Source organism: Equus asinus, chromosome 15 (assembly GCF_041296235.1).
Source record: "Equus asinus isolate D_3611 breed Donkey chromosome 15, EquAss-T2T_v2, whole genome shotgun sequence".
Classification (NCBI taxonomy): domain Eukaryota; kingdom Metazoa; phylum Chordata; class Mammalia; order Perissodactyla; family Equidae; genus Equus; species Equus asinus.
In genome coordinates, this window is record NC_091804.1 from 22,615,468 (window position 1) to 22,687,556 (window position 72,089).

Sequence of the window (72,089 nt, forward strand, 5' to 3'; positions counted from 1 at the left end):
ACAAAATGAGGAATAAAGAAATAGTCCTAGAAAAGGCAGATTAATGGACTAGAAGATAAAAGACCAAAAGAAGGAGAGTTTAGTGGCAAGGTCAGTTCCTTTGTTGGAAGACTCTAGGGTGATTTTAGTGATCAAGCTAGTCCAGTGTGGAAAGGACAATAAACTCTTCAGATAGCCTCTAATAACCCATCTGTCTGGGCAGACAGATTCCAAACTCCTTGTACCTGTGACTTATCTCTCCTAGTCCTACTAATGAGCCTTCACCGCAGGCACAGCATGATCTGCAACCACTCATTTCCACAGACTTCTGCCATGGTCCAGGGAGCAAAGCCTTGGGAGAGATTTCCCCTAATCCTCCAGCGAAGACAGAGCGTCATGCCTTATGCACGTTACTGAGAATATGCACAGATAATTGTGGGTGGGGCAAAGTCTATGCCCCTATAATTCCCCAGAGGAGAGAACTATGTGTAAGTGCCAGAAACAAGGTAGATTAATTTATAAAACTATGTCATAGCAGCATGAAGAGTTGAACACACGTAACAGTTCTATTCATTTTGGGGCAATGAATGATGAGCTTTTGCATTGTAATAGCAAATATAAAAAAACAAAACATTTCAGTACAATACAATCTACATTGGCACTTTGCGTAATCTCAGATCAGTTGGAGTCCTGATTACCTAGCCATGCAATTGCTCGTTCATTTAGGCTGTTGAATTACTTTGGTACAAAATGTGTCTTTTCTTATCGAATGCTTAGATGTGTCCAACAGAAATTGCTGTGCTTTCTTTCTTGGTGACTGTTATTTGTGAAACAACAAAAAGTGTTTACTCTTATATGTCTTTTGGTACCTATTCCCTTCTGTAATAGACATTTGACACTTTGTTTTAGCTGCCCAACACCTTTCAAATCCCTCTCTGTTTTCAGAATGCTACGCCTGTGGCAGGTATGACCAACTTTCCCCTCAAATGCATGCTCCCCTTCTATAGTATATAACTGTCACTGGGAAGCAGTTGCCAATGTCTCATTCCCCTTGCATCTAAGTGTGGTCATGTGATTTGTTCTTACCAATGGAACGTGAGGTCAAGTGATCGGTGTCACTTCTGGGAATAGGCTTTTAAGAATGAGCTGTGACTTCGTCGTGTTTCCACACTTTTGCACCAACGGTCTGGACTTCATTGATCTGCTTGTGAGAGAAACATAAAGCAGGTGTATGAAGTTGTTAAATGATCAGGGTTAGGGTCTCCTTACAGTGGGAGATGTGGATCCAGGTAGTAAGGCTTACTGATATATATGATGGTGGCCTCTACAAGCGAGATTCTGGCAACGTCCTTCTGCAATGTGGCTAATGTGAACCCAATGCCTGTGCTACTGCTCATCACAATTAACTCCTTGTTAGGATAGATCAACAGAAACTCTTGCACTTGGTAGTAGAATGGCATAATGCCACATCAGAGCACCCTCTGGAGGAGTCCCAGGATGTCTTACAGGTTTACCCTTTTCTTGTAGGATGAGTCCCAGTCTTCTCTTTACTGTAGATCTTACTTTCCTAAGTGTCATGGGCAATGTGTTTGGCCCTCATCTTCCTAGTTGTATACTTCTAATTAGTTTAATTTTTATATAAAATCATATAGTACTTTGCCGTTTTAAAAACAAAATAGATTATATATAAAAATGCAAGAAAAGAATCACTCTGGTTGTTGGAATGCACGATTGGTGGCAGGGAAGCCAGGGAAGAGAGCTCTGCAGGAATGGGCGGGAGGTGATGAAGGACCAACCAAAGAGGAGAAGGTGGAGATGGAGAGTGGGGCATGTGTGGAGAGAGCTTAGGGGTTGCCAAGAGAGGGCAAAGCTGAGGATGAAACTTCTAGGCATCTAGTTCAGTTGTTAGTGTACATGGTGGGGACACTATCTGCCCCCGACTCGATTATCTCATGTACCCCAAAATTATAGAGTGAGTCTCACCTAAACGACAAAAGAGAATTTTCATCCTTGGGCTAAGCTGAACTCACAGCTTAGAATACAGGATCTGGGTGGACATCTGGTCCAACATTTACATGTTATAGCTGGGCAGACTGAGGCTGAAGAAAGAAAACAGAATTATCAAAGGGTCATCCCGCAAGGTAGTGAATTTGAGCTCTCATTGATTTACAGACCAGGAATCTGGTTCCCTTAGCCCTGAAACCTCTCTCATCCGCCTCTCCAGAAGAAACTAAAGTTGAAAGTTGGTTGTATAGACTTCTATGCATCTTTTAAGTCCTTTAGAAACACAAACACAGTACATTTAAAGATTATCTTTTGTCAAGATACAATTGGTATTGTGTAAGTTTAGGGTAACAACATGTTGATTTGATACATTTGTATATTGTGATATGATTACCATTGCAGTGTTAGCAAACACATCACATCACATTTCTTTTTTATGGTGAGAACATTTAAGACCTAGTCTCTTAGCAATTTTGAAGTATATAATACAGTATGGTTGTCTATATCCACTATACTGTGCTTCAGATCGCCAGGACTTATTTATCTACTACTGGTTGCGCGTTTGTATCCTTAAACAACATCTCCCCAATTACCCCACACCCCAGCCCCTGGCAACCACCATTCAACTCTCTGTTTTTATGAATTTGGCTCTTTTAGATTCCACATATGAGTGATATCATATAGTGTTTGTCTTTCTCTATCTGACTTATGTCACTCAGCATAAGGCCCACAAGTTCCGTCCAGGTGGTTGCAAATGGCAGGATTTCCTTCTTTCTCATGACTGGATGATATTCCATTGTAATATACACATTAATACATCTTCTTTATCCATTCATCCATTGATGGATACTTAGGTTTGTTTCCACATCTTTGCTATTGTGAATAATGCTGCAAACATGTGAGTGTGTACATCTCTCTGATATCCTATTTTCATTTCCTTTGGATATATACCCAGAAGTGGGACTTCCATTCTGTTTTCCACAGTGACTGAACCAATCTGCATTCCTGCCAACAGTATACAGGGATTTCTTTTTCTCCAAATTTTCACCAACGCTTGTTACCTCTTGTCTTCTTGATGATAGCTGTTCTAACAGGTGTGAGGTGACATCGCATTGTGGTTTTTGTTTTGCATTTCTCTGATAATTAGTGATGTCGAGCATCTTCTCATGTACCTGTTGGCCGTTTGTATATCTTCTTTAGCAATGTCTCTTTATTTCCTCTGTGCATTTTTAAATCAGATTTTTTTTTGTTATTGAGTTGCATGAATTCTTTATATATTTTGGATATTAACCTTTTATCTGATATATAGTTTGCAAATATATTCTCTCATTCTGGAGGTTATCTTTTCATTTTGTTGATTGTTAGTTTTGCTATTCAGGAGTTTTTTAGTCTGATGTAGTCCCGCGTGTTCATTTTTCGCTTTTGTTGTTTGTGCTTTTGGTGTCATATCTAAAAAATCATTGCCAAGACCAAGGTCCAGGAGCTTCTTCTCTATGCTTTCTTCTAGGAGTTTTACTGTATCAGGTTTTATGTTTAAGTCTTTAATCCATTTTGAGTTCATGTTTGTGAGTGGTGTAAGATAGGGGTCCAATTTCATTTTTCCGCATGTGTTTATCCATTTTTCCCAATACCATTTGTTGAAGAGACTATCCTTTCCCCCTTGGGTTCTCTTGACTCCATTGTTGAATGTTGGTTGACCATAAACGCAGGAGTTTATTTCTCTGTTCCGTTCCATTGGTCTATGTGTCTATTTTTATGCTAGTACCATGCTTTTAAAAGTACTATGGCTTTATAGTATAGTTTGAAATCAGTAAGTGTGATGCCTCCGGCTTGTTCTCTTTCTTACTTTGTTCAGCTATTTGGGGGCTTTTGTGGCTCCATATATTTTTAGGATGGTTTGTTTTATTTCTGTGAAAAATGCTGTTGAAATTTTGATAGGGATTGCATTGAATCTGTAGATGTCTTTGGGTAGTATGAACATTAATTGTTCCAATCCATGAGCACAGGAGATCTTTCCATTTATTTGTATCTTCTTCTGTTTCTTTCACCAGTGTCTTATACTTTTCAATGTATGGGTCTTTCACCTCCCTGGTTAAATTCATTCCTAGATATTTTATTCTTTTTGATGCAATAGTAAATGGGGTTTCTGATAGTTTGTTATTAGTGTCTGGAAACACAACAGTTTTTTTTTTTTTTTTTTGGTGAGGAAGATTAGCTGTGAGCTAACATCTGTTGCCAATCTTCCTCTTTTTGCTTGAGGAAGATTGTTGCTGAGCTAACATCTGTGGCACTCTTCCTCTATTTTATGTAGGATGCTGCCACAGCGTGGCATGATGAGTGGTGCTAGGTCTGCGCCTGGGATCCAGACCTGCAAACCTCAGGCTGCTGAAGTGGAGTGCACAAACTTAACTACTACACCACCAGGCCAGCCCTAAAACACAACAGATTTCTGTATATGGCCCTTGTTATGTTGAGGTATGTTAATTCTATACCTGATTTGTTGAGGGTTTTTATCATGAAAGGTGATAAATTTTGTCAAATGATTTTTCTACATCTGTTGAGACAATCACAATTTTTATCTTTCATTCTATTAATCACATTTATTGACTTGTGTATGTCGAACCATCGTTGCATCCCAGGGATAAATCCCACTTGGTTATGGTGTACAATCATTTTAATGTCCTCTTGATTTCAGATTGTCAATATTTTGTTGAGAATTTTGCTTCTATATCCATCACGGAGAGTGGTCTATAGTTTTCTTTTTTTGTAGTGTCCTTATCTAGCTTCGGTATCAGGGTAGTGCTGGACTTGTAAAATGAGTTTGGAAGTGTCCCCTCTTCTTCAATTTTTTGGAAGAGTTTGAGAAGCCTGGCATTAATTCTTCTTTAAATGTTTGGTAGAATTCATCAGTGAAGCTATCTGGTCCTGGGCTTTTCTGTGTTAGGTTTTTTTTGAAGAAGAAGAATATTAGCCCTGAGCTAACATCTGCTGCCAATCCTCCTCTTTTTGCTGAGGAAGACTGGCCCAGAGCTAACATCCGTGCCCATATTCCTCTACTTTATACATGTGACGTCTGTCACAGCGTGGCTTGACAAGTAGTGTGTATGTCTGCACCTGGGATCTGAACTGGTGAACCCCAGGCTGCCGAAGTGGAACGTGCAAACTTAACTGCTGTCCCACCAGGCCAGCCCCTGTGTTAGGAGCTTTTGATTACTGATTCAGTCTCTTTACTCGTTATTGTTCTGTTCAAATTTTCTATTTCTTCCTGATTTAGTCTTGGTAGATTGTATGTTTCTAGGAATTTATTCATTTCTAGATTATCCAATTTGTTGTCATATAACTGTTCATAATGTTCTCATATGATCTTATGTGTTTTTTTGTAGTATCAGTTGTAATGTCTCCTCTTTCATTTCTGATTTTATTTATTTGAGTTGTCTCTCTTTTTTCTTAGTCTATCTGAAGATTTGCCAATTTTGTTTATCTTTTCAAAAAATGAGCTCTTAGTTTCTTTGTTTTTTTCTATTGTTTTCTGGTCTCTATTTCATTTATTTCTGCTCTGAGCTTTGTTATTTCCTTTCTTCTGCTGACCTGGCTGAGTTGTCTTCTTTTTCTAGTTCCTTAATGTGTAAAGTTAGTTTATTTCTTTGAGATCTTTCTATTTTCTTAATGTTCACTTATTGTTATAAACTTCCCTCTCAGAACTGCTCTTGCAGCATCCCATAGGATTTGATATGTTGTGTTTTCATTTTCATTTGTTTTGAGATATCTTTTGATTTCCCTTTTGACTTCCTCTTTGACTCATTGGTTGTTCAGGAATGTATTGTTTAATTTCCACTTATTTGTAGATTTTCCAGCTTTCCTCTTGTTGATTTCTAATTTAATACTATTGTGGTTGGAAAACATGTGGTGTGATTTCAATCTGCTTAAATTTGCTAAGACTTGGTTTTGTGTCCTATCTATCATATGGTCTGTTCTGAAGAATGTTCCACGTACACTTAAGAAGAGTGTGTATTCTAGTGCTGTTGGATGGAATGTTCTATATATGGGTGTTAGGTCCATTTGGTTCAAGTCCAAACCTTTCTTGGACCTGTTGATTTTCTGTCTGGATGATCTATACATTGCTTAGAGTGGGGTACTGAAGTCCCCTACCATTATTATATTGTTGTTTATTTCACCCTTCAGATATGTTAGTATTTGCCTAATATATTTAGGTACTGCAGTGTTGGATGTGCATGTATTTATGACTGTTGCATCTTCCTCATGAATTGTCCTCTTTATCATTTACCATTCTTTGTGTCTTGTTACAGTCTTTGGCCTAAGGTTTGTTCTGTCTGGTGTAAGTCATGTACCCCTGTGCCTTTTCACCTGCTCCGTCTGTCCTGACCCCTGGGGGCATAGCAGCAGCACAGCATGCCTGTAACAACCGCCTCTTTGTTTGCTATACTCCTGTGGGTCTCATGGATGCAAGCCTTGTTAGCTTTCAGCACTAGGTGCTTTTGGAAGGCCTGTCTCTAGAGTTAGAATCTTAAAGGTTGGGGCACTAAATGTGGGGTCCAAACTCTTTGCTCTTTAAGGAGAAGCTGGAAGCTGGGCATTCCTACCTAAATGTATGACACTGTGCTGGGGGTGGGGTTCACGGCAAGAGTGTGTCTTAGCCTTTTCTCCTTGTTTTGATGTGGGTATTTTCATTTGCCTCATTTGAAATGTGGCAAATGTGAGATGTGGGTATTACTCATTTTCCCCATATATAGGAGTTGCTCAACTAGTTTATAGATTTCTTTCAGAGATAATTGCTCTGTATATAGCTGTACATTTGGTGTGTCTGTGGGAGAAGGGCAGTTCAGGAGCCTCCTATGTCACCATCTTGGTTGACTACCATAAATATTTCATTTTTAATGCCATTATGAATAGAGTGTTTTTAAAAAGTTTTATTTTGTAAGTTTTGCTAAAATATAAAAATATTTATTTTTGTATACTTTTATTGAAAAACTTACTAAATTCATTCATTAGATATAATAGCTTTTTCATGGATTCTTTAGGGTTTTCTACATACATGATCATGTCATCCGCAAGCAGGGAGAGTTTTGTATCTTCCTTTCCCATAGGCATGCATTTTATTCCTTTTTCTTGCCTTTTTTTAAACTGGCTAAGACCTCCAGTACAATGTTAAGTAAAAGTGATAATAGTGAACATCTTGCCACTTGTTCCTAATTAAGGTAGAAAAGAGTGAGCGTTTTAAACTGAATCTGATGTTATCCGTGGGATTTTTGTAGATTCCGTTAACATATTGAAGTTACCATCTTTTCTAGTTAGCTGAGATTTTTTTTTTAATCTTGAAAAGGTTTTGAATTTTGTTAAATCCTTGTCTTGCATCTATTGAAACGCTCATATGTTTTTCTCCTTTATTCTGTTAATGTGGTGAAATATGTTGATTCACTTTCTGATGTTACATCAACTTTGTATTCTGGGCATAAAGACCACTTTGTCAAGATCCATAATTTTTTCTATTCATTGTTGAATTCAATTTGCTCATATTTTGTTACCCATTTTTGAATTTATTTCATGAGGGATATTGACCCATAGTTCTCTTTTCTTGTGATGTCTTTGCCTGTTTTTGGATTCAGAGTAATACTGGTCTTGAAGGGTGAGTTGGGAAGTGTCCCTTCCTCTGTTTTCTGAAAGGGTTACTGTAGAATTGCGATGATTACTTCTTGATACAATTCACCAACAAATGCATCCAGGCCTGGGAGTCTTTGCAGGAGGTCTTACATTGTGGATTCAATTTCTTCAATTAATATAGTGCTGTTTAAAATTTCTGTTCTTCTTGGGTCAGATAGGTAATTTGCGTCTTTCAAGAAACTTGCCCATTTCATTTAGGTTGTCAAAAATTTTGGTGCAAAATTGTTTGGAATATTCTCTTACTAAACTTTTAGTGTCTGAAAGGTCTGTAGTGATGCAAATCTTACCTTAAACAGGTACTTTGGTATTTACATCATTTTTCTTGGTCACTCTGGCTAGAATTAATATAGCCACTACAACCTTTATATAATTACTGTTGACATGGCATATCTTTTTATTTTTAACATGTATGTTTTTATATTGAAAGTCTGCTTTAGACAGCATATAGTTTTTTCTTAATCCATTTGGAAAATTTTACTGTATAATTGGAATGTTTGATCCATTAACATTTAGTACAATTATTGGTATGGTTGGATTTGAGACTACCACTTTACTTTCTGTTTTCTATTTCTGTCCTTTGTATTTTGCTCCTGTCTTTATTCTTTCTGGCTTTTTTGCAGTTATCTGAATAACTTTTTAGAATTTTTTTGAGCTCTATTTCCCCTTACACTCTCTACATACAAACTTTGTTTTCATTCCTTCATGGTTGCATAATAGTTATATCATAATCTTGGTTAGATCAAGTCAATATTCAACGTTTACATTATTATGACATGTGAATTTTAATCCTGGATGAGCAGTGTAGTAAACTATTTTTTAAAAACTATTTTCTTTTCTTCAATACTTCCTATTTTTATTGGAGTCAACAAATGTTTGCAACCTCTGTGCGTTTGTATGTGGATTGTCAATTGTGAGCTTACCTTAGTGTGATCTGGCTAGGTCATTTAGTTGAAGTCCCCTGAATTTGTAATCCTTACATCTTTCCTTTTGGGCTGGCCAGATTCCCTAGCATGCTCTGATGGCTAGCAGCACTCTTCAGGCTGATTTGGGCAGAATGTGTTAAACTTTAGTACCTAAACTGAACATATTTCCTCAATTCCAGATTACAGTAAAGCCTCTTGTCCTCAATGGGGAATGCGGCATCTCTGTGCAGAGACCTTTTCTCTTCGGAAGGAACACACTACTAGTCTTTCATTGGGGCATAGGAAGGACGGTGTTTGGTTATGCTGAGTGTGGTGGGGAATCTGGGGATGCGAATGTTTCTTAGACTTTTAACAAAATTTCTCTTATTTAATGCCCCTTGACCTCCACTTCTGGAGGTTATTTGTGATAATTCCTGAGCCTTTCAGAGATTTATTTAGTAAATTGACTGATTCTTGTCTTTTTCCATCGCCAGCTTAGGATTCAGCATTCTGTGGTCTGCTCAAACACTTGCCGTTTATCTAATTGCTTTTCTATTTCCAAAAATTTGCTACTATAATCCTCTCTTTTGATTTTCCCTTCTTTAGAATTAGTGCCTTGAAAATCCTTTTTAAAAACTATCTTTTTAGTTTTGTTTCTAACCAGGAGAAAGCATGAGAGTGTGTGTGTTCATTGTGTCATATTTATGTGGAAGTCTCCATTATATACATCAGATTATATATATTGTATACATCCCCAGTGATATGAATGGAATAGAGCATTGAGAAATACACACAGATACAGATGGTCATTTGATTTTTTACGAAGGTGGACAGGCAATTTAGAAGAAAAAGATAGAATTTTTAACAAATGGTACTGGAACAATTAGATATTCATATGTAAAAAAGAACTTCTATTCGTACCTCATACTATATATAAAAATTAACTTTAAGTGGACCATTGAACTAAATATAAAACCTAAAACTATAAAACTTCTAGATGAAAACATAGGAGAAAATCTTTGTGAATTTGAGTTAGGCAAAAATTTCTTAGAGACAACACCCAAAGCATAATCTATAAAAGAAAACAATTATCAACTGGACTTAATCAACATAAAAAGCCTCCTCTTTGAAAGATACTTGTAAGAGAATGAGAAGACAAGCAATAGACTGGGAGAAAAATATTTGCAAATCACAAATCTGATAAGACTTGTAGCCAAAATATATAAAGAACTCTCAAATAGTATTTTTATCTGTAAGAGAACTCTAAATAATGATTAAAAATAGGACAATTATAAAATGGGCAAAGGATCTGAATAGACACTTCACTAAAGAAGAATTTGAGTGGTAAATAAAACAGGAAAAGAATCTCATCAGGGAAATGCAACTTACAACCATAGTGAGATACTACTACATGCCCACTGGAATGTCTAAAACTAAAAAGATTGATCGCACCAGGTGTTGGTGAGGATACAGAGCCACTGAAAATCTCATACACTACTGGTAGGATCTAAAATGGTACAGTCACTTTGGAAAAAGAGTTTGGTGGTTTCTTAACTACTAAACGAACTCTTATCCTTTGCCCCACCTAATCTATTCCTAGTTATTTACCCAAGAAAAGGGGAACCCTGTGTACAAGAATGCTTATCACAGCTTAATTATTTATTTTTAATTTTAGAATATTTTTATTACCCCAGAAAGAAACCCCATACCCCTTTGCCGTCACCCCAAAGCCCCCATCTCCCCATCCCTCGGCAACCTCTAATCTACCTTCTGTCTTTCTGGATTTGCCTGTTCTGAAGATTTGATATAAATGGAATCATATGATATGTGGCCTTCTATGACTGACGTCTTTACTTACTTTTAAAATTTATTTTCAATTATTTTATTGAAATAATAAAGGCTTATAACATTGTGTAATTTCCGGTATACATTATTATTTATCAATTTTTGTATAGATTGCATCATGCCCACCACTGGGAGTCTAACTTTTTTCCATCACCATATAAATGTGCTCCTTTACCCTTTTTGCCCACCCCCCAACCGCCTTCCCCTCTGGTAACCACTGTTCTCTTCTCTTGTCCATGTGCTCATTTATCTTCCACATATGAGTGAAATTATGCAGTATTTGTGTTTATCACAGCTTAATTTATAATAATAAAAAACTGCAAATGACCCTAATGTCCATAAACAGATGAATGGAGAAATAAATTTACTACTTAGTAATAAAAAGGAATTAATTATTGATACATGTCACAACACGGATTAATCTAAAGATATTTATGCTGAATTAAAGAAACCTTACTAAAAAAGAGTATATGCTGCACAATTCTATTTATATAAAATTCTGGAAAATTAAAACTAATCTAGAATGACAGGAAGAAGATCAGTGGTCGACCAGATGGGAGGTGGGGAGGGTCAGGAGAGAGGAATTACATGGGGGCAAGGGGATCTTCTTTGGGTGATGGATATGTTCATTGCCTTGATTGTGGTGATGGTTCACAGACATATACATATCCCATACTTATAAATTTGTACTCTTTAAACAAGTGCAGTTTATTGTATGCCAATTATGCTTTAACAAAGACCTTTTTTTTTAAAGACAGAACATGACCTCTACCAGCAGCAACAACAAACAGAACTCAGTGGATGAAGACTTTTCTGAGAGGCGTATTCAATGTCTGTTTTCTAAAAGACTTACATTATTGTACAATCAGGTTAGCTTTCTTCTCTATTTTATTTTCATTTATTAACTTTCCCCTAATCAGTCCTTTTAGAGTATATTCTTTTTGTTGTTAATTTTAAGCTGCTTTGTTTATTTGACCTCAGATATGTATTTCTTGTCTTCAAGGAAAATGTCTCATAGCTTGTGGTACATAGACGGCACCCAATAAATATTCCGTTATTTATAACACTTCCACGGCTGTGACAGGTAAGATTTCAGTGAAAGAACAACATTCTTAATAAATGGTGGCCCAATATTTCAAAAAGTGTTCAGTTGTTTGGAATATTTTCTTTCTTTTTTTCCCCTTCTTTTTGGAACTTGCCTCATTATTTTTTGCTGAAATATTTTAAGGTAAATTACAAACATTCTTACATGTCCCAGTAAGCATTTTTGAAAAACAAGAGTGTTTTCCAACATACCCAACATAATACCATCACACTTAGCAAAATTGATAAAATTTCCTTAATAGCATTGACTACTCACTCCATTTTCAAATATCTCCAATTGTCCCAAAGTGTTGTTGTTGTTTTTTTGTTTGTTTGTTTACACTGGCTTGTTTAAACTAAAATTCACTCCAGGACCAGTGAATTTAGAGCTTTCTCTAACATAGCATCTGTTTGACATGGGTGTGCTAGGGGCGTGGTGGGGACAATTTGTCTCTCTATTGAAGTGATTCTCAATTTCATAAGATACTATTGTGTACATAAATTTGTTGAGATTTGCCTACACAGGGTAAAAACTATAATAGTCTCTAGTTCTTTTTGAATTTTTTAAGGTTTTCCCTGATCTTAGAGAATTCTGTTGTTAATATTTTGAAATCTCTGGATGTCCATGGGCCACACAGAACAATTGCAGAAGTGTGATGTTCATTATTCCCAGGGAGTCATCTTGACATTGTAGAATTTGAAATATTTGAACAGCTAGTAAGAGGATTTGCTTCGGCCACTAGGTGGTACTTGAAATCCAGAATACCTGAATTTGACGCTTGAATGGAACCATTTGACAATGAAAATGGGCTAGCGATTTAAAGGGTTTGTGGTTGAAGAAAGGAGAGAAGCCTGACTGCAATGGGTGTTGCAAGGGCTGCAGAATAGTGAGTGTTGTGTTCCAACTGGAAAAAATATGCCTAATATCTTCTTATGCCTCTTGGTCTGATATGAAGGGAATGAATTAAGACCATTCCCTTGATCTGAAGGGAATGGATTAGGAACACAATTTTGACTAACCCGAAAATTTATCCTTACTTTCTGAGATATTTCAATTTTATTGCTCCAAAAATTTTATAGTTATCTGTAACTATTGTTTTATATCTAAAATAATCAAGAGTAACAGGTATTCTGCTGAGCCTTTACTTACATACGTAGTTTTCTCTCAATAGATGGGCTTTCAAAATAACATTTTTACACCAAAATTATTTTGATAGAAAAAAATTTTTTCTTCAGTTTTCAGAACATCTGAAGCTGTGTGCGGGGTCCTTCGGGAACTCAAGCTTTCCTCATTCGGTAACTGGCTGTAAGTTTGCCTGGAGACACCTCTGATCTCTCTGGGGTGTCCCATCAAAGCATGAAGTATATCTCTGGTTTAGATTTTAAAGCCTTGGGAAACTCTCAGAGAAAAATTCCTCCAAGTGAGTTATCACAGGTTTTGCTTTCTGGGCTAGAAGACACCAATCGTACTGTGTGAATAAAGTCTCAGTTCAGGTTTGGAAGCTTGTTGGCAAAGTGCGTCCTTTCTGACAGTATAGGCTTTATTACCATCACTTGGCCCCGTCATGGAATGATTCCAGATCATTGTAAGGAGTGCTGACATCTTGACATGAGATTGAATATTGTATTCGTTTCCTATTGCTGCTGTTACAAATTGTGACAAATTAGTAGCTTTAAACAACACATATTTACCATCTTACACTTCTGAAGGTTATATGTCCGGAATGGGTCTCACTGGGCTAAAAGCAAGGTATCAGCAGGGCTGCGTTCCCTTTGGCAGTTCTAGGGGACAATCTCCCCTTGTCTTTTCCAGCTTCTAGAGGATTGACTCTTTGCCTCATGGCCCCTTTCTCCATCTTCAAAACTAGCCATGTAGCACTGCCAAATCTTTCTCTGACACTGACTCTCCCTACCCCTTCCTTCCACGTTTTAATGATCCTTGTTATTACATTGGACCCACCCAGATAACCCAAGAAAATCTCTTTATTTTAAGGTCCGCTGATTTGCTACCCTAATTCCGTCTACAGCTTTGACTCTCCCTTGCCAGGTAACATAGCATATTCATGGGTTCTGGGGTTCGGAATGTGGACATCTCTAGGGGCCCGTTATTCTGCCTACCATAAATATTATTAAGACACTTTGTTTTTCCTACCTTTAGAATTGGCTTAAAATTGTACCTATAACACATTTGCTTTTACTGTTGTAAATTTTTTATTGTTGAAGGGAGAGAAGAGAAATATTTAGCGGAGATCAACTTGAGTTTAGATATATAGAGGATGAAGCATGAAGGCATCTGGCATGTCATTTGTTGATTGACAGGTCTAGTTTCTTCGTATTTATCTTTAACTAAAGTCCAAAGTACTAGGATATTTAGACCAACCAGCCTACCATCATGGACCTATACATAATTTTCTCTTTAACTCCTACCAGAAACAGAGTCAATCTGAGTCAATCACCCAAGACTCTTTGAGCTTAACTTCAAAAAAAATCACTTTAAGTTTTTCAGTCCTTACTGGAGACCTGTTCGGACGATCTCTAAGGTCAATTTGCTGAAACCACATTCACTAACTGTGAATTAACCATTTATTTCTCATTAAAAACATATGATTTTTCTCTTTTATCTTGTGTACTACTGACCTCTGGCAATTTGCATCAACAAAAGACTGGAAGTATCAGGCAGATATGGGCAGCCCTACACACACGCATGCACACACACACATCTCATCTGGAGAAAATGCTCATTTTGGCATGCTATAGAATGCTGCATCGAGGCCACAGCGGCTACCTCTTCTATTATAGGTCCACTTATCATGGTATTATTTAACTACCAAAAAATAACAAAAGCAAATAAAACTTCAGATTCATTTTGATTTTATAAAATGATCTGAAGCACATTGCAGCAAAGAGACAGAACAATGACGTTTATTTCAAATACTTTACTCTTTTAATAGCTCTGCACAAAAAAAGGAGAAGGAGAGCAAGAGTCAAATGGCACACTTAAAGCTACTTAATTTACATCGTTAGTGTTTAAGAAAAAATGATTTGTGAGCCAATATTAATTATCACCCTAGACACTTTTATGCTTTTATGTAATGTTGTACAATTTTTGCCAAACTGAAAAATAGAAGTCCAAATGTGCATTTCATAAAATATAAGATGCATTCTTAGTATACTTGGGTCTCAGGAACCCTGTGGAATGAGAAGGAACAGTAATGTAGATAGCAAATTGCAACTCTAATTGGGTCCTTCAATCTTAACCTAATAAATCCATTTTGTGAGACAATTTATGGATTAAAAGCAGATTCTCTTAAAAGGAATATTATATTTCTGAATTTATATCAACCTTCTGAAAGAGATATTTACATGTTTTGTTACTGTCTTGTTCGCCTATTTTCTTCAAGGTCATTTATCATTTTCTTATTGATTTGCAAACATTCTTTATATGTTATGGATATTACTCCTTTTAAGGTATGTAATGCATTTACAAATTTTACTCTACTTTGATTATCTTTTTTTTTTGGCAGGGTGAGGAAGATTGGCCCTGAGTTAACATCTGTTGACAAATCTTCCTATTTTTGCTTGAGGAAGCTTGTCACTGAGCTAACATCTGTGCCAGTTTTCTTCTACTTTGTATGTCGGACGCTGCCAAGCATGACTTGATGAGCAGTGTGTAGGTCTGCACCCGGGATCTGAACCCATGAACCCCAGGCCATTGAAGCGGAGTGCGTGAACTTAACCACTACACCACCAGGCTGGCTCCTAATTCTCTCTTTTTTTGTTGTTTTTGAGGAAGATTAGCCCTGAGCTAACATCTGTGCCCATCTTCCTCTATTTTATATGTGGGATGCCTGCCACAGCATGGCTTGATAAGCAGTATGTAGGGTACATATCCGTGATCCGAACCAGCGAAACCAGTGGACCGCCAAAGCAGAGCACTCTAAGTTAACCGCTACACCACTGGGCCGGCCCCTCTAATTGTCTTTTAATCTTACACTGGCTTGCACCTTCTCCTGCACGCATTTTGTTATGAAGATGTTATGCATTTTATATAGTCAAATCTGTCACTCATCATTTTTAGCAATTCTTTTCTCTCCTCAGTATTAGCTTTATTTCTTTTGAGGTCATTTATTCTTATTGCTCATTTAAGTTCTCCTCTTTGAAATTGTTTATTTTCCTGAAACTAACTGGTGATGTATATTTAGGCATAAAGGTAGCTTAGTAAAGGCAGCTAATACGGGATTCCTCTGCATCAGTGTATGTCTGTTTTGCCAACAGGCTTTTTTCTTGAATTGGAGGGATCAATGCAGACTTCGTGTGTGTATGAGTGTGTGTGTGCTCAGAGAGTGTCGACTAGCAGACTTTATTTGACACTGAGTGGATGAAAAGCAAGCAAGCTCATTTTACATCTTCTTATCTCTTACCCAATTGTTAAAATAAATTACTTTTGGAGCAGAATATTTTGAAGGCTAAACACCACAATGTTAACAGAGAAAGGCGTTTTTTCTTTCCTTCTTATTGTTTATCTGTGTGTCTGATTTTTCTAGCATGAAATGTTAATTTGGCTTCCTTCTCCTAAACAAACATCAGCAAAAGAATCTTGCCTTGACTCCCTCAGTCTTTATAAGAGGGAATTAATAATCCTATTTCTTGCCTGGATTTGGCCTGTCTAAAAGTTTGGAAAGATAACCTTTTAAGTAGATTTCAGAGAATATTTCTAAGAAATGAAACCCATTTAAAGATCATTTATAAGTAAGATATTAAAAGCAATTTGTACTACTGTGGATCACAGTGGGAGGTACAGTAACAAATGTTGATGGGTGATTTTTTTCAACTGACCACAACTGAAAAACAACATTTCATTACCCATCCTAGCCTACTCAAAGGGAAAACTTGTGCACGGTCACAGAGGGCTTTGAAAATGAGAAGATTATGTGCTTCCTGTGCCCAGCCAAGATTGTACAAAGGCTATCTGACAGGAAAGAGTTGACACAAATGAACAGAAAAACAAATAGACTTAAGAACCTATTGAAGGAGGCAGGCGATATTACTTCCAGGATGTAATAATGTTATCTGTAAAAGTCAGAAATATGAATTCTCTCAATACAGGCTGCTCTTTCAATATAGGCTGCTTCCTGAGTGGTGAGGAGGATATAAGAAGGTGGGTAGCAGGGAGGATGTTCTGCCAAGTGTGTGACCAATACATTTTGTGAACAAAGCAATGTTGCATATTTGAATGTTTTGTTTTCAATCTCCCAAAAATTGACGCAAAAGAGGCAGCCGGAGAGGCAGTTTGCATAAGGCTGAAGGCCTTTACTTTAAGGCTCACGCAGACCTGTGTTGATGCTAGTTCATTCCTTACTAGTCATGTGACAACGGGCACATTACCAATTCCCTAAATTGCGATTTTCCAATTTGAAAAACAGAGGTATTAATTTCTTCTTTACAGTGTTCTTGTAAAGATTAAATTAAGTAATGAATATGAAATGCGTTTTTCATATGGTAGGCACACATTAAGAGGTACTGGAGCGGAGAAATGAGCTGAGACCAAGTGGGACGCTGGATGGACTAGTGTCAGTCTGGTGGAGCCACCGGTTAGTTCATATTCCTCATCTTGATATGTCAGCAGCACTTGACACTCCCTTCTTCTCGACAAACTTAGTTCACTCCGGTTACTGGTAAACATAATAAGCTATACACAATACTCATTCTTTTTTTTTCCAAGTAATTTTATTGGGATTACAATGGTTTATGACATTGTGTAATTTTGGGTGTACATTATTGTTTATCAATTCCTGAGTATACTTCATTGTGCTCACCCCTAGTAGTCCAATTTTCATCCATCATCATACATATGTGCCCCTTTATCCCGTTCGCCCACTCCCCCAAATAGCCACTAATCTGTCCTCTTTATTTATGTAATTGTTATCTTCTACATATGAGTGAAATCATGCAGCATTTGTCTTTCTCTGTCTGGCTTATTTCGCTTAACATCATACCCTCGAGGTCTGTCCATGTTCTTGCAAACGGTATGATTTTGTCTTTTTTTATGGTGCCATACACAAAAATTAACTCTAAATGGATTAAAGATTTGAATGCAAGACCTGAAACCATAAAACTCCTGGGAGAAAATCTAGGCAGTACACTCCTTGACACTGGTCTTAGCCACATCTTTCCAAATACCATATCTAATTGGGTAAGGGAAACAAAGAAAGCATTAACAAATGGGGCTACATCAGACTAAAAATCTTCTGCAAAGCAAAGGAAACCGTGAACAAAACGGAAAGACAACTCACCAACTGGGAGAAAATATTTGTAAATCATTTATCAGACAAGGGGTTGATCTCTAAAGTATATAAAGAGCTCATACAACTCAACAACAAAAAAACACACACAAGGGGGCTGGCCCCGTGGCCGAGTGGTTAAGTTCGTGCGCTCTGCTGCAGGTGGCCCAGTGTTTCGTCGGTTCAAATCCTGGGTGCAGACATGGCACTGCTTGTCAAACCACGCTGAGGCAGCATCCCACATGCCACAACTAGAAGGACCCACAATGAAGAATATACAACTATGTACTGGGGGGCTTTCGGGAGAAAAAGGAAAAAAATAAAATCTTCAAAAAAAAACAACACAAAAAAAACACACATAATACTCATTCTTAACCCTAACTTTAACCCTAACCCTATGTTGTGATACTAGTTTAATCATCATCAACAAATATTTATATGGCCTTCACAAATTCCAAAATTCTTCCAGGTATTGTCACTGAAAGATTTTTGGATGGGCCTTAATTACTATAAATTCAAGGTTCTTGTGTCCAGAAACTGTAAAATGAGGTAAACAGCATTCTTTAGGAGATGTCTTGATTAACTTTGTTACTGTCTTGGGGTATTTTATTTAGCAACAATTGTTTAGTAATTTGCAATCATTCATTCCATAATTGTATACCAAGGACATGGCATGCGTTTTGTGCTGTGCATTGAGAACTCCAGATTGAACAAGGCCCCCTTGAGGGGCTCATAGATTATTGCAGACAAACAGATAATTGGAACATGACATGGTGTGACCACCAACAAAAATATGTACAAGGTGCAGAGGTGGCACAAATAAGGGTCACGAAAACTTTCAGAGATGTGGAGACGACTGAACTTGATTTTGAAGAAAAATTAGGAGCTCAATAGAGGACCAGTTAGGTGGATGCGATGGTGGAGCGTAATATAATTCGTGAAGAGGGATTTATACGTGCAAAGATATAGGTTATGAAAGTAACAAGTTGGGTAGAGGCACCTACACTAACTTGTCAGGAACATAGTGATTCCATAAAATGCCCTGGGAGAGGTAAGCAGGGACCAGTTCGTAATGAATTGAACACTGTGCTAAAGAAATTTGATCTTTTGAAGGACTTCAGTTATAGAACTGAGCAGTACTGGATGAGTAAGACTTAATGGGAAACTCTGAAATAATATCAGTTTATCTAGCCAAACCTAAGAGCAATCTTACTCCTAGATGATTTTCTGAAAGTTTCATACATTAAAAAGATTAATAGTGGTGGGGTGGGCCCCGTAGCAGAGTGGTTAAGTCTTCGTGCTCTGCTTTGGTGGCCCAAGGTTCCGCCAGTTTGAATCCTGGGCGCGGACATGGCACCGCTCATCAAGCCATGCAGAGGCGGCGTCCCACATGCCACAACTGGAAGGACCCACAACTAAAAAATACACAACTATGTCCCGGGGGGCTTTGGGAGACAAAAAGAAAAAAAAAATAAAATCTTAAAAAAAAAACGATTAATACTAGATATTGTCATGTGTCTACCTTGATTAGTTAATGATTTAATTAATTTTCCAAACAGATTACTTTTGTGAATGAAAGGTGGCACTAGCTGGATGGGACATTGGAAAAATGGGAATAAACTAGGACCATCCCACGCAAAACAGGACATATGATCGATCAACCTTGACCAAAATGGGCTGATGGACCAGGTGGAGAAGTCATTGTTCCTACTCTCTGGGAGCTCACATTCTGAGGAAGGAAGAGTAGGTGTGATGTGATGGAACATTCTGTGACCGTGAACTCCATATGTGGGAATGAAGGTGGGAGTGGCCTTGGATTTCCTTCTCGTGCGTGTGGATTAAAATGAGAGCTCAGAATATTGAGAGCATCCAGAACTCTGTCTCATCTTGAAAGACTCTCTGTGACACAGATCACTGGACAAAGAAATCTTGCTGCCCATTTCTCTTGGGGAGTCTGTAAATATGAAGCTGTTTCTGGTTCTCACTATTCTGCTGTTTGAGGTACCCAAAGGTAACTTGCCCAAATGTACCATGAAGTCCTAGGAGATATTACTGTCCATAGACGTGCAGTCAGGGCCTTCAAGATTGTTGATATCTTGCCAATATCATCAAAAGTACCCACTCTCCTGGGTGCCTGCCTTGAGTCTGTGTCTTAGAATAGAGCATTCAGGGAGGTAAGACAAGATCAGGCTGCACTCTCAGAAGTCCTCCTCAAAGGTAGGAGTGAATCCATCATCTAGAATTATCTTGCTAATGTTGAACATAGTTTTTGCCCAGGAACCTGGCCATCTCTTTTTCCTTTCAAATTCATTTCCAGCCTATACTACAACAGTAATGAGAATAGCACAAGTTTTGGAGTCATGTAGATGTGAGCTTAAAAGTATGTCTTCATCATTGACTAGTTGTATGAATTGAGCTAATTATTCCCTTTGAATCTAAGTTTTCTCATCTGTCAAGTGAGTATCCTGACTCAATTTCATAATGATGGTATTTCATGGGAGGATTACATTAACTTATAAATGTGAAGCACCAAATTCATGGTAGGAACCCTGTCAGTGAGAATTCCCTTCTCTTTTGCAGCTGTAGGAAGATACATTGTCTTTTTGTGGCCCTGAAAATACCTTTCTAACCTTCAGAGATGCTCCCTGGTTCTGGGATTTAGGATAGGAAGAATCTTATCTTTGTTCTCCATCTTTATTCCATGAGGTTGTCCAAATGTGTATACGGGGCAAATAAAGAATTGGAAACAGGAGATCTCAGACCTCAGTGCAATACTCCAAATAGGTGACACTTTGGACCTCGAGGGAGACTACCTGGAACTGAGTTTGATCCCTGGGCAATGCATTTATCTGAGATCAAAAGGAGGATGGAAAGAGGGAGAGAGAGAGAGAGACAGAGAGAGGAGAGCCAGGTTACGGAGAAGTCGTAGGGGCTGAAATAAGGGAAGGCGTTCTCAGCCGCATTTATTGCTGAGACCTATGAGGTCTTGGCGAAGGGAGATTCCTGCTGCCCAGTCAGTGAGTGTGAAACCCAGTTACACTGTTAACTTAAAAAGTCCTGTCTGTGATGCTCTTTTAAAAGTTAATTTGGCCCTGAATTATGCCATGGTGACAGGTTGGTACTCTCTGGGGACGCTGGACTGGAGTAGGGCCGAGGGAGTGCTGACTTTGGCACATGGAAGACAGAGTCAGCTTTGCCAGCGTCCTAGGGGCGGGGCATAGCTCCAGTCAATAATCATGAATTGAGCTCTCTCTTCTTTTTTGTCATAAAATTTATAATGTTCTCAGAGCCAATTGGATATTGGCTCGGAGGCTGGGGTTTTGGATGCCTTTAATTTGGGATGACTTTCAAGGAGGAGTCTCTGAGTTTTCTTTTATCAGCATAAGGTTTACTTTGGACCACTAGAGACCATAGCTTGTAGGGAACCACACACCTCTTACGCTCTGCCTCAGGAACTAATCCGGGTCCAATGTTGTTTCCTGTGCACAGATACGGCCAGACCTAGAAAATGCTTTAGTAATATAACAGGCTACTGCCGGAAGAAATGCCAAATGGGGGAAATATTTGAAACAGGATGTGTAAATGGGAAATTATGCTGTGTTAATGAAGGCGAAAACAAAAAATACCTGAAACCTGAAAAGTTACCTGTATCTTCAGTGAAGTCTAATGAGAACAAGGACTATATCATTTTACCCACCATGACAATTTTCACAATCGAGCCATAAATCAAGCACTTGCTCCAGAGGTGTCTACTCTTCCTACATCAAAAGTGCCATCTAATCCAACAGGCTGGGGCAACAGATTTATCTACTGCTTTCTGTGAACTTGATCCTCCACATAATAAAGTTCTATGCTTTTCCCTGTGTTTATTTATTAATATATTAACTCATTTTTTTGAGCACTTCAAAAATTAATGAATGGTTATCATCTTCCAGGCATTATACCTGTAAGATGGGTGATACAGAGAAGAAGTGAACACATTGGTAGAGATGGAAGTTAGCCCCTCCATTTTCTATGAAAGGTAGTATCTCATAGCATTTCAGATATTCATCCTTTTTCTTAATGAAGTTTCTCATGTCTGAGCAGATCTGAATATCCCAACTTTGTGAGTGTGCAAATGAATATAGAGGGTTTGCTAAGAACCAGTGAGTCAAAATATTTGAACACTTTTGTAACATTTATTGGGGCAAGTCTAATGGGCAGTGATGGCAGCTAGTGATAATTCCAATACATCATTTGAAGCTCATTTAATGTGCATGCTTTGTCTCCTTTTTTAATAGCAATTTGAACATCCAGTTGACACAATTTTTAGACAAATGTTACTGTCAGGATCTTTGAAAGCATTACATATTCTGTTTGTTTCAATAGTGTGAAATTTACAAACTTTTGGCTATAAGATGAATAAGGTCTGAGGGTCTAGTGTAAACTATAGTGACGTTAGTTGTCAACACTGTATCGCATAATTGAAATTTACTAAGAGAATAGAAATTAAATGTTCTCACCAAAAAAAAAAAAAAGAAAAGAAAAGAAAAGAAAAAGATAAATATGTGAGGTGCTGGGTGTGCAAATTTACCAGGTGTGGGGAGTTTTTTTCACAATGTATATATATATCAAATCACCACAATGTGCACTTTAAATATTTTACAATTTTTGTCAATTATACCTCAATAAAACTGAAATTAAAAAAATAGTGTGAAATTTAAAGCCTTATAAATGAGGAGGACATGTTTAAGAAGCTCCTCAGGAGCTAGATAAAGTTTCAGTAAGTCGTGATGGTAGAAAATGCTCTCCAGGTGAACAGAACAGCACGTTTTGTGGTGACATCCATTGATGTTGTTTGGTTAAAGTATTGGTCATAAATAACTTTCGTGGAGCTAACACTTGCTCATCTGGGATGAAAAAATCAATGGGCCTTAATTCTCCACGCACAGCTCACCATCTTGTTTCCCTGGGAGGATGGAGAGGCAAATATTTAGGTGGATATGTTAACGTGTTAAGAGCTTACAAGGACTTTCCTTTTGGTAGTCGTGGCTTTTGAGAATTCTGGAGAAGTGTATAGGAAACAAGGACTGGACTAGATGGTAGAATTTTAGAAATTTCTCGTTACTGTCTTCAGCATGATGGAAGCTAATGCATGATTATTTCAACGTAATTCTCAGAGGGGTTTTGAAAAAAGCTCACGTAAGAAAGCTCACTCTTTAGTGCAACGCTTCACAACTTCACAAGCTCCTCTCTTCTTCAGTCTTCCATCACTGGATCACCAGAGGCATTTGTAGGGAGGGTCCATTTTGTCTGTATGACGTGAAGAGGGGTCTTGCTTATTGTCTTTAATCTATATGTGTCCTCTACTCTACATGAGTCCATCAGTAAATTAGATACCGGAATCCATTTTGGCTTAGTATCAGATCAATCAGTGAAGAGCCTCCTGTATTGGGAGAGAGGGATATGATGAACTGAACAGATAAATTAAGCCTTGAATTCTACTTTGACTAGATATGTCTAATCTTTGCTTTGACTTTTTCATTATTATCCTTCTTGTGTTCTCCTCCATACTCATAGGAGAAGTGATGTGGTCAGTATTGTAGATGCAAGTTTGTTTGTCCACCTTATTTCTACAAACAAAATTAAATTGAAAGGCTATATTTTTATTATGCACCCTTTTGGTACAGGCAGTATTATTGGTACTTATTTTTCTTGGCTCTCTCTTACGGCATTCTCCAAAATCTTATTCATAGAAAATTTTTTAATTGCTAGATTGTTCCAGGTATAGTTTTCTACTAAGTGCCAGAAATTGAGACCACCTGTCTCTCTGGGGGTCTTGGACAATGCTCATGAAACGTGCCAGAGATATTCTTCCTTTCCTTTCCACACTCACCCTTTCTTAGAAAACTTGCTCATAGCTCTTCTTAGGGAGCCATTCTACGGGTCCTGGGAAGAGATGAGGACCAGATAACCCTGTTATCTTGACTACAAGTAATTGGACCAGCATGAGTGACAAATGGATATGAAGAGGCTGAACCTACTTCTTTGGATAGCCAAGGTGGGTCCTGGTGCACTGATGAATAAGAAAAGGTGCAGGGAAAGAAAAAGAGAGAGAGAGAGAATTTTCAGTTCTTGGTTCTAGTCCCTTAGGCCTCATACAATTACTAACATTTCTTATAATAGGTACTCCTTTTCTGAAGTGAGTTTGAGTGGGCTTATGTTTTCTATGGCCTCATATTTAAGACATGAAAAATTGTGTACAGGGTAATTTCTCAGGCACAGAGATACAAATAGAGGATTTGCTCCTTAGTAAAAAGTACTTAGTAAAGACCAAGATAATGACAATGGCAACAATTAAGATCCACTTCGACAATTGGTTTTAGAGATGACAAAGTACTTAAAATAAGCCATGATCAAAGCAAATTTATGATGACATTTTGCATTCATGGATAAGTTCTAATTTAGCCTCAATTACTCAGTGGCCCTTAGGAATATATAGATATTCATTACCCCAGTTTGGTACTGTTCAAACTTTGAACAAATAGCCAATTAATATTATTAGAAAACATGGAGAAACTAGTGGAAAATAATGATAAGGAATAATAATTCAGATATTACAATTAAATAACCCCTACCCAAATAGTGCATGTCAAATAAATATCAAAAGCCCAGATACCATAAAATAGTATTTCCTGAGTCTGAGAATCACGTCACATGATACTAAGGTACATCTGAAATTCCTACATTGTGTCAAAATGGAAGTATGAAAATGGTAGGACAGCAATTCTTTAGTACTCCTTGCTATTTTTTCAACCTGGTAAGAGTTTCAGGGCAATTATCTGTAACATCTACAAATTAAAATGAATTGTGGTGTATAGCCAAATTAAAATATAGTTACCTTTTAAGTAGTAAAATAAAAATTTAGTAATGTGTTTGTATTCTTTAGTTAAGAATGGTGGCATGATAAGCATTACCACGATGGGAAAGAAAAAAAAAGGAACATATTTCAAGTAACACAACTGATGGCTTGCACAAACACAGAGCACACAGCCCAGAGTTTGCATACAGCTTATCTTTATTTTTTAATTCTTTGTTTTAAAGAGTTAGAAGAGTACAGTAAGTCACTGGACATTATCAAACTTAAAAACTTTTATGCTTCAAAGCACACCATGAAGAAAGTGAAGAGACAATCCACAGAATGGGAGAAAATTTTTGCAAATCAGATGTCTGGTAAGGGACTTGTGTCTAGAATATATAAAGAACTATTGCAACTCAATAATAAAAAGACAAATAACCCAGTTAAAAGATGGACAAAAGATGGCCTTCATCTTTATGTGGGTTAGGCCAGCAGCAGAGCTGGGAAGTTGAGACATTGCTGTCACTGTTAGTGATCACGTGGTGTGGCAGACCTGGACCTTAAAGATGGCCGCAATGGCTAAAAATGGTGATAATGAAAAAGTGGCTGCTCTGGAGGCCAAAATCTGTCATCAAATTGAGCACTGTTTTGGTGACTTCAATTTCCTACGGGGGGACAAAATTTTAAAGGAACAGATCAAAGTGGATGAAATCTGGATTCCTTTGGAGACAATGATACAATTCAATAGGTTAAACCATCTAACAACAGACTTGAATGCAATAGTAGAGTGTTGAGCAAGCTAAGGCAGAACTCATGGAAATAAGTGAAGATAAAACTAGAATCAGAAGATGGGGAAGCAGCCCCTCCCTGAAGTGACTGAGGAGTCTAAAAATGATGTGAAAAATAGACTTGTTTATATTACAAGCTTCCCAACTGTTGCAACCCTTGATGACATAAAAGAAGCATTAGAAGATAAAGGTCAAGAACTAAATAGTCAGATGAGAAGAATATTGTGCAAAACACTTAAGGGATCATCATTTGCTCTGTTTGATAGCATTGAATCTCCTAAGAAGTTTGTCGAGACCCCTAGGCAGACAGGGACCTTGCTTTTCAAGGAAGATTGATTGCTTTGAAAAAAAAAAGAAGAAACTAAACAAAGTGGAAGCTAAATTATGAGCTAAACAAGAGCAAGAAGAAAAACAAAAGTTAGTAGAAAATGCTGAAATGAAACCTCTAGAAGAAAAGATTGGATGTTTGCTGAAATTTTCTGGGAACTTAGATGATCAAACCTGTCGAGAAGATTTGCACATCCTTTTCTCAGATTGTGGTGAAATAAAATGGATAGATTTTATCAGAGGGGGGAAAGGGGGAATAATTCTATTTAACGAAAAAGCTAAGGAAACATTGGAGAAAGTCAAGGATTCAAATAAAATGGTAACTCACAATTAAGGAACAAAGAAGTGACATGGGAAATTCTAGAAGGAGGTGTGGAGCAAGAAGTATTGAAAAAAATCTTAGAAAATCAGCAAGAATCCCTAAACAAATGGAAGGCAAAAGGTCGCGGATTCAGAGGGGAAAAAAAGGGAAATAAAGCACCCAGGATGGATGTGCTAAAGGAAAAGTACAGTTTCAGGGCAAGAAAATGAAATTTATGGTGATGATGGACATGATGAAAATGGTGCAGCTGGACCAGTAAAAAGAGCAAGAGAAGGAACAAAGAACCTGCATGAGAACAACGGAAAACAGGAAATGGTGCTGGAGACTAGTAGCTTAGTGAACAAATTGTTTATTCATTTTAATTATATTTTAAGCTAGTTTTGTCTTCAGAGGGGTTTTTTTTTTTTTGAGGAAGATTGGCCCTGAGCTAACATCTGTGCACATCTTCCTCTGTTTTATAGGTGGGATGCCGGCCACAGCGCGGCTTGATAAGTGGTGTATACGTCCGCGCCCGGGATGTGAGCTAGCAAACCCCAGGCCTCCGAAGTAGAGCATGTGAACTTAACTGCCGTGTCTCTGGGCTGGCCCCTATTCACAGGCTTAAAAAAAAAACCAAATTAGGTCCACTTCCATACCCATCTGTAAGAAAAGGAAATTTTTTTTGTTCCACTTGTCTTTTTTGTTATCCAAATGAGAATTTAAAAACACCGTATGGTTCTGTTTGTGTTATTTCAGATCATTCAAATATCAAAAGGAAGATTCTTCCACTGAATTGCCTTTGGAATATGAGAAGGTCTTGGTACAAACTAATGAAATATATACTACATAAAAAGGAAAAAATGGACAAAAGAGCTGAATAGGTATTTCTCCAAAGAAGATATACAAATGACCAGTAAGCACGTGAAAAAAATGGGCAACATCACCAGCCACCAGATAAATGCAAAGCAAAGCCACAGTGATTACCGCTTCACACTTGCTAGAGTAGCTGTAGTCAAAAAGGCAGATAATAGCAAGCATCAGTGAGGCTGTGGAGAAGGGTGGAGGAGGGTAGGGACAGTCGTACCCCGCTGGTGGGAATGTAAAATGGTGCAGCCATGTTGGGAAGCAGCCTGGCAGCTCCTCAAGTGTTAAACATAGATTTACCATATGATCTGACAATTGTACTTCCAGGTATACATTCAAGAGAAATGAAAACATCTCTCCACAAAGACTTGTACGTGAATGTTCATAGCACCATTTATTCTGAATAGCCCAGGTCACATGCCTGTATCCTAGGAGCAGCTGTGGAACGTAGAGACTCCTTCCCATGACTGAAATAAGAATAGTGTTCAAAAAGTGCTGAGAAGCCAAATAGCCTGGCAGAGGTCCACCACACCAGCTGTGAAATAAGAATTCAGGAGCGAGGTACTCTCCCTTTAATGTGGCCGGAACTAGAGCAGATCATCAGGGACACATACAGAGTAATTGGTTTGGTCTAAGAGATACCACTAAGGTGGTGGCTGCCTAATTGGAAAGGGAATATGGGCTAAGATGTTGAGGCTCGGGAAAAAATGAAAAGTGAAACTGCAGATTTATATTTTAAGCATTTTCAGACTTGACCTTGTAAGAAACAGAGGAAACCTGAAAGGTTTGAGGTAGAAAAAAAAAATCATAAAATTTTATCATAGAAATGTAACTCGGAGAGCAGCATAGGGGACGGATGAGAGAAGAGACTTCTGGAAGCAAATGGAACAGTTACTAGGTTGTTGCCATCATCTGGTAAGATACGATGCATGCCTGTTTGCAGCCATGTTAGAAGGTATATAGAGTTAAGGCTGGATTTTACAAATAATTAGAAGATAGAATCAACTAAATTTGTTGATTTCCTGGAAGTACAGGGTGGGAGGGAGAGGACTTAAGCATTTCTCTTAGGTTCTGTCGTGGGTCACTGGTGAACGCTTGTCTATTTCAGGAAATAGGCGATTCTGGAGGGGCTTCCAGTGGTGGGCATGTTACTCAGTTCAGTGCCTGTCATCCTTGGAGTCCCTTTGCTGCTGTAACCGCCCCACTCATAGCCCTGTCCTCTGGGAGGCAGTATCACGCTGTACCTTGCACAGGGATGGGCACCCAGGCCAGTGCATCTCGTTCAAGGCTGCCCTGTAGCGGCCAGGTCTAGAATACGTTGCTCAGCAGAGACCATCAAGGTGATTCTTTCTGAAATTTGGACTAGGAGTTAGAGTAAACTGGTTGAGAGCAGTGGGGGAACACAGCACTCACACTGATAAAAGCAGAAATGCTTTGGACCAAAATTGAGGACTGCCTCTACTAAAATTTATATCTGGGCTAAACAAGACCACAAATGGGCTATGCACCTGGAGGACAACGCATTTGTCCCATACAGAATCATCACTTTTACTGCATTTCTTGACCAGCATTTCTGCATTCCACGATTGTCTTGTTCTGATCCGCACATTAAGATGATGCGCGAAACTCTCAGTTTCATGCTGCAGGTGTATCGCGAGGAGACACAGCACTACAACCTACAGTGCTTGTTTTTGAGAAAAAAGGGAAACACTTAGGTCACAGTTCAAGGGAAAAAACCTGTATTTCTCAGAGCATTGTCTCAGCTTCAGAGAGCCAGCCCACCCCCGATCACACCATATTCCTAGGCATAGAGAAGACACAGTCTTCTTACCTCTAAGAGTGGGCTAGATGAGGGGAGAAAGTGAATTGGGACATGAAATGGTAGCAAGGTCAGTGGATGGAAGGGGGAGTAGACAACCTTGGGCAACAACATTGAAGGAAGCAGAATCAGTACCGTCTATAGTCACTTAAGTAAAGGATGATTTATTTATTATTTCAACAGAGTTACTATCTACATCAAACACAAGATCCTGCTGCCAGCTTGCTGTATTGTCAGAATCTCACTGAGAATTTACTGATCAACTCTAGGTACCATACTGTTAAAACTATACCACTAGTTCAAGCCGTGGCTTCCAGAACTCATTTAAGGGGCTTAAATCAGCAGCTGGAGTTGTGATAATGAGGCAATACAAGGATATATACTATCCTTTGGTGAATGACATCACTGTCACTCAGTTTCTCATGTCACTGTGGGCTGCAACCGGGGAGTCATCTGTACTCGCACCGCACCAATGAACAATCAACTATTATAAATTATAGCTGATAAATCTAACCACTTTGTTCCATCTTAATTACCTCGACTCTGGTCCAAACCACCTCTCACCTGGCCCATTGTGATAACCTTTTATCTATTCTTTCCATATCTATTCCCAGTTTCAATACATTTTATGCAATCAATACAGAGTAATTAGCAAAGTGCAGCCCTGATTAAAATATTTAATGGCTTCCTGTTCCTCTTCAGTGAGAGATCAAAGTCATTAACATGGTCTGATAGACCTCTACTCACTTCTCCAACATTGACCTTTCTCCTATTCTCTGCCCACAGCCTCCTTCCTTCAAATATGCTGTATTCCTCTACCTCAGGGCCTTGACACAAGCTGTTTTCTATGCTTTGAATTCTCTTTCTGTATCCTATCCCCACAGACTCCCTAAAAAAAAACCCCCTAAAACCTCTACTTATTATTTAGCTTTAGCTCAACTTTCATTTCTTTGGTTAGTTCAAGCACGTGTTAATTGCTCCCCAAGCAAGAGAGTTTGAATAGTCAGTTACTGGCTAGACTTTATGAAGCAAAGAAAACCTTAATAGCAGTGACGTTGCATTATTGAAAGATATCGTGAGGGGGCCATGGCAAATGTCTTTATACATCATTATATATATATATATATATGATTTTCTCCCAACTAAGCTATATTAAATTCCCCTTTCTTGCTCACTAGTGTTTCCTAATGACTTCCATCCTGGTCAGATTCTACAAATTTTTGTCTGCTTTTTCCCTTTTTCAAATTTCCAGTCTTGTATCCAGTTCAAAGTTCTTATCCCCCCACCTTCCTGGTGCAGGTTACAAGTGACTCTAGTGGCTTGAAGTGGAGGGAGAAACATCTTCGGACTCTAAGACACTTTCTCCTCTAAGATTGCCTCACATGATTGGTTGTTTTTAACCCATCCTTGCGCACAAGATCACACACTTTCGGGAGAACTCCCGCATTTTCACTGACACCCACATGCATACCTCAGCCCCGTGTCCTTTCTGCGTGCCAGGAGTCCTCTGAGTTCAGTCTTTTTATTCACTCCCTGTTTTCCGAGGCTTGGTTCCTAACATCTCCTCCAGACTTGGAACCTAATGTGATTTCCTCACCTCGGGGGTGGGAATGAATGAGGATTGTGTGCACTGCCCACAAGACGAGCATCCCAACCTCCAAGCTGTGTATGAGTGCAGGCAGTACTGCTGTCTGCCAGGCTCTGGAAAGCTCCTTTACTCAGAAGAGCCAAGAGGGTACGTTCTTGCGGCAGCAGCAGCTGCACGGCTCTTACTGAGTAATATATGCTCTGATTACTGCACCAGCACAATGGGTAGCGGTGTGCTGGTGCTGACTTGTACCAGCTAGACAAAGCCGATTGTGAGCATCTCTTCCCAACTCCACATTCAATGACTTCACGTAGTAGCTTGAAATAAGCTGTATGGGAGAATTTACACCAAGGAAATTACCAAATACATAAAATTAAGAAATCAGGTCCCCCTCCCTGCCCCGAGAGTTGGTTTATCAGCACACCATGGTTGTTCAGATTATGCATTAATGTACTAACAGGGTTTTTTTTTTTTTTTAACTTGATGAAAGGTGACTTTTTTCTGGTTCACTTTATTGGCCAGTAGAGAAACTGCTGGACAGAGTGGTCACTCTTGGGGTAGGCAATAAGGAGATACACTGTCCATAGCAAGTTTAAGAACAATAACAAAACCAGCTAAAAGGTAACTTTTTATCATCACCATTTGCTGGCAATTCTAAGCTATGTCTGATAAAATACTCCCTAGAAAAACTTCTGTTGGTTTACGTTCTAAACAATTGCTGCAGTAACTCTTGAGTTTTAATAATGGTATCTATTTTTAAACACAGTTTATCTTTTAGAGTGGTTTTAGGTTCACAGCAAATTGAGTGGAAGGTACAGAGAGTTCCCATATACCCCTTCCCCACACACCTGTACAGCCTACCTCACTATCAACATCTGGCGTTGATGAACATAGACTGACACGTCATCACCCAAAGTCCATAGTTTACAGTAGGGTTCTCTCTCGGTGTTGTACATTCTATCGGTTTTCACAGAAGTATAATGACGTATATCTACCATTGCAGTATCTACACTATAGAATAGTTTCGCCCTAAAAATCCTCTGTGCCCCACCTGTTCACCCCTCCCTCCTTCCTAAGCTCTGACAACCACTGATTTTTTATTGTCTTCATAGGTTTGCCTTTTCCGGAATGTCCTATAGTTGAAATCATACAGTATGTAGCCTTTTCAAATTGACTTCTTTCACTTGGTAAAATGCATGTAAGGTTCCTCCATGTCTTTTCATGGCTTGATGGCTCATTTCTTTTTACTGCTGAATAATATTCCATTGTCTGGATGTACCACAGTTTATTTATCCATTCACTTACTGAAAGGCATCTTGGTTGCTCTCAGGTTTTGGCAATTGTGAGTAAAGCTGCTATAAACATCTGGATGCAGGTTTTCGTGTGGACATTTTTCATCTCATTTGGGTAAATGCCAATGAGTGCAATTGCTGGATTGTATAGTAAGAGTATGTTTAGTTTTATAAGAAACTGCCAAACTGTCTTCCAAAGTGGCTGTACCATTTTGCATCCTTCGCAGCAATGACTGAGAGTTCCTGTTGCTCCATATCCTTGTCAGCATTTGGTGTTGTCAGTGTTTTGGATTTTGGCCCTTCTAATAGGTATGTAGTGGTATCTCATTATTTTAATTTGTAATTCCCTAAAAACATATGATATTGAGCATCTTTTCATATGATTATTTGCCATCTGTATATTTTCTTTGATGATGTATCTGGTTAAGTCTTTGCCTATTTTTAAATTAGGTTGTCAATTTTTTAATTTATTTATTGAATTTTAAGATTTCTTTTTATATTTTGGATAACAGTCCTTTTTGAGATGTGTCTTTTGAAAATATTTTCTCCCAGCCTGTGGCTTGTCTTTTTAATCTCTTGACATTGTCTTTTGCAGAGTAGAACTTTTAAACTTTAATGAAGCTCAGGTTATCAATTCTTTCTTTCATAGTGTTGTATCTAAAAAGTCATCATCACACTCAAGGTCACCTAGATTTTCCCCTGTGTTGTCTTCCTGGGAGTTTTATAGTTTTGTCTTTTACATTTAAATCTGTGATCATTTCAGTTAACTTTTTTGAAGGTTGAAAGTTCTGTGTCCAGATTCATGTTTCTTCATGTGGATGCCCAGTTGTTTCAGCACCATTTGTTGAAAAGATTATCTTTACTGTATTACTTTTGCTCCTTTGTCAAAGATCAGTTGACCATATTTATGTGGGTCTATTTCTGGGCTCTCCATTCTATCCCACTGACCTATTTGTCCATTCTTTACCAATACTACACTGTCTTGATTATTGTAGCTTTATAGAAGGTCTTAATGCCTGGTTACGTCAGTCCTCAGACTTTGTTCTTTAAATAATGTGTATGTTTTAACAAAAATATGTAAGCACCAAATTGGCACATTTTTGTGATTTACCCTTTAATAAAATTGTGTTCTACATAGGAGTTAATTTGGAGAACTCCAGGTTTTACCGTCTACATTGATTAGAGTAGATTCAGATACGTGCATTTGTTCTGAGAATCAGTTCATAATGATTCAATTTGCTTCAGGTCCAGTTCATGCTTCCAAACCCTCAACTACTTCATATTCCTGTGTTTAAATAGCGGATTTGAACTAAACAATGATAGCAGAGTGATCGTAAAGATGAAGGAAGAGCACTAGAGTTAGCTACTTCGGTTCTGTCACTCTACGTGATCAAACGTGTTGAAATTTCCAAACAGTGAAAGACAATGTGGACTGCAAGTTGTAATATTTTTGTTTGGTTGGTACAAATTTTCATTCATATATGAAATATTTTTCTGGATTTGAATTGTATCTTTAAAATTGAAAAATTTTTCCTTCTTTTAGGTCTTAGTTATTTTAAAATAAAAAAAAAGGAAAATAATCATTACTAATTTTTACATAATTATTACAGATAGATTTTTTTGTATGTTGTATTATGTTGTGTGGTGTAAAAAAAAATGATTCACTCTGGGTCTCAAATAGCCAAGGACTCCCACTGCTCTATCCCACTCCATCTTCCACGAGTTACTGTCTCTGAGAAGGGGAGAGAGAAAGAATAAATCTCTCTCTACATGACTGGGCAACATTGCAACATGCTCTTGCTCTGTGAGGTGATTGATATCTTTTGTGTGGCAAGTGTGCAAATCATAGCTTGCTCACGGGGTGCACATGTATTCCTTTGAGAAGCTCTTCAGGCACTTCCCCACTGCTCGGTACTTTTTCCAGCTTTACTGAGATATAATGAACAGATAACATTGTGTAAGTGTGAGGTGTACATGATGATGACTTGATACCCATATATAGTGAAATGATTACAACAATAAGGTTAGTTAAGACCTCCACCACTTCACATAATGATCATTTTTGGGTGATGAGAAGATTTAAGATCTACTCTCCTAGCAATGTTCAAGCATACAATATAGTATTGTAACTATCATCACCATGTTGTGCATGAGATCCCCCAAACTTATTCATCTTATAACTGAGCTTTGTACTGTTTGACCAATAGTTCCCCGTTTCCTCCAACCCCCAGCTCCTGGCAATTCCCATTCTGCTCTCTGTTTCTATGAGTTCAGCTTTTTTAGGTTCTATATATAAATGAGACCCTACAGTGTTTGTCATTCTCTGTCTGACTTATTTCACTTAGCATAATGCCACAAGGCCCATCTATGTTGTTGCAAGTGGCAGGATTTCCTTATTTTTTAAGGTCGAATAATATTCTCTTGTGTGTGTGTATATATTCACCACATTTTCTTTATGCATTCATCCACTGATGGATATTTAGGTTGTTTTCATGTCTTGGCTATTGTGAATAATGCTGCAATGAACACGGGAGTACAGATAACTGCTTAAGATAGTTACTGAATTTCCTCTGAATATATACCCAGAAGTGGGGTTGCTGGATTATATGGTAGTTCTATTTTTAATTTTTTGAGGAACCTTCCATGACAGTAGGCTTCCATACTGTTTTCCATAGAGGCTGTACCAATTTGCATTTCCATCAACAGTTGCACATGGGTTCTCTTTCTCCATATTCTTGCTGGCACTTGTTATCTCTTGTCTTTTTGATAATAGCCATTCTAAACAGGTGTGAGGTGATAGCTCCTTGTGCTTTTGATTTGTGTTTCCTTGATGATTAGTGGCGTTGAGCATCTTTTCATGTGCATGTTGGTCATTCGTATGTCTTCTTTGGAAAAATGTCTGTTCAGGACTTTCGCACACTTTTAAATTGGGTTGTTTGAACTTTTGATGTTGAACTGGAAGATTTCCTTATATATTTTGGATACTAATCAATTGGGGAGTATCGACACTAACAGTATGAGTCTTCCAACTATGAATATGATATTTATTTATCTATATTTTCTTCAATATGACTCATTGACACTGATGTTTTGTAGTTTATATCATGCAAATATGCATATATTTTATTAGATTTATGTCCAAGTGGTTTATGTTCATTAGTATTATTGTAAATGACAGCATTTTAAAAATTTCATTTTTCAATTATTCATTGCTAGTAGATAAAAGGCCATTCTTTTGTATATTGTGATCCTATGAAACCTATTCATTCTAGTAACTTTTTTGTAGATTCCTTATGATTGTCTACCTAGATGATCACGTGTTCTGTGAATAGAGGCAGTTTTATTTCCCTCTTTTCAATCTGTGTGCCTTTTAATGTCCTTTTGTTGCCCTGGGCACTGGGTAGGCGCTCTAGGACAGTGGTGAACAGCGGCCGTGAGCCTGAGCATCCCTGCCTTGTTTCTCATGGGGAGAGCATTCAGTCTGTCACCGTGAAGTGTGATGTTAGCTAGAGTTTTTTTTTTTTTTTAAATCCTGGGGAAATTCTCTTCAATTCCTAGTTTGGTTAAGGGTTTTATCACAAATAGATGTTTCAGGGGCCGGCCCGGTGGCGCAGCGGTTAAGTTCACATGTTCTGCCTTGGCGCCCCGGGGTTTGCCACTTCAGATCCCGGGTGCGGACATGACACCGCTTGTCAATCCATGCTGTGGCCGGCATCCCACATATAAAGTAGAGGAAGATGGACATGGATGTTAGCTCAGGGCCAGTCTTCCTCAGCAAAAAGAGGAGGATTGGCAGCAGATGTTAGCTCAGGTCTAATCTTCCTCAAAAAGAAACAAAACCAAAAAAGACCAAATAGATATTTCAAATACTTTTCCCGCATCTATTGACAGGCTGTAAATTCTTGAGATAGGCAACCCAAACTTTTAAAATAAAAGAACAGACAATTAAATAGAGTTAAAACAGAAGAGAGGTGATGATTAAGATGAGAACTTAATATGCCGAGAAACGTATGGGGAGAGGAGTGCTGAAATGTTCAAATATCGTTGAGGATTTCTCTCTTGCATCTTTTAATTCTACCAGTTTTTATTTTGAAGCGCTATTGTTAGTTGCATTCACATTTAGTATTGTTATGTTTTCTTGGCGAATTAACTTCTTTTTTTTTCTTATTTATTTATTTATTGAGGAAACATGGGTTAATAACATATAAATTTCAGGTGTGCAGCATTATATTTCGATTTCTGTGCAGACTACATCATGTTCACCACCCAAAGATTAACTATTCTTTACGTCCCTCTTTCTCTGATAATACTTCTTGTTCTGAAATCTACTTTGTCTGATATTAGTGTAGCCACTCCAGCTTTCTTTTGATTAGTGATATATGTATATCACTATCACTGTATGAAATCTTTTACCTTTTATCTACATATTTCTTTATATTTAAAGTGGTTTTTTGGTAGTCAGCATATAGTTAGATCTTTTCTATTTACTTTTAAAAATTGGTTTATTGAGTTCATTTATATTTGATACAAGTGTTGATGTGTTATATTAAAATCTAATATTTCGACTGGAATTTTTAGACACTTCATTAGGCGTTGATATCACTATTATCAGAGTTAAAGAAAAGACCATGAGTCCATCTGTCACAAGCAGATGGAAAACGACAAAACACTAATCTTTAGGAATACAATATCCATTATTTATTAAGATGGAGAAGACAATTAAACAAATGCCTTCCACACGTAACTAAGGAAAACAAGTAAGTGAAGAGAAGTGTAGATTCAGAGTGATTATAGAAGACAAGGCATAATGGAATAGATGCATCCCAGGAAACTGTTGCCCACCGACTATCAGCAATTATATACATTATGAATTTGAGAATTTAACACTAGAGAATTGAATTCTTAAGTGGATTCATGGGTCCCAGTGTAGTTCATGATAAAGTTTAAACCAGTCTGTAATAAAATGAGAACAAACCGGGATAATGCAATGATATTTAAAGAAATCTGAATGAATTTAGTTAAGAATCTGTCCTTTTGCCTAATATGTCATATGTACACATTTTTTGGTGGTAAAATTTCTTTCACTTTTGAAATGATGGTGACATTTAATGATAAATTGTTGATAAGTGATGGTGATAACTGACAAACTTTTGTAAATCAAAAAATATTTAAAAACATTTCCTGATGTAGGAAGTCCAGAACTAGAAGAATCATAACAGAGGTCAACATATGAGAACAAATTGTATGAAGGACAAGTGTGTACAAGTTTCTGTGTATGATATTTTCCTTTTTTTAAAAGATTTTATTTATTTATTTTTAAAGATTTTATTTTTTTTTCCCTTTTTCTCCCCAAAACCCTCTGGTACATAGTTGTATGTTCTTAGTTGTGGGTCCTTCTAGTTGTGCTATGTGGGACGCCACCTCAGCATGGCCTGATGAGTGGTGCCATGTCCGCGCCCAGGATTCGAACTGGCAAAACCCTGGGCCGCCAAAGTGGAGCGTGCGAACTTAACCCTCGGCCACGGGGCTGGCCCCTGTGTATGATATTTTCTGTTTGTTTTCAAGTTTTATTGTTTGATTTTGGTTTATGTATCATTAAAATAAACTTACTGTGTATGTAATTATAATTAATTGAGAAAATTGTGTGGTCAACATTTGTCACCATAGTCTTCATATAAACTAGGATCTATTTATGTACTCTTATGTAAGAAAGGTGAGAATGTTCATAACATAATATTGAATATACTATGTATCAAAAACTTGTGGGATATTGCTAAAACTGTGTATAGAGGGACATTTGTACCTTTAAAGTGCTCATATTTGAAATTTTCTTAAGGCTAAAAATAAGACAGATAAACATCACTTAACAAACAAAAAGGAAAAGCATATTAAAAATGAAAAAGTAGAAATAAAACATTATAGCCTACACTTAGGTGAATTTTATGGCATGTGAAACTGCCTGTAAAGCAAGTAGAGATGAGGACATTAATGAAGATATTATTAAATAAGTGAAAACTAAACTAAAAGTTAATAAAGAAAACTTGGTTTTTATAAAGACGAATCAAATTAATAAGTGAATAGTGAGACATCAAGAAAAAAGAGAAAAGAAACAAATAATGTCAGAAATGAAAAAGGAGACATCACTACAGTTAAAAGCCTTGAGAAGAAGACTTTACAAATTATTTTAGGTCGATATATTTGAAAATCTTAACAAAATGGGAAAAATAGTAAAAGCAGAAATACAAAAGTGGACTAAAGGAAATAGAGAATTGGAATTGTCCTTAACTCATAATTTATACACTTCCTGTAAAGAGAGGTTGAATCTCAGTTGATTCTGCCAAACATTTAATAAATAACATGAGAAGCTCTTAAATAAACAGAAGAGAGAATATTGCCAAATTGATTTTGTGTTGAGTTTTTAAAATTCAAATAAACTTTAAGCTTTAGAATAGTTTTAGATTTATAGAAAAGTTACAAAGGATACAGAGAGCTCCTGTATGCTCCTCACTCAGTTTCCCCTTTTGTCAACATCTCATATTAGCACAATGCATTTGACACAGCTGAGTACATTGTTGTTGACTGAGCTCGGCTCTTATCCTAACTTCAGCAGTTTTTCCTTAATTTCGTGTTCCAGGAGGCCATCCAGGTTATCACATTACCTTTAGTTGGTATATCTTCCTCTGGTCTGTGACACTTTCTAAGAAGTTTCTGGTTTTTGATGAATTTGACAGTTTTGAGAAGTACTGCTCAGATATTTTGCAGAATGCCGCTCAATTTGGTGTTTCTGATATTTTTCGCATTGTTAGACTGGGGTTATCGGGTTTGGGGAGGAAGACAGCAGAGGAGAAGTGCCAATCTCATCACGTCATATCACATGTTCACGCTATCAATATGATTTCTCCATAAGTTGAGAAACATGATTTTATCAAGCTTATCCAGTATAAAGCTACCTTTTTGCTCCTTTCCATACTCTGCTCTTTGGAAGCAAGTCACTAAGCACAGCCCACATTCAAGAGAGGGAGTGAAGCTCCGCCTCCCTTAGGCCGGAGCATCTACATAATTACTGGGAATTCTTCTGTACGGAAAATCTGTCTCTTCTAATCAATTCATTCATTCATTTCAGTATGGACTCAAGAACATTAATTTGTAGGTTGTATTTTAATCCAATATTACGTTACTTATTTTATTGTTCAAGTTGTCCCAACTTTGGTCATTCAAAGCTCTTTCAGAGTGACTTCTGTGTCCCCTTAACATGCCTCATTCTTCTAATTTTTAAAGCATTTCCCTACTTTCTAGCACTACAATATGCTTTAAGCTCATCTTGTATATTCCTTGCCCCAGCCTTAGAATAGGAGATAAGAGGGTAATGAAGAGAACACATGCTACAAATAGGTGAATGTTACATTAGTGAAATGATGTAAGAAGCAAAACTGCAAAGTGAGTCTGAAATGTAGTTGGAAAAGAAATTTTTCATGTTAATCATATCCAAAAGATAGATCTCTAAGAATTAGGTGGAGTATATACATGGATTGTCATTATGTCATCTTGCATATCAAGAGAGCAATAAAATCTCATACAGTACTGCAATTCAGATAAATGCCTAGGTCCTTTATGTTTCCTCCAAACTCCAAATGACCCCAATCACCAAAAGAAGGCATTACTAGTGGTAACATAAAGCAACAACAACAACAAAGAAACAACTAAAAGTCTTTGTCTTGGAGTGCTACGTTTATGTCTATCTGTGCCTTATACAGTGATCTCCACAATAGTGGAATCCTATTCGTCTCTATTTTTCCAGCTCATTCCTTCACTAAAGAAATTCACTAAAGAAATTAGGCTTCCCTATAGTTCAATTTTGGGTATTCCATTCTTTTTTTTTTTCTTTCTTCTTCTCTCCAAAGCCCCCAGTACGTAGTTGTATATCCTAGTTGTCGGTCCCTCTGGCTCTGCTATGTGGGATGCCGCCCCAGCGTGGCTTGGTGAGCAGTACTAGGTCCCCACCCAGGATCCGAACCGGCGAAGTCCTGGACTGCTGAATGGTGGTGTGCAAACTTGACCACTTGGCTGTGGGGCCGGCCCCGGTATTTTATTCTTAGATCAAACAAAGTGCATGTATATTCTCCTGAAATGTCCTGTCTTTTCTAATTTCCTTCCATTTTTAAATTTCATTCTATTTATTCAAATCGCCTTCTCTACTAATACTCATTTGTTGAAATCCTACACATTTCATAAGGCACTACTTTAATGCTAAACTCACTCACCAATTTTCCCCAATTACTCAGCATCACCCTTTCCCGAATTACATGTCAACTTCCCTGAGTTTCTTGTTCCAGTCTTCCATGCTATAGATTTTTTAGTGCACTGTCTATATCCCTGCTTCGGGGGGAGGTTCTGAGCTGTCTTATCAATTTGTCACTTGGTATATTGAGTGTTTGCTCTTTGGTTAAAGAACAAATGAGTCAGAAAACTGGCAATGAGCTTTATTTAGAATATGCTTTAAGGTCAATTCTGGGGATCAAGGAACCAGAAGGGAGAAGATGTGAATCACTTCACCTTAGTTTATTGGAATAGCTTGAGAAGTAAATGAACGGAAAATTATACTTGATTTATGTAGAATTTGCCTTGGGGCTTAAAAAATTGTCTACATTTATATCTTCATCTTGAGGCAAAGTTATTGCATATGTCATTGGCTTTGGACGTGTTGGCTTTGTAATTTTTTTACGTGCTTCCAGTTCCAAGATATTGAGGCAACAGTATCTCCCATTTTCACATAGTACTTGACGTATTTCAGTTATTTTGCATATTTTCCTGCAGTGTCCTCGTATATATTCACCCCAGCATTTCTTAAGTTGTTCAGTTACTGTGTACATAAAGAACAATAAGCCAAGGTCAGTGTCTGAGACTAAAAGGTAACTTTGGTCATGGGGAAGACAGAGGATGTTGGTAGGGATTAGGTGTATGGGAGACCCAGAAGGCATAGACCCATAATATCCCACAGAAGATTCTCCAAGAGGGTAAACCTCAGTGTTTATGGCTAACTGATCACTCATATTTAGTTTCTCTTAGGTTTGGGGCTTTCATCCAACATCTGATAGATGCCACCAAGAGCATCAGATCTTATTTGAGAAAATAAAGGAGCTGAATTCTTGATTTCAGGCTCGGAGCTATGCTTTATCTGGGAACCTAAGCAAATCTGCCTCCATTTGAATGCTCCCAGGGCACTACTTCCTACCACTCCCCCACCTTAATGCCAGGGAATCATAATTTGTTACTATGTTTTTATTTCTAAGTCAAACTATGCTCTTGGGTTCATACTCACTACCGTGGTCAAGAATGACTTCCTTGCTGTCCAGTCAGGTATTTTTTCCTTCAATAATCTTCCTCCCCTATTAATTCTCAGTATTGCACATTTGTGCTAACGCAGATCTGCCTTTGGCTTCTATGTCATCCCAATAGTCTTGGATTTAAACAAGTCCCACTATGACTCCTCATTCTCTCTCCACCTGCAGAGGCAAGAATTCTTCCAATGTTCAGTCCTAGACTTTTGCTCGCCTTGATATATATTCTTTCCTTTAGTGATCCAAAAATACTTTCAATGATCTAAGAGTTAGGATGTTCAAATTTTGGCTTCCGGGCTTGCACTACCCTCTGGGATAGACTTCAGAGGATGAAGACTAAGAACAAAGATGCTGCCTCTAACCCCAGTTTCTAGAACTCCTTTTATGCTTAGGAGTATAGGGGGCCAGGGATAGACTATTATTATTTTTATAATAAGGGACAAATATAAGAGATCTGGTTTCAAAAGGGGAAAGAAAACTAATTTTTAAGTTCTTGGTATGTGCAAAGCCCTATGCCAGCTGTTTCACAAACGTTCTATCATTTAATAAATCTCCCATGAACCAGGTGTCATTATCTCCACAAATGAGGACATTGAGGCTCAGAGAGTCTTAACTATTTATCCAAAGTTGATAAACTAATAGACATTGGAGACATATTTCTCAACCTGACTTTAAAGTTTGTGCTTCTTCCACACTGAAGTATAAGAGACTAAAATATATATATCAGAGTGGAAGAGAATATGGCTGGGTCCCAGAGGAAAAACTGTATCCAAAGAAATAAGGGCATCCCTAGATATTGATCTCATTCCGCCCTATAAGGAAACCTTCCCAGAGGAAGTTAGGACCTCTTTTCACCCCTGCGAGGGCTCCTTTGTAAGAACAGGGACATGGTAAAAGGCCTCAGCAAGAGGGAATTTCTGATTACACTGGCTAGACTTCTGCCATCCTTAGGGGCCCTATCTCCTCCTACTCTGAATAAGAAATTCCCTTGGGTTCTTGGAAATAATCCATCCCACTGTCGATTTGGGTGAGCCTCTGGAAGGCTCGGGATTACCTGTGGACTTGTGGAATAGCAGAATTGCAAGCATCAAGAGGAGCCGCATGGCCAGGCTTCCCAAAGGAGGTGGCAGCTAAAGCTCTTGGTTCAGTGAATTGCACACCATGTCACCTTCCTCAGAGACTTGGATTCTTATGCACTGAAGCAGAACAGAGGGTATGCTACGAAGTGTACCTCCAAACTTCTGAACTGTGGACTCCGCATCATGTGGGCAGGCACAGGAAATTTGAGGTTACCACTTTGCCCCCACACGGAAGTCAGAGACACAGCATGTTCCATCCCAAAAACCTGATGCCATTTTGTAGGCTGTAGATTGCTGGTGAGAAGAATCTGGGCTTTCTCTACTTTGGCTGTCTGCCCAGCTAGACCAAGGTAGCCATGTACTCACTTCTAAGAATGAATATAAATGATGAAAATTATTTATTTACTGCATTCAGCTAAGTCTAGGATCTTTCAACGTTGTGTCTATCACTTCAGTCGGTCCAAATGGTAGCTGAGTTTCATCCCCACATCCTAGGTAAATTTACTTGTTCATAGATAAGCAATGCACAATGATGGAAGAATAGCAGAATGACTATAAAAACAGTTTCTTAGAGACAGTAAACTGGGGAGAAAAGACAGAGATGACATAGCATAAGACATTATCCTAGAGGACTATAATAGTGAGAGTTTCTTTCCTCTTAGTGTAGAGAACACTTTAGTCAATTTATATTCCTTTTCTTTCTTTTTTTTTTCTGGTGAGGAAAATTCACTCTGAGCTAACTGCTTTTTTTGCTTGAGGAAGATTAGCACTGAGCTAACATCTCTGCCAATTTTCCTCTATTTTGTATGTGGGTCACTGTCACAGCATGGCTTGACAAACAGTGTAGGTCTGCCCCCAAGATCTGGGCCTGCGGACCCAGGCCGCCGAAGTGGAGCATGTCAGACTTAACCACTACACCACAGGGCCGGCCCCGTCAATTTGTATTCTTTCTGTTCTGCTCTCTGGGAAGATTTCCCTTCCCAACTGAGCTCATTGGTTGTATCTTGGAGGAGGTTGGGGGAGAATTCTTCTGGGGGCTGTGCTACTTTAGCAACTTATTTCCTATCAGCGCAGGTTTAGGAAACTATAGGAATGACTTTTATTACTCAGGCTTTGATTTCTATGGCATTATAACTCTTTTGAAAGACTAACAGACTTTCCTTTGAATTTCTTTCAGATATTTTCATCTCGAAGACCAATCCAGAATCATGGCAATTCGTTTTAGATCCCGACCAGAACACAGGTATCTATAGAATAAGCTTTTGGGGATGATACCATCTCTATAGTCCTTAGCTTAACAACCTCTCACTCAGGCTCTGGCTGTAAGCAATTCAACACAATAGCCTCTGGACAGTGTAGACGAACTAATGGAGACATCAGGGTGGGGCTGATAAGTTGATGTTTGAGTTTTGAAGATGAAGAGTTTACATTAACAAAATGCATTGTTTGTGCAACGGAGAGAACATTACGTGTCTGACCTGCACTGTCTTCTTCACCTACCCCTTGAGTAGAAAACTCACATTCTTCTGTCCCGCAGATACCATTAAGACTACATCTTAGAAAATATGGCATCTCTCTACTTTCGCTTCAGTGATGTGTGTACTCGCATGTACACACACGTGTGTGTATGTGTATGTCATTTCTGTCCCCTGCTACCAGAGAGGTCCCCTAGATTGAGCCCATAGAGAACAGCATCTTCTTTTCCCCCCAAGTCCTCTTAGGGCTAAACACGAGGTGTTCCCATGAGCAAGATGGAATGAATAAAGACCCTGATGTTTCTTAGTGAGGAAAAAATCACTAATCAGCCCTCACTAAGTCTGAGGACCTCAAAGTCCCCTGGGATTTTTAAAAGTACAAGTTGTTTTAATGTACTACTTATAAAAGGACATAAGTGCAATAAATTTCTGGATAACTCACCCACCAAGTTTTATTGAGTTGAGGAGTTAGGAGAGCAAATTATTTGATTATTTAAATGGGTCAGCCAGGGAAGTTGTGTTTGTTCGAAAGATTTTTGCTTTCTTTTTCTTTTTATGTCGATTAAAAACAGTATTTTAAAAAATAGTTTTATTGTGTAACATGCACATTATTAACAAGAATCGGGAAGTACAAAAACAAAGAGAGGAAAGGATATAACCAGCAGCATTCCTATCGAAAGAAAACATCTAGAAACATGTTGTATACCATTCTAAACTTTTCCTTTAACAGAATGAAAATAGCTTTATTGTTCAACCCAAATATCTGCTTATGGGATTTTCCTGATTAACAGGAAGGATGTAGTAAAACTGTCGGAAACTTCCACAAATCGCATGGTTTTTGAAAGTCCTTCTAACCTCTGCTGGTTCCGGAGATGTTTACTTTCAGAAGGATACCCTGGCCTTCAGAATTCTGTCTTCATATGCTAACTCTGACTTGCACCAAATCCACTATTCCTGATGTAAAACTCTTCCTTAACTTTCAATAAAAATAAAATCACAACTTCTTGGCATTTTGGAATTTACCAAAATTTATACAAGAGTTTGGGAAGGAGGGTTACTGAGGAGGCAATTACTTGGCAGCGACACAAGTAACTTTCAAAAGGACTGGAAGACATCATTGATCTTAAATGTAATTTCTTCATCCCACTCATGATGGGTTCTCTTGGCTTTACCTAATCTGAGCTTCTCATTAGCGCACTGGATTTTTAAGCTATTTTCCCTTTTCCCTCTCTTCTACTCAAACATTCTTTTCAAGATTGCCCCCAAGCTCTTTTGTATATTGTGGAATAGTTTTTAGTGTCTACTGGCTGTATGAATACTTCCTTGGAGTTAATTCCTACAAGCTGATTTGGTGGATGAATGGAAAAGTACATTCCTAAGACTTTTGGTAAATATTGTCAATTTGGTTTTCAGAATGGTTGTACAAATTTCACAATCTATCTATAGTTGGGAGGGTGTTTTTTCTTAGCCTCCTTACCAACACTCAGCGTTATTATTTCTTTTTCTTTTTCCTGTTTCTTTTAGACTTTTTCAGGGCAGATTTTAATGGCTAAATTTGTTCAGATAAGTCAGAGTGGAGAACTCCTGCCAAAGGGTGTCAGTGTGTCTCAACTTCATTAATTCTCCATGACACCATCTTATGTATGCTCAATCCAATTCTGAGGCAGCAACAATAAGGACTAGAATGAGTGCTTTCACACTTCCATTCAAGTTCTAGCCAGAGCAATTAGGCAAGAAAAAGAAATAAAAGGCATCCAAATTGGAAAGGAAGAAGTAAGACTATCTCTGTTCACAGATGACATAATTTTATATGTGGAAAACCCTAAATAATTCACAAAATACTGTTAGAGATAATAAATGAATTCAGCCTAGTTGCAGATACAAAATATATGCATAACAATCATTTGCATTTCTGTACACTTGCAATGAATTATTTGCAAAGGAAATTAAGAAAATAAATCCATTTACAATAGTATATAAAAATATTTAGTAACAAATTTAACAAAGTAGGTGTAGGTCTTGTATCCTGAAAACTCCAAAACACTGCTGAAGAATAACTAAAGAAGTACAAAGACATTTGTGTTCATGAATTAGAAAGCAGTATTGTTAAGATGTCACTACTACCCAAAGAAATCTACAGATTTATTGCAAATTCTATCCAAATCCCAATGGAGTTTTTTCCCCCAGAAATGTGAAAACTCATGCTAAAATTCTTATGAAATGTTAAGGGATCCTGAAGAAAGAAAACAATCTCAAAGAACGAAGTTGGAAGACTCATATTTCTCAGTTTCAAAACTTATTGCAAAGCCACAGTAATCAAAACCATGTGGTCCTGGCTTAAGGATAGACATATAGACTAATGGAAAAGAATTAGGAGTCCAGAAACAAACTGTCTCATCTATGGTCCACTTATTTTTATTTTTATTTTTTTAAAGATTTTATTTTTCCCTTTTTCTCCTCAAAGCCCCCCGGTACATAGTTGTATATTCTTCGTTGTGGGTCCTTCTAGTTGTGGCATGTGGGACGCTGCCTCAGCGTGGTCTGATGAGCAGTGCCATGTCTGCGCCCAGGATTCGAACCAACGAAACACTGGGCCGCCTGCGGCGGAGCGCGTGAACTTAACCACTCGGCCACGGGGCCAGCCCCTATGGTCCACTTATTTTTGACAAGAGTGCCAAGACCATTCAATGGGGGAAAGAGTGGTCTCTTCAACAAACGGTGCTGGAAGAACTGGATATCCACATACAAAAGAATGAAGCCGGACCCTTATCTTGTACCGTTTACAAATATTAGCTCAAAAGTCACCAAAAACCTAATGTAACAGGTGAACCTATAAACTTCTTAGCAGAAAATTTTATGACCTTGAATTTGGCAATGGTTTTTCAAATATGCATCAAAAGTACAGGCAACAAAAGAAAAAAATAGATAAATTTGACTTCATCAAAAGTAAAAACTTCTATGTGTCAAAGAGCACTATCAAGAAAATGAACAAACAGCTCTGGAATGGGAGAAAATATTTGCCAATCACACACCTGATAAGAGTTTATCAAGAATATATAAAGAACTACAACTCAACAACAAAAAGACAAACAACCCAATTTAAAAATGGACAAATGACTTGAAGGAAGTAATGTCTTGAAAGAAATGTCTCCAAAGAGGATATACGAATGGCCAATAAGCACACAAAAGCATCCTCAACATTTTTAGTTAGGAGGGAACAAATCAAAACCAAAATGAGGTACCACTTCATATCTACTAGTATATTTGGAATTTTAAGAAAGGAAAATAACAAGCATTGGTGATGATGTGGGGAAATTGGAACCTTTGCACTTTGTTGATTGGAATGTAAAATTGTGCAGTCTCTGTGGAAAACAGTGTGGTGCTTCCTCGAAAAGTTAAACATGGAATTGCTACGTGACTCAGTGGTTCCCCTCCTGGGTATGCACCTACAAAAATTGAAAATAGGGATGCAAATAGATACTTGTACGTGAATGTGCATAGCAGCAGCCATCGCCATAGTCAGAGGTGGGAATAACTCAAATGTCCACCAACAGAAGAAGGAATAAATTAAATGCGATGTTTACATACAATGGACTATTATTCAGCCAGAAAAAGAAATGAAGTTTTGATTACATGCTCCAACATGGATAAATCTTGAAAATACTCTGCTAATCAAAATAAACCAGACACAAAAGGACAAATGTTGTATGATTTCACTGATATGAAACGTCTAGAATAGGCAAATTCAGGGAGACAGAAAGTATATTAGAGGTTTCCAAGGCCTGAGAGGAGCAGAAAATGAGAAGTTATTGCTTAATGGTTATAGAGTTTCTATTTGGGATGGTGAAAGGGGTTTGGAACAGATAGTAGTGATGGTTGCACATTGTGAATATATTAATGCCACTGAACTGCACACTTAAAAATAGTTAAAATGGAGGCCAGCCCCCGTGGCCTAGTGGTTGAGTTCGGTGTGCTCCACTTTGGCGCCTGGACTCGGTTCCCAGTCACAGACCTACACCACTCATCTGTCAATGGCCATGCTGTCACGATGGCCCACATACAAAAAGAGGAAGATTGGCAACAGATGTTAGCTCAGGGTGAATCTTCCTCAGCAAAAAGAGGAAGATTGGCAACAGATGTTAGCTCAGAGCAACTCTTCCTCAGCCAAAAAAAAAGTTTAAAATGGCATTTTTATGTTATATATATTTTACCACAATTACAAACGAAGATGCAAAAGCATATGTATTTTTTTACTTGTACGTTGTCTTCAAGAAAATTATTTTAATCATTTAATTTTCTTTTAACATATTTAACATTCCTTTATCTTTTTTATTTTATTTATTCTATTATTATTTAAACGTGTATGTATGCATGTGTGCATGTGTGTGTGTGTTTGTGAAAGTCCTGAGAATCTTGGGTAAGTCTAAGGTATCTGACTTTCATTAAGTCAAAAGTCTCCACTAGGGGGAAATGTTTACCTAAATTATCCTTAGACATTGATTTCATTTTTAAAGAAATTTCAAACCTGTGAACAGCTGATAGCATACAAAAAAAAAAAAAAGCCATTTGGCTTGGATGAGGACTATCTCCATCATTCAGGTCCTACAGTAGTTTTTCATAGGAATATCTTTTATACCAAAAGAAATTGACATGGAAGAAATCTTTCTTGGAGGCAAATGTGAATTTAAGAGGCGTTACCTCTGAAGCTCCAAGGATCCCCCCCTTCTCTCTGCCGCCAGCCTCTACAGGTGCAGGCCCTGGTTAAGGAGTCACTTTTGTTATTTCTAGTCTTCCTGTGGACGTGGACTTCCTCTACATGTGACTTGATGTGGAGTCACCCACAAGAGTCAAATAAGGACAATCAGTTAAGTCTGAGCAGTCAGGAGAAATATCTTAGGCTTTGTATTGTTTACGTTTTATTTCTGAAGCTTGGTGGTAAGTTAATAATGGCAAACATAAGCATAAGTATTGGTCTTGATAGTGAGGACAAATCATTAAGAAAACAAATATATAAATACTTAAATTAAGAAAATGTACTATATTCATATCAGCAGGAGAAAATATGACCTAATCAATGGAAACTAAGATTTGAGAAATAAATAGGATACAACCAGAGGGTAGGAAAAATTCCTAATATACCAGTAATTATAATACATTCACATGGCTTAAAACTCACTGATCAAATGACAGAGATTCATAATTGGATTAAAAAAAGATTCTAACAATATTAGAACAAAAGACACAGGTATAGTGGACTTTTATTAGTGGAAATATAGTAGAATAGATACATTGAGCAATGCATCTATTGAAAACAATGCAAAAAGATGGATAAATTTAGACAGGAAATTATTACCATATTGCCCAGCTGTCAAAAACAGAAGGAATCTGCAAAGGCCAAAAATTAGGGAAGAGTGGAAACCCTGGAAGGCAAATGAGCATCATTTTGATGGGATGTATAAAGTCAAGATCCCATCCTAAATGAAGCATATAATTGACATCTTATAAACCTGGCATCAGGTCTTACGTTTAAGTCTTTGATCCATTTCAAGTTAATTGAGTGGTGTCAGATAGGGGTCCAATTTCACTTTTCTGCATGTGTTTATGCAGTTTTTCCTACACCGTGTTGAAGAGACTATCTTTTCTTGATTGGGTGTCCTTGACTCCCTTGTTGAATATTAGCTAACCATATAAGTAAGTGAAGGTTTAATTCTGGGCTGTCTATTCTGTCCCATTCTTCCAGTCCATATGCAGACAATGGATATATTTCCATTTGTTTGTGTCTTCTTTGCTTGCTTTCAACATGGTCTTATAGTTTTCATTGTACAGATCTTTCAGTTCCTTGGTTAAATTTATTTCCAGATATTTTATCATTTTTGATGCTACTGTCAATGAGATAGTTTTCTTTATTTCTTTTCAGATGATTTGTTGTTAGTGTACTAGAAATGCAACGGATTTCTGTATGTTCATTTTGTGTCTTGCAACTTTGCTGAATCCATTGACTAGGTCCAACAGTTTTTTGGTTGAGTCTTTGAGTTTTTTAATATATAAAATCATATCATCTACAAATAATGGCAATTTTACTTTTTCCTTTCTGATTTGGACCCCTTTTATTTCTTTGTGTTTCCTAATTGCTGTAGCTAGGACTTCTAGTTCTGAGTTGAATAAGAGGGTGAGAGTAGGCATCCTTGTCTTGTTCCTGATCTTAGAGGAAAAACGTTCAACTTTTTGCTGTTTAGTAAGATGTTAGCTGTGGGTTTGTTGTATATGGCCTTTATTATGTTGAAGTTTGTTCATTCTATACTCAATTTTTTGAGGGTTTTTACCATGAAACAATGCTCTATTTTGTCAAATACTTTTTCTGCAGCTATTGAGATGATAGTATAATTTTTATCTTTTATTCTATTAACATTAATATGTATCACATTTATTGATTTGCATATGTTGAACCATCCTTGCCTCCGAGGGATAAATCCCTCTTGGTTTTGGTGTATAATCGCTTCAATGTCTTGTTGAACTCAGTTTTCTAATATTTTGTTGAGAACTTTTGCATCTATACCCATCAGGGAGATTGGTCTATAGTTTTCTTTTCTTATAGTGTCCTTATCTGGCTTCAGTATCAGGGTAATATGCTGGCCTTGTAGAATGAGTTTGGAAGTGTCCTTTTCTTCAATTTTTGGGAAGAGTTTGACAAGGCTTGGCATTAATTCTCCTTTAAGTAGAATGAGTTTGGAAGTGTCCTTTTCTTCAATTTTTGGGAAGAGTTTGACAAGGATTGGCATTAATTATTCTTTAAGTGTTTGGTAGAATTTGCCAGTGTAGCTGTCTGGTCCTGGTTTTTCTCTGTTGGGAGGCTTCTGATTACTGATTCAATCTCCTTACTCGTTATTGGTCTGTTCAGATTTTCTATTTCTTCATGATTCAAAAAAGATACTTGGTGTGAATTCAGTCTTCTTAAATTTGCTAAGACTTGTTTTGTGTCTTATTTTAAAATCTCTCTTGGAGAATATTCTCTGTAGGCTTGAGAAGAATGTGTATTCTGCATCTGTTGGATGGAACATTCTAAAAATGTCTGTTAGGTCCATTTGGTCTAATATGTGGTTCAAGTCCAACTTTTCTGGTTGATTTTCTGTCCAGGTGATCCGTCAATCGCCAAAAGTGGGAAATTGAAGTCTCCTGCTGTTACTGTTGTGTTTGTCTATTTCTCCCTTCAGATCTGTTAATGTTTGCTTAATATATTTCGGTGCTCTGATATTGAGTGTGTATGTATTAGATCGTTTTATCTTCTTGATGAGTTGACCTTTTTATCATTATATAATGACTTTGTCTTTTGTTGCTGTCTTTGGTTTACAGTCTATTTTGTGTGCTATAAGTATATAGCCACTCCCACTCTTTTGGTTTCCACTGGTGTGGAACATCTTCCATCTCTTCACTTTGAGCCTATGCGTGTCCTTAAGGCTCCTGTGAGTCTCTTATAGGCAGCATATAGTTGGATCTTGTTTGCCCATCTAACCACTCTGTGTCTTTGATTGGTGAATTCAATCCATTTACACTTACAGTGATTATTCATATGTAAGGACTTACTGCTGCTGTCTTATTGATTGTTTTCTGGTTGTTTTATATCTCCATTGTTTCTTTTTCCCTCAGTTTGTGCCATTCTCTGTAAGTTGGGGATTTTCTGTGGTGGTGTGCCCTGTTTCCCTCTTAAAAAAAAACTCTGTTGTGAATCTACCTTAGATGTTGGCTTTGTGGTTACCCTGAGGCTTACATAAAACATTTCACATAAAGAACAGTCCATTTTAGACTGATAGCAACTTATCTTCATTTGCTTATAAAGGCTCTGCCCTTTTACTCCTCCCTTTTATATTTTGTCTCATAATTTACCTCTTTTCTACTACGCATTTGTTAACAGATTATAGTAACTAGTTATTTTTGATACTCTCCTCCTTTAACCTTTATACTATGGTTAAGTGGTTAATATTCCATCCTATTGTAGAATAAGAGTTTTAAAAATCTGACTACATATTTTTCACCTTTACCAGTGTGTTGTATGCTTTCATATGTTTTTGTGTCGCTGATTAACATCTTCTCATTTCAGCTTGAAGAACTGTCAGTGTTTCTCGCAAGGCAAGATTAGTGGTGATGAACTCCCTCAGCTTTTGTCTGCCTGGGGAAGTCTCTATTTCTCCTTCATATCTGAAAGATAACTTTGCTGGGTGGAGTATTATTGGCTGGCCATTTTTATCTTTCAACATTTCATATGTCATTGCGCTGTCTCTTGGCCTGTAGAGTTTCTGCTGAGAAATCTGCTGATAGCCTAATGGAGGGTCCTTTGTAGGTTACACTTTTCTTTTCTTTTCTTTTTTTCCGCCTCTGGCAGCTTTTAGGATTCTTTCCTTATCTTTGATTTTTGACAGTTTCATTATAATGTTATCTGCGAGAAGGTCTTTTTCCGTTGAGGTAATAGGGTGATCTATTAGCTTCGTGAACTTGGATGTCTAAGTCCACATGGATAAGCTAAGCTATTATTTCTTTAAATAAACTTTCTGCCCTCTTCTTCCTCTCTTCTCCTTCTGGAATCCAGATTATTCTGCATGGTTTGCAGAGCTCGTTCTTGAGGACTATATGGCTATGCAAAATGGCAAGCTAAAAAAGTAGATGTCAGCTTTGAGCATATCTTCAGGATTAGCCTGAGATGGGTTAGAGATGCTGTGGTCTTGGAAGCCGGCGGAACTGCCTTTGATATGTAATTGTTTGTGTTTGTGTAAGAGCCTCTTCCTCCGTGAGTCTCAGATTTTAAATGGGAATAACTTATACCTCACTAAGCCTAACTTCTTGGAGTTTCATAGGTGCCAGAGACCATGGTGTTCTGCATGCGTTACATATTTTAATTTTTAGACTTAGACTAGGAGGCAGATGTGTGATTATATCTTCTTATCAATGAAGAAATTGAGGTAGAGGCCACATGGCATGTAAAAATAGTAAAGGGAGAACCTAGATATCTTTTGCTCCAGGTTCCTCAGCTTTAATCTTGTTATCATAATTGTTCTGTAATGCTTTTTTAAAATGAGACTGGGCGTCCATGTGCTTGGCACATTGTGGGTTCTCATACAGTGAAGGTTCCTTTTCTCTCCCAAACCCCTAAACAGGGCAAATTTATTTGCCACCCAAGTTCAAGCATGGGATGAAGAAGGAACGGATGTGAGGCAAGAACGCAGGAGGGTAAAGTTTCAGGCTGCAGCCTAAGATTATATTCCGCGCCTGTAATCACAGTGATCGTAGCTCAGATGTTTTCTAGGTAGTGATGAAGGTGATCACTGAGGAGAAAGCACAGTGAGTTCTACCAGGAGCCTCTAAAACCCCTCTGGCTGTTCAAAGAGATCCTATGATCCTAATCTCTGTCACACTCCTCTGTGCACAGTAATGAGCTTTTCCCCAGGTCAAACATGGCTTATAATCGCCCATAGCCATGCAGAGAAGCCATGGCCCAGTGGGCGGGGCCCCTGGGAAATGTGCCTTTCTGCTTTTCACCCAGGAATCAGCAACCTGCTACAGCTGAGTCCCTATGATGTGAGTAAATTTGAATATACTACTCTAGCAACTCTCGAAGTGCCGTGAGTGGGAGTAAATATTTTCTCTATCTTTCAAGTTCAGAAACTTAGGCTCAAAGATGCGAAATCAATTTTCCGTAGACCAAGACTGAATGCATTGTGGGACCATGAATGACCTCATATATGTCTAACTCTAAAACTCATAATTTTTCCTACTATCCTCCTCAGCTGAAGTGACCCACCTCTGTCCACTCACCTTCCTGTGTGAGTTCAGGACTTCTATCTACAATAATTGCCATGGGTGTAAAAGAAAATGATGTCCTGCTAGTTGTGATGACCCACCCCTCAAATCTCCTCTTCTGGATAATGACATACATCATAGACATGTCTCTTAAAAGAGGCAGAAGCCAGTCTCCTGGAGAAGATATAGAATAAATGAAGTTGAGATTTCAGTAACATCCAAAAATCTTCTAGGCCCTCAAGAACCCCCTTACCTATTCAACAACTATTGATACGGAATCTAGTTAGGGAATGATAGGAGAAAGAGAAATAGAAAAAGTTTCATTTCCTTGAATAAAATTTTAAAGTCTAGTAGGGGAGAAGACATATAGATGTGACATTATGACAAATTCTGGATAAGCCATAATAATGGAGAACAAGAGGGAGCGGTAGCTCTGTTTTGAGTGGAGCAGTGTGGTTCTCAAAGTCCTCTGGAGGAGAATAAAGATTTTTCCAAGCAGGGGTAACTGGATAGGGAAGAGTATGTACAAAAACTCGAATCCAGAAGCAATCCAGTGAGTTTAAATCAACCACGATTAAGTGTGTGTGGCAGAAGTGCAGGATGTCCTGTGGGAATGTGTATAGGAGGAAAAACTGGAAATGTCATCTAGGGTCTGAACATGAAGAACAATGAGGGATGGACTGAAATGTTGGCTAGGATGCTGTGGATGGTGATGCTGGGGGGGATGTTTAATGATTAGATCTGTGCTTCAGAAAAATGACTGGTTATTAATGTAGAGGATGGATGGATTTGTGTGTGAGAAGAGTGCAGAGCAATCAATGGGAAGGCTACTGCAATAATCCCAGGACAGGTCTTGAGGGATGAATCTTTACAGTAGCAGTGGAGATAGAAGTCATGGCACATATTAAAGGTAGTAGGTGCACATGGACCCATTAGTAACTGGATGTGGGATCAAGTGAAGGAAAAGGATTTTGCGATGGCACACATGGACTTTTGTTTATAGTGGATATATCCCTGCCACCAATGTTTTCTCCCACTTTGAAGTCTCTACACTAAACCTGTGGCCTCTTAAGAGGTCAGAGATAAAGTTGACCCCACAAGACATAAGATAAGCTCATATTTTAGAATCAGAAGGATAGCAGCATGACAAGGGTGAGGGGGAAGACATTCAGTCTAATCCTACCATTTCATAAGTGGGCAAATTGAAACTGACAAAGACAACCACGGCCACTAGAGGTGTCCGGAAAGGGAAGGCAACTGCATTTCCTATTTTTCCTGTCCAAGTATCAAGGAAGTGTGCATGGATGGATGACTGTGATGCTCCTGGTCATATTCTTTCATGGGTGCAGGCAGAGCTCTTAAGGGGAAAGTCCTATGTCTTAAGATGAGTGCCTATCCCAGTATTCAGTGCACACTATAGAGATCTTGATCTTCCATCTTATCTAAGTTGGAATCTATGATTGAGGATTTCCAGGGAGAGGAGAAAATGGGATAAAATGAAGGAGTAGTGACAGAATGCTCTCAGTAGTCAATTACATCTCTTCCAATTCTAATGCTCACACATCGTTTCTTCCTTGAAGTGAGGTCATAATACCTACATTCTGAGGTTGTTATAGGAAATCTAATAAGAAAATGAGTATCTAAGCCCTCTGTAGGAATGCTTTTGTATTGCTAACCACTTCAAAAACACATAGGAAATGTCTTTAATCTGTAAGAAGAGGCCTTCGATCATTTCATATTATAGACCAGTGGCCCTCAAAGTGTGGTCCCTGGTTTAGAAACATTGGCATCACCTGGAACTTGTAAGCTATGCAAATCCTCAGACCCTACCACAGCCCCAGAAACTGGAGGTGAGGCCCAGAAATCTGTGTTTTAACAGTCCCTACAGATGTTTCTGATGCGAATGGAAGTTTGAGAAATCATTCCTTAGGCAGATTGTAAGCCTGTGGGCTGGAAACTGTCTTCAAGGATGCTGCTGTCTCTGTCCATCTGTCCTTAATGGGTGTTTTGGACTAACCTTCACTTGTGCCTGGGCTCAGTCTTATTTGCATCTCTATCCTGGAATTGCTGATGCTATGGAGAGGGGATGCCCATCCAAACGTTGTTGAGTGGAGAGACAGTGGGAAGGAGGGTGTAGCGAGAAGACTGACACCAAAATAAGGCCCTTTTGCTTTAATGAACCAGGGATCCTAGGTCACTGTTGACCAGAAGTAGTTGCTACCGAAGTTGCTGCTACTGAAGTTGCTGCTTCTGATGCTCCTGATGCTCCTGATGCTACTGATGTTTCTGCTGTTTCAGATCCTTCTGTAACTCCTGCAACTGCTGTTGCTCTTGTAGGCTTTGCAGTTCCACCACAGATCGCAGGATGAAGCTCTTGGCCAGACAGAACACAGCACGTTTTTTCTTTGCTGCACATGCCAGTAGGAGGATCTATCGGCACCTCTCCCTTTCTGCAGCTGCTCCTGCACTTTCCAATTTTGTTTCCACACTTTCTCACATACCAATTACCTGCATAAAGGAATTATATAGATCATTGAACCCACAAAAAGATAAAAATAACAACAGTTTTTTGAACACTGGTTGTTCAAGTCCTTTACTGGCTGCTTTGTGATATTTTTTCTAATCCTGAAAATCTGCTCTGGGGATTAAATGAGATTTTATAAATATATACATACATAGAATTTTTTATATATGTGTGAGCCTCCTATTTCTGAAATCAAAAGTCTGCGTATAAACACTCACCAGGTGTCTATTTCCCATTATTTTAAATGGGAAAATATGTAACACATTATTACTCATGAATGCAAAACCCCTAACCAATTTCATAAAAACGTAACTGGAACACATAAACACTTAAATAGAAGTAAAAAACTATTATTTGAAAATACAAAATGCTCAAATCACTGCTATAATGCTTTGCACTGTTACCCAAACCCATGTGGCTTTTCTTGACGCTTGGTGAGATTTGCATACCATCTTTACATGTTTCTGTGGTCCTACAAATCATACTTGAAATGTAACTCTAGGTTTGTCTTATATATTGTCTTGTGAAATATAAATATAAAATTTTCATACATATCTCTATATAGCTATCTATCTATATATAATATTGAGATATAAATATATTCAGCAAAATTTTGGGAATAAAAAACCAGAAGCTATTCTACTAGAAATATATTCAGTAAGGAGACATTCTTCAGGGTGTGCCTGCATATGTGTACCTCTTACATACACATATAAAAATTCTCTCATCACATGATATGACACATGGAAGGCCATGAAGAGATGGTGGAGCTCTTTCTTACCTTGCTCTATGTTGCTTAACATTCCACTATTCAACCAACAAACATATAATGAACGCCTACTATGTCAAGAACTCTGCAAGATGATGGGAATAAAACAATGAATAGGAAGACAAGGTCGGAGAAGCTTACATTGGAGAGGTGGAGAAAAAATAAACAAGTAATGAATAAACAAAATAACTACAGATTATGATAAGTGCAACAAATGAAAAAAATAATGTATTGTAATAGAGTAAGCAAATAGAACAATCATTTTTTGAGTGCTGACTACTACCACTACCATTACCCCTTATCACCTGTTCAATCCTCCTCTGAAGAGTAAATGATATTTTACATACATAATATTTATGTACCCACGTAGATTTATAAATAGATGTATGGGCTTCTCACTCCTAAAATCGGAATTCTATATGGAGTCATTGAGGAAAGTATTCCTCAGGAAATGACGTTCAAGCTTAGATGTAAAGGATGAAAAGGATGCAGCTTCGTGAAGATCTAGAGGGAGGGCGTACAAAGAAGGAGGAATAGCATATGCGAAAGCCATGAGCAGGAGAAGAACCTGATATTTCTGAAGAACAGAAAGATTGCTTGACTTCTGCTGTTTTCGTGATTTTTCTTACTCTGTCTCCTTTTTTTATTGTTTCGTATCTGCAAGGGCTCTCCATAATGGTCCTGGGCCTTAAACTTCCCCTCCAGCCACTCCCTCCACGATTTTCTTCTTTCTCACTATGCCAAACATCTCCGTGGAGATAATATTCAAATATTTTTCTTCAGCTGGCATAGGTAGATGAAAACCTCAGATCGAGTTTCCTTCCTTTCCATGCTGGCCTTCCTTGGGCCCTGGCGTTTCATTAATTCTTCCTTTCAAAGGGCTGCATTTCTAACGCCTCTGGAGTTTGGATTAGACTTGGATAATCTTACAGAATAATCCTAAATTGCTTGTGTTTGTCTAGAAAGGGAACTGAGGAGTTTTTCCAGGGCCTTTTGCTTTAGAAAGGGGACACCATGCAAGTATGTGAGGCATGTCACCAATGTCCCAGAGACAGAGGGAGAAATCATGCAATCTAAACTCATAGAATTTCAAGGATACTGTAGATGGAAACATTGTCTGAGGCAACCATCATACCATCATTAATTTCCTCTTATCCACTATCAATTTGAACAGTTCTGCAAATTCTAGAGAAGGTAAAATACTATCTCCAGAGGCAGGCTGCAGAGTGATTCAGTACACAACTCTCTACCTGTCAGGAAATTCCACCTCAAAAAAGTTGGCTTCTCACTTTGTGCCATATGTAAAATATGGGATGGAGTGTAATGTAAAAAATAGAATTAAAAAAAAAACCTGGTAAGCATGGGAAGATAAACTTTTCTCAAGATGGAGAAGAACTTTCTAAGCTAATGGAAGAATGCAAAGGAAATACATGAAAATTTTGTGCCTCAAATAAATCAATACAATTTTTAGAAATAACCGATATATTTGGCTATATTTTCAAGAAATGTGAAATAGAAAGGCTAGAAATACCAATACACTAATAGTAACACCTGGTAATATGTTAGTTTCCTTAAAGTATACCCTTTGACCAAGCAATGAAACTCCTAAAATTTGCCTATATTATCAGAGAATCTCATAATGATATATTAATAAGGTTGCATAATGTTATTTATAATAGTAACACAGGGACTGTCCAAATTAATATTGGCACAGAAATATGATAGAATAATAAGCATCTATTGCAAATTGTATTTTCAAGGAATATTTAAAGATCTGTGAAAATTTTCCTGATACAATTTTAAGTTAAAAAACGGCAGGTTATAAATTTGTACATTAGTTGGTCGCAATTTTAAAAACTTAAGCAGTGAGGAAATGGTGGCCAATTTCTTTTTTTCTAAAGCACTTTCAGTGTTCCTCCCTTAATTTTGTAAATATAAACTATAGAATTAATTAAAAAGAAGGAAAGCTTACACAAATAGAGCTGAAATCTGACATAGGACTTCTAATAGTCTTGAATCTTTCCCCCATGTAGAGTATTTTTCTTCCCTTTTCCACCTTACAGTCTTATAGATATTTAGAAATAGCCTTCTCTGTCTTAGTTAATCACATCCAAGCACAAAAGAATGAGAGACCTTCTCTGTAAGATCAAGAAAACCGGGAGAAGTGATATTATTGAATTATTACTTCAGGAGGTAATAACTGGTGCCACACAAAGAGAAGTGAGGCAGGGCTGGACTGGGCTAGCCCGAAGTGATGGAACAGAGGGAAGTTTGGAATGTCAGGACCATCTCTGCCTTTGGAGGCAACTTTATAGGATTCTCATTACCTTCTTCCACCTCTAATCATAGGTACTGTTCTGTTGTGAGAGACTTGAGGTCTCTTATCACAGAGGTTCTCTGAAGAAGCAGGGACCCTCAGCCTGTCTCCCAGTGACAGCCCTGTCCCACTCCCATGGATGTTTGCTAATAGGGACTTCATGTGCAGGACCTTGTGCAAGGCCAATGTTTCTTCTTCCCCAAGATTCTGATTACCTGAGATCAACTGGGCCTGGAGCATGAAGAGGGCAAGGGTGAGCAATAGGGACTTCATGGCTTCGAAAGATAGTAGGTGGTGGAGTCTATGGAGTCCAGAATTCTCTTTTCAGTGTGACTCTGAACACAGGTCTTTATGGGCCTCCTAGGTTGGGTTGGGCTCAGCCAGTGGACCAGAAGGAGATAGGATACTGTGCCAAACACAACTTCAGTCCATTGGCCAGTAGCTCTAATTGAGGCATCGCTATTCAAGAACCCTGTTCTAGGCATGCCTTGGGCGAAAGAGAAAGACTTGGAAGAAAGGTGAAGTCCTGCTTAAGTGTATGGTAATTTGGAGAGAAAGACACTTACAAGAAGAATTTATGCTGCTCTTCCAAGGCTGGGTACCCCTATTTTTTCATAGTCTCCTGTGTTGGTTTTATCAGACTATTTATCTTACTGCATTGTGACAGTCTTTTCAGCTGTCTCTCTCTCTAAAATACAATGTGTTTTTGAACACTGACTACATATTATTCTTTTTTGTATATTAGTTCTGGGCATAGAGAAGCACCTAAGCAATTGTTTGTTGAATGAAAAAGTTAATAATTTGTTGATAATCTGGCAGTTTAGAAAGTATTTCTTTAAAGAAATCAGTCAGTGATCAAAGATATACGTACAAAGGTATATGTCTTTAAGCCCCCATTTAAGTCCGGCAACAGAGCGTCATGAAATGAGGCGCATTCCTATGATTTAATGCTGTGCATCTGTTAACAAAAGTGCGGCAGGTTTTGTTTTTCTAAACATATTTCTGAGTGAAAAAGCAACATTGTAAGAAAAATATGTATAGTGATGATTCTAATTTATGTGAAAAATTTATGCGTGTTATATGTAAGTAAATCTTTCTCTCTCAAAATGTTCACCACGTCTCTCTGACATCCACTTGTTCTTCTCCCCTCAACTCCGTGATACCCAGGCGAGCCGGATCTGCCATTTGTCTCTATAGCTTTGTTTGCATCTTCTAGAATATAATGCGAATGAAGTCATATAGTATGTATCCTTTTTTACCTGGCTTCTTTCATCCAGGGTAATTATTTTGAGTTTTATGCATGTTGTCGTGTGTATCAACAGTTCGTTTCTTTTCATTGCTAATATTTCTTTTTATAGATATATAACAATTTATTTATCCAATTACCTCTTAATGGACATTTCAATTGTTTCCAGATACTAGGATTGGAAATAAAGTTGCTACTGATCATTTGTGTGCAAGTCTTTGAATGGACAAATGCTTTCATTTCTTTTTGGTAAATACCTAGGCATGGAATGACTGAGTCACAAGGTAGATGCATGTTTTCCTTATTAAGAAACTACCAAAATGTGTTCCAAATAGCTCTACCATTTTATATTCCCACCAGCAATATATGAGCGCTAATTTTTCTCCATATCTTTACCAACACTTAGCATGTTCAGTTTCTCTTATCTTTTTTTCAGTTTTAGCCATTTAATGAGTGTGATTGGTATTTCACTGTGATTTTTATATGCATTTTTCTAGTGATAAAAAATATTGATTGTCTTTTCATGTAATATTTACGGTTCACATATCTTCGTTGGTGAAGTGTCTGTTTATATTTTTCCCTATATTTTGATTAGGTTTTCATTCTCATTATTTTTAAATTCTAAGTTTCCTTTATATATTCTAGATACAAGAACTTTGTTGTATATATAATTTGCAGCTATTTCCTCCCAAAGTGTGGCTTGTCTTTTCATAATAGTATATTTTAGTGATTATTTTTTATTTTGAAGAAATATAATTTATTAATTTGTTATTTTATAATTGGAGCCTTTTTGTGTTATTGTTAGGAAATTGTTGCTAAGTCCAAGATCACATACATTTATCTATGTTTTCAGAATAAAACTTATAGAAAGAAGATTTATCTCTTTAATTTAAATCAATGTTCAGTTTTCAAGTTAATTTTTAAAGATTTTATTTATTTATTTTTTAAAGATTTTATTTTTTTCCTTTTCCTCCCCAAAGCCCCCTGGCACATAGCTGTATATTTTTAGTTGTGGGTCCTTCTAGTTGTGGCATGTGGGATGCCGCCTCAGCATGGCCTGATGAGCAGCGCTATGTCGGTGCTCAGGTTCCGAACCGGCGAAAGCCTGGGCCGCTGCAGTGGAGCGCACCTAACTTAACCACTTGGCCGTGGGGCTGGTCCCTTGAGTTAATTTTTAAATGGTGTGAAGTAAGGGGGCCGGCCAGGTGGCGCAGTGGTTAAGTGCATACTGCATTTTCTTTGTCCGTTTGTCTGTTGATGGACATTTAGGTTGCCTCTACATCTTAGCTATTGCGACTAGAGCTGCAACAAACATAGAAATGCTAAAGTATCTTCGAGATCCTGATTTCAGTTCTTTTGAATAAATACCAAGAAGTGGGATTGCTGGAACATATGGTAGTTCTCTTTCTATTTTTATGAGGAACACTTGTACTGTTTTCCATAGTGGCTGCGTCATTTTGTATTCCCATCAACAGAGTGCAGGAGTTCTAATTTCTGCACATCCTCGCCAACACTTGTCTTTTGTTTTTTGACAGTAGCCATCCTGACAGGTTTGAGATGATGTGTCACTTTGGTTTTAATTTGCATTCCCTTGATGATTAGTGACACTGAGCATTTTTTCATATACCTGTTGGCCGTTGTATGTATTTTTCAGAGAAATGTCTATTCAAGTTCTTAGCACATTTTAAAATCGAGTCCGTTTTTTTGCTGTTGAGTTGTAGCAGTTCCTCATTTATTTGGAGATTGACTCTTTGTTAGGTAGCTGGTTTGCAAATATTTTCTCCCATTCCATAGGTTGCATTTTCACTCTGTTGATTGTTTCCTTTGCTGTGCAGAAGCTTTTTAGTTTGACGTAGTCCTACCTTTCTACTTTTGCTTTTGTTACCTGTATTGTTGGTGTCATATCCATGAAATCATTGCCAAGACCAATGTCTTGAAGAGTTTCTCCATGTTTTCGACCAGGAGTTTTAGAGTTTAGGAGTTTCTGGTCTTATGTTTAAGTTTTTAATCCATTTTGAACTGGTTTTTGTGTATAGTGTAAGATAAGAGTCTAGATTCATTCTTCTGCATGGGGCTATACAGTTTTCACAAATCATTTGTTGAAGATACTATCCTCTCCCCATGTGTATTCTTGGCACCCTTGCCAAAGATAAGTTGATCATATATGCATGGACTTATTTGTGAACTCTCTCTATCTTTTCCGTTTGTCTATATGTCTGTCTTTATGCCAGTACCATACTGTTTTGATTACTGTAGGTTTGTATTATATTTTGAAATCAGGAAATATGACGCCTCCAGCTTTGTTCTTTTTTCTCAAGATTGGTTTGGCTATTTGTGGTCTTTTGTTGGTTCCATATGAATTTTAGAATTTTTTTCTATTCTGTGAAAATACCATTAAATTTTGATGAAGATTGCATTAAATCTGTAGATTGTTTTGGGCAGTATGGGCATTTTAGCGATATTAATTCTTCCAATCCATGAGCAGAAGATGTCTTTCCGTTTGTTTGTGTCTTCTTTAAATTCTGTCATCTATGTTGTTTGTAATTTTCAGTATACAAGTCTTTCACCTCCTTAGTTAAGCTTATTCCTAAATATTTTATTCTTTTTGGTGCTATTGCAAGTAGGATTGTTTCCTAGTTTCCTTTTCAGATAGTTCATTGTTATTATGTAGAAATGAAACTGATTTTTGTATGTTGATTTTGTATTCAGCAACTTTACTGAATTTGTTTGTTAGTTCTAACAGGTCTTTTATGGAGTCTTTGGGATAGCCGACATATAAGATCATGCCATCTGCAAACAAACAATTTCACTTCTTTCTTTCCTGTTTGGATACCTTATTTCTTATTCTTGCCTAATTGCTCTGTCTAGGACCTCCAGTACTATGTTGAATAGAAGTGGTGAGAGTGAGCATCCTTGCCTTGTACTGGATCTTAGAGGAAACGCTGTCAGTTTTTCACCAGTGAGTATGATGTTAGCTGTGGGCTTTCAAATGTGACTTTATTATGTTGAGGGACTTTCCTTCTGTTCATAGTTTTTTGAGAGTTTGTATCATGAAAGTGTCTTGAGTTTTGTCAAGTGCTTTTTCTGCATCTATTGAGGTGATCATATGATTTTTATCCTTAATACTGTTAGTGAGGTATAATTGATTTTCGTATGTCAAACCATCCTTGCATGCCAGGGATAAATCCCATTTGGTCAAAGTGTATGATCCTTTTATTGTGCTGTTGGATTTCATTTGCTGGTATTTTGTTGAGGATTTTTGAATATATATTCGTCAATGATCTTGGCCTGTAATTTTTTTGTGTGTGTGTGATGTCTTTGTCTGGCTTTGGTATCGGATAATGCTGGCTTCATAAAATGAGTTTGAAGGATCCCCTCTCTTTAATTTTTTTGGAAGAATTCGAGAAGCATTGGCATTGATTCTTCTTTAAATGTTTGGTAGAAATCAGCAATGAAACCATCCGTTCCTGGGTTTTTCTCTGTTGGGAGGGTTTTGATTACTGCTTCAATCTCCTTAGACGTTATTGGTTGTTTAGATTTTCTGTTTCTTTCTAATTCAGTCTTGGCAGGTTGTATGTTCCTAGGAATTTGTCTGTTTTTTCTAGGTTATCCTATTTTTTGGCATGTAATTGTCCAAAGTAGTCTCTTATAGTCCTTTGTCTTTCCATGGTATTGATTGTAATGTTTCCTCTTTCATTAATAATTTTGTCTATTTGAATTCTCACTCTTGTTTTCTTGGTTAGTCTATTTCCCTTAAATATTTAGGTGCTCCAATTTTGTATGCATATATTTACAATTGTTGTATCCTCTTGATTAATTGATCCGTTTTTCACTATATAGTGATCTTTCTGTCTCTAGTGACTGATTTTCAGTGAAAGTCTGTTTTATAGCTACTCCTTCTCTCTCTTGGTTACCATCTGCATGGAATTTCTTATTTCTTCTCTTCATTTTCAGCCTATGTGTGCTCCTAAAGCTAAAGAGAGTCTCTTTAGGCAGCATATTGTCAGCGTTTGTTTTTTTTTTGTATACACTCAGCCACTCTGTGTCTTTGACTGGGGAATTTAGTCCATTTATATTAAGTAACTGTTGATAGATTAAAAACTTACTATTGCCATTTTGTTCATTGGTTTCTGAGTTTTTATAGGTCCTTTGTTCCTTTCTTCCTCTCTTGCTGTCTTCCTTTGTGATTTCTTCTTTGTATTGGTATGCTTTAATTGCTTTCTCTTTCTCTTTTGTTTACCTACCATGAGTTTTTTTCCTTGTGGTTAACACGAGCCTTACTTGAATCATCTTATAGATATAACAGTCTATTTTAAGCTGAAAACATCTCACTTTCAATTGCTTACAAAAGTACACTTTCACTTCTCCTCCCGCTGCATTCTATGCTGTTGATGTCATACTTTACATCTTTTTATACTTTTCATACATTAACAAATTATTGTAGCTATAGTTATTTTTAATATTTTAAAAGTTTTATGCTAGATATAAAAGTGATTTACACACCACCATTACAGTACTAGTGTATTCTGAATTTGCTATATATTTACCTTTACCATAGAGGTTTGTGCTTTTATATTTTTTCATGTTGTTATTTTGCATCCTTTCATTTCAACTTGAAGAACTCCCTTCAGCATTTCTTACAAGGCAGGTCTAGTGGCTTTGAACTCCCTCAGCTTTTGTTTCTCTGGGAATGTCTTTCTCGCTCCATTTCTGAAGGATAGTTTTGCCAGCTATAGTATTCCTGGTTGGCAGTTTTTTCTTTCATCACTTTAAATATATCATCCCGTTTCCTCCTGACCTTCAAGGTTTCTGCAGAGATAGTCTTACAGGGCTTCCCTTATATGTGATGAGTCATTTTCTTCATGTTGGTTTGAAAATTCTTTCTTTGTCTTTGACTTTTAACAGTTTTATTATAATATGTCTCAGAGTAATCTCCTTTGTGTTGATTTTGCTTGGGTTCCTTTGAGCTTCCTGTACCTGGATGTCCACTTTTCTCCCAAGATTTGGGAAGTTTTCAGCTATTGTTTCTTTAAACAGGCTTTCTGCCTCTTCTCTCTCTCCTCTTTCTGGAACTCCATGATGTGAATACTTGTTCAGTTGATGGTGTCCCATAATTCATGTAGGGTTTATTCACTCTTTTTAATTCTTTTTTTCTTTTTGTTCCTCTAACTAACTAATTTCAAATGATCTATCTTAAAGTTTGCTGATTCTTTCTTCTGCATGATCAAGTCTGTTGTGGAGACTCTCTACTGAATTTTTCAGTTCTGTCATCTTATTCTTATGCTCCAGGATTTCTGTTTTGTTCTTTTTTATGGTTTCTATTTCTTTATTAAACTTACTTTGCTCATGCATTGTTTTCCTGATTTTGTTCAGTTGTCTCTCTGTGTTTTCTTGCATTTCATTGAGTTTCTTTAAGATGATTATTTTGAATTCTTTGTCAGGCAAATCATACATCTCTATTTCTTTGGGTTTGGTTACTGGAGCTTTATTAGTTTCCTTTGATAGTGTTATGTTTGCCTGATTCTTCATGATCCATGTAACCTTGTATTCATCTGTGCATTTGAATGAGGAAATACCTCTTCCAGTCTTTACAGACTTGTTTCAGTAGGTGAAGACCTTCTACTGTCAGTTCCCTGGGCTGATGGGATTATCTCTGAATTGCACTTGTGCTGGATTGGAGTAGATTTGGAGCCTGTTGCTGGCTCTGCAGTGGTATCTGCAGTTGGCATGCTTGTTACCAGGGGCTCAGGCAGGGATGGATCCTGTCTTTCCTCAGGTGGATGGGACTGCCTCTAGGACCTTGTCCTGTAGGGTGGCACTGAGACAAGTGTCCACTTCAGCATCCACAGTTGAATCCTCAATGAGCCTATTATCAGGTGCACTGAGTGTGGCTCCTACCAGGTCCCTGGGAGGGCCCTGCCTGGTCACTGGATGGTTCCCTGAGTGGTCAGTATTGGCCATGGACTGTGGCTAAGATGGGGTGGAACTGAGTCCCAGGGTTATTTCTGGTTCCATAGCCAAGATTAAAGTCTGCAGACTTGGCTCTGGAGACACGGATGGGTGTGTTTCCCATCAAGTCCTTGGGTGGGCTGGACTGCTCCCTGACTGTTGCTGGAGTGGCTAGAGCCTAATATAGGGCCCTTTCTGGATCTCCTCAGGTACAGATTTGCCTCCTTCCAATTCCATGTGCCAGCAGGGCTGTTCATAGACTGTAGGTAGGAGGGTTTGGAATTGAGTATAGGGCTCTTTCAGGATCTCTGGGGATGCAGACAGTTGTGACTCTTACTGGATCCTTGAACTCCCAAGACTGCTGGCAGAATGTAGCTTGAAGGAGCTGGAGCCAAGTATAGAGCCCTCTCAGGATATCCAGGGGCATAGACAGTAGTGTCTTCTGCTAGGTCTCTGTGCCACAAGGACTGTTTATGGACTGTGGCTGGGATGGCTGGAACCCAGTTACGGGGCCCTTTCAGAATCTACATTCTGACTGAGTTTGGCAGGCTTACCTCTGGGGGTTCCAAGACTACTGCCAATAGGGGTTGGAGCTAGTTCTTGGCTCCAGCCAGTTCTGAGTTTACAGCCAGGACAAAGTTCTGTGTGCCTATTACACTACGTATGGGTGAGTGTGACTCCTCCTGGCCCCTTGATGTACGGTGCTGGTGACAGGACCAAGCCAAATAGTAGCTGAGTCCTTAGGTAAATGGAGATTTTTCTAGGTCTGTGGTTGGGACCATGGTCATTGAGTCAACCTCCTGGGTGCAGGTCTGCATTCTCAAATCAGCTCAGTCTTGGACTGCACTGGGGTTTCACAATCTCCTACCTGGATCCCAAAGCTCTCACGAAGGCATTTTTGTCCATGGATGGATGCAAAATTATTGTTGTCCAGAGGGGATATGAGAGGGGGACGATTTATTTGACCATCTTGTTAATGTCACTGTTTTCTTACTTTTAAGTTTTAAGAGTTCCTTGTAAATATTGGATACAAGTCCTTTTTCAGATATGTGTTTTGCAAATATATTCTCCTAGCCTATAGATTATTGTTTTCATTCTCTTAGCAGTGTTTTTCACAGAGCAGTCATTTCTAATTTTAACAAAATCCAACTTATCAATTTTTTCTTTCATGGATCATGCTTTTGGTGTAATATCTAGAATGTCATCACCAAACCCAAGGTCACCAAGATTTTTCTTTCAAGTTCTCTCCTAGGAGTTTTGTATTTTTGCATTTAGTATTTAGGTATATGATCCATTTTGAGTTAATTTTTGTGAAAGGTGTCAGATCTGTGTCTAGATTCATTTTTTTTTGCACATGGATCTCCAGTTGTTCTAACACTATTTGTTGAAAAGGCTAACTTTTCTCCATTGAATTGTCTTTGCTCCTTTGTCAAAGATCAGTTAACTGTATTTGTGTTGGTCTACTTACGGGCTCTCTATTCCGTCCCATTGATCTATTTATCTGTTCTTTCACCAATACCACACTGTCTTGATTACTGTAGCTTGATGATAAATCTTGAAGATGGATAGTGTAAGTTCTCCAAATTTGTCCTTCTTCAGTATTGTGTTGGCTATTTTGGGTCTTTTGCCTTTTCGTATAAACTGTAGAATCAGTCTGTCAATGCCCACAAAATAACTTTCTGGGATTTGAATTGCATTGAGTCTGTGGATAAAAATGGGAAGAACTGACATATTAAGTCTGTCTCTGCATCTCATGGGACTCTCCAGGCATTGTTGGCTTTCTCCTCCCTGCACTGCAGCTTGGAAAAATCTCTAGCCAGTTAACTAGGGTAGCTGTAGGCTTCACCTTGTTGGTTTTCCTTCTCTCAGAGGTCATTATCTTGAGCTTCCTATTTCCCAATGATTTAAAAATTGTTGTGTCATATATTTTGCCCAATTTTTTAGTTGTTTGAGGTGGGAGGGTAAATTCAGTCCTTTTGATTCCATCTTAGGCACAAGCAAAAATCTTAACATTTCTATTGAAAGTAAATTTGATGGGCTTTCATTTCATATTATTGGTGGGCTAGGTTATTCAGACCCACCTTTTAATTAAAATTACTGGAAAGTACAGTAATTCTCTTTTACATTGTCTAGAAAGCATTATGGAACTGACAAGTGAGTAAAGAAGTTTGTGGCCAAAAGTGAAGGAAATTTAATAGAGAAGTAAGTTAGACATACAAGTTATTTTTTTTATCTGATGGCCTGCTAATTGTGGTTAATTAAAAAAATTTTTTTGTGCTATCTCCAGGTTGGGGGGATAGAAATCAAAGCTTAACACATACACAAGGGTTTTCTAATGGGAAAAAATTTTCACAATAACTGATACTGTAGAAAATACAAAGTAATAAAGCAAATAAAATATTAAACTTAATGAATGAAGTGATAAAATACAAAAACATCAGTTGTGTTTTTCATATACTAGCAGATACAAATAGAATCAGAAATTTAAAATTACTAGTATTACAAATCTCAAAATCTAAGCATAAATCTAAAAGAATATTGAGAGGAATTAAAGAAGGAATACATGATGATCCAGGATTGTTAGATTCAATATTGTCATGCTGTCAAATTATAAGTTCTACAAATTCAATAAACCTGTAAATTCAATTCCCAGCTGTTTAAATTCCATTGTTTGTTTTCCTTTGACATGAATTGACAATCTGATAAAAAAAAGTCATATGAAAATTCAGAGTAAATAATAGCTAAGGTAATCTTGAAGGAAGAGTTCAAAGCTGGAGACTATATATCCAATAACAAGATATAACGTTCTAGTAAGAAAAGATATAGTTACACCAATAATAGAGTCACCTGTGTTCTTAGTCAGTCACCTAACTGTTGCAAAGGTGACACTGCAGCACACTGAATAAAGAACGTCTTTTTCAATAAATGGTTCCTGGTGATTCGAATATTCACATAGTAGAAAATTAACCTTGACTCCTCTTTCACACATTACAAAAAAATTCGGCGCCAGGTCATCGCATGTATAAATGTGAAAAGTAAAAGAACAAGTATTTTAGAAGAAAGTAGAGGAGAAAGTCTTCAATGTATCTTAAATAGGCTATAGAAAGCAAAAATCAGAAAGAAGAGATATAATTTGAAATTTATTAAAATCTAGAATTTTCTGTCATAGATTTACAACAGTAAAAGAGTGAAAAGACATAGAGTGGGAGAAAATATTCACCATACACGCATCTGATGAGGGACTAATATACAAATTACTTTAAAAATGTTTACAAATCCGTAAGAAAAAGATCAACCCAATAAAATAGTGACCAAAGGCTTGAACAGACACTTAACCAAAGAGGATATGTTAATGGCCAATAAGTATATGAAAAGATTCTCAACTTCTTTAGTCAGCAGGGAAGCTCAAATTAAAACCATTGTGATATCCCATTACACATCCAAGAGAATGACTCAAAGGGAAATATAGTAAATAGGAAGTTTTGGTAAGACTATTCAGCAACTATAAATAATATACACTGCTTGTGCAGAGTGGGTATGTCTAGTTACACTGGGAAACTGTCTGGTAGAATTACCTAAAGCTGAATATACAAAATTCCACCCAGCAGAAACTATACATCTATTCATCAAAAGACCTCTGTAAGAATAGTCAATGATAAACTATTTTGAATAGATATAATAGCTTAAATCTGGAAACTACCTAAATGCCCATCAACAGATAAGGGATAACTAAATTGTGCTGTGGTTTACTTAAAAAATACATCATCATAGAGCCATGAAAAGGAACAATCTACAGCCACTTGTGAAAATTTTCTAAAGAAAATATTCTAAAGATTATTAAAAGATATAATTTTGAGCAAAAGAACGAGAGAGCGATTAGTCCACTTATATATAGTACAAAAACAGGTAAACTGAATTCTGTTGTTAGATAGCAGGATATTGATTATGTTTGAGGAGTCAGTGATGAGAGGGCAGCAAGCGAGACATATGAGATGCTGGGAGGGTTTTGTTTCTTGATCTTGGCTCTGGTTACTTGGGTGCACTTAGTTTAGCAAAATTTAGCGAAATATCAAGTAATGGTACTGCACTTGTCTGTATATGCATTACACTTCAATAAAGAATTAAAAGTGAGTATGAACTCATGAATTTTTTTAAAGATTTTATTTTTCCTTTTTCTCCCAAAGCCCCCCAGTACATAGTTGTATATTCTAGTTGTAGGTCCTTCTAGTCGTGGCATGTGGGACACCACCTCAGCGTGGCCTGATGAGCTGTGCCATGTCCGCACCCAGGATCTGAACCGGCAAAACCCTGGGCCGCTGAAGTCGAGTGTGCAAATTCAACCACTTGGCCCCGGGGCCGGCCCCTTCATGAATTTTTATATCAACAGAAAGTGAGAGGATTCATCACCAGTGGGCCTGCAAAAAAGGAAATATTTAAGGGAGTTCTTCAGGTAGAAGGAAAAGAAGACCAAAGAGACACAGAACTGCAGGAAGGAATAAATATACTATGTTAATAAATATAGAATGTATAAAAATACTAGTAATGTCCTATGGGATTTAAGTATATTTAAACTTACAATGTATAACAGCAATAACACTACAGTCATGTGTCAGGGATACATTCTGAGAAGTGCATTGTTATGTGATTTGGTCATTGTGCGAACATCATAGAGCGTACTTACATAGACCTAGAAGGTATAGCCTACTACACACCCAGGCTATGTGGTACCAATCTTATGGGACCACTGTGGTGTATGCAGTCCGTTGTTAACTGAGATGTCGTTACGTGGCGCATGACTGTACCATTGAAGTGTCCTAAGGTAGCATGATAGTGGAAGGCGTAAAGGTATTGTATCAGATGCTTGTAAGTCATGGATACATGCTATAATCATAGGATAAATATTAAATACCAAAAGGATATACACCTAACTAGTTAATGCAAGGGCAAATGGGAAAATATCTTAAAAGATAATGTAAGTTAAGAAGTAAGAAAGAAGATAAGAGGAATATAAAACAAGTAAGTCAAATAGAATAAACCAGTAATATGGAAGTTATAAATCAACCGTATTAGTTCTTACATCAGAAGTAAATGAAAGAAATATTCCTATAAAGAGGCAGTCTATAAAGATGAATAAAAACAAAATTCTAAACTGCCTAAGAGACATAACTCAAAGAAAAGTTTGAAGAGTAAAATAAAAGCAAAAATAATACTCTGGTGTATCTACGCTGATGTCAGAGTGAAGTACACTTTAAGGCACAAAATATTACTTGTGATAAAAAGGGAAAAAACGTTAATTTAAAGAGGGTAAATACACTATATCACAACTTTAAATCTATATGTACCCAATAAAACGGCTGTAAAATATCTATTAAAAAGCTCAAAAGAACCAAAAGGAGAAGTAGACAAATCCAAAATTATAATGAGTTTTTAATAGATCTCTCAAAGCTGATAGAGTAATCAGGTAGACAAATACAGTAGATCTGAGCAATGTGATTAAGAGACTTTACCTAATTGGCATATAAAACACCCAGCAATGATACAATTATCTTTTATTGAAGTACATATAGGATATTACTAAAAGTGACACATGCTGGACCATACATCAAGCCACTCTTGACAATCCAATGATTAAAATCACATCAAATTTCAAGTGATTTAAATAATGTAAGCCATGTGTGTATTCTCTGGTCACAATGGAATGATATTTGAAATAAAAAATAGGAAAATAACTAGAAAATACCCGACTGCCTGGAAATGAAATTTATTTCTACATAATTTTTGTGTTAAAGTTACAATTGATTAAAGAAAGCATTTTGTGCTGAATACTAATGAAGCCAGAACATATAAAAACTTGCAGAACACAGCTAAAAGAGTACTTAGGGGGAAATCGAGAACTTTAAATGCATATGTTGGGGTAAAAGGGGAAAACACAATGATCTGAGTTCCCATCTCAAGAAGTCAGAAAAAAAACTGCAGCAAATTAAATGCACAAATTGTGGAAAAACAGGCAATA

The 72,089-nt window shown here is 37.6% G+C and overlaps 2 protein-coding genes and 1 pseudogene across 2 annotated transcripts; 2 read left to right on the top strand and 1 right to left on the bottom strand.

Moving 5' to 3' along the window:
- The first annotated feature begins 19,735 nt into the window (after positions 1-19,735).
- On the top strand, positions 19,736-21,498 carry DEFB128 (defensin beta 128). Its single transcript, XM_014845095.3, has 2 exons — positions 19,736-19,784; positions 21,263-21,498. Exons 1-2 carry the CDS (start codon positions 19,736-19,738, stop codon positions 21,496-21,498), a joined length of 285 nt encoding a protein of 94 aa, XP_014700581.1.
- A 3,688-nt stretch (positions 21,499-25,186) lies between these two features.
- Positions 25,187-26,377, top strand: LOC106833775 (lupus La protein pseudogene; annotated as a pseudogene).
- A 4,102-nt stretch (positions 26,378-30,479) lies between these two features.
- On the bottom strand, positions 30,480-42,031 carry DEFB127 (defensin beta 127). Its single transcript, XM_014845096.3, has 3 exons — positions 41,983-42,031; positions 40,212-40,450; positions 30,480-30,626 (listed from the first exon to the last, which is right to left on the bottom strand). The coding sequence occupies exons 1-3, from the start codon at positions 42,029-42,031 to the stop codon at positions 30,480-30,482; spliced, it is 435 nt and encodes a 144-aa protein (XP_014700582.3).
- Between the last annotated feature and the right edge of the window lie 30,058 nt (positions 42,032-72,089).

Bases quoted from the DNA above. Each gene is read 5' to 3' on its own strand.
- DEFB127 (XM_014845096.3), bottom strand. From the start codon at position 42,031: ATGCGGCTCCTCTTGATGCTTGCAATTCTGCTATTCCACAAGTCCACA. The intron at 40,451-41,982 runs GTAATCCCGAGC...TTATGTACACAG, and splicing joins GCTATTCCACAAGTCCACAG to TAACTGAACAACTTAAGAAA. The intron at 30,627-40,211 runs GCAAATTCTACA...TCTCCCATACAG, and splicing joins ACAATTTTTTAAGCCCCAAG to CTTATTTCAAGCTACTACGT.
- DEFB128 (XM_014845095.3), top strand. From the start codon at position 19,736: ATGAAGCTGTTTCTGGTTCTCACTATTCTGCTGTTTGAGGTACCCAAA. The intron at 19,785-21,262 runs GTAACTTGCCCA...TCCTGTGCACAG, and splicing joins GCTGTTTGAGGTACCCAAAG to ATACGGCCAGACCTAGAAAA.